We start from the raw sequence: 72089 nt of genomic DNA on the forward strand, positions 1-72089 counted from the left end.
CAAGTCAAAGTCCAGACCTGAATCCAGTCGAGAATCTGTGGAAAGAACTGAAAACTGCTGTTCACAAACGCTCTCCATCCAACCTCACTGAGCTCCAGCTGTTCTGCAGGAGGAATGGGCAAACATTTCAGTCTCTCGATGAGCAAAACTGATGGAGACAAACCCGAGAGACGTACAGCTGTAATCGCAGCAAAAGGTGGCGCAACAAAGGGTTAACTTAACACGGACAATTTTCCAGTTTTTGATTTGTTAAAAAAGTTTGAAATATCCAATATATTTCGTTCCACTTCATGATTGTGTCCCAATTGTTGTTGATTCTTCACAAAAAATTAGTTTCATATCATGCTTGAAGCCTGAAATGTGGCAAAAGGTCGCAAAGTTCAAGGGGGCCGGATACTTTCGCAAGGCACTGTAGTTAAGTCTTATATAGTTAGCATCAAACAAACAAACAATTTGTATTCTCAGTGATTAAAGATTAAACATCTAACAAAAATATTGCACCGCCACCAAATAGGTAGCATACAAATCGGCATTAACGGGACCCTAACTCTGGGCTGCCTGAACTTACTCTTGGACTCGTTCTGGAACCAGCACACCTGGAGTAAGCAAGTGTGTGTGTGTGTGTGTGTGTGTGTGGTAACCTTGTTTCTGGAATACCCCCCCAGATAACTTAAGTACTGTGGTAATCTAACGAGCTAGAGACCAGGATCATATTAAAGAAACATCCAGGTCATCATTTATATAGTTGGATCAGGAGTTCAGTTAGCTTGGCACAAAACAAAAAGCTTAAACAGAGCACACGTTTAGATTAAATTCACCTTCAATGTTGTTATACTTGAGCCGAAGTCTGTTCAAAGATTTCAGCCTTCGATTTGGATGGGAACCCTGACAGCTGAAGAGAAGCACCACGGAGACACATTTGAATATTTATTTGAATAGGTACAGAGCCTGTAGTCTATGTCCAACAGGATACGTACACCATCTATTTTTGTCTTCTTTTGAAACTACATATTTGCAAACAAGGAATGCCGCTGGGGAGGGGAGGGCTGTAAATAAAATATGATATAGCCATCAAGAGCTTACGCAAATCAAAGACAGCTCTACAGTCAACTAAAACTCAGAAACAGAAAGGATGATAAACCGACAGGGGAAACTGCACGTGCTCTGCACAGTCCTGCTGAAATATTGCTCAACACTGAACATGAATATCTACAAATAAAGAGGGACTCCGTATGCGAGTGATAGTTTACACACCTCCAATGTGGCAATGTGCAAAAAGCGGTAGAATTGCTCGGTCAGGAACGCTGAGGGGCTTAAAACGGCAGAAAAAGAAAAAAAATATGATCACAGAAACATTACAGTAGGTACTTTTTAAAAGAAAAAAAAGAAAAAAAGAACAAAAAGCTTACACTTACGAAACTAAAACCCACTAAAATGAACTATGCTGCAGTTTAGCACATGCAAAGGATATGTCTGAAACCTCTCACACACGCAACGCCTCCCCACATGATCACGTGGCGGCCCTAAAGCAGGCAGTGCCCTCAGAGAACAGCGCTAAGGGTCAGAAATGTACAAGAGCCCGAGTTTGTGCAGAGGTACAACAGTGCACAATGTGTATTACATGTATTTACACCAGCACTGAAAATTAAAAGCAGACACTGTGGCGGGAGACAAAGAAAATGGGCAGAAAAGAACAAAAACACACATCCTCGACCGATCTCCTCGACGCGACGGCCAAAGCTCAGTCCAGTGTCATCAGCACGAAATCATATTTAAAAGGAGAAGGGGAAATTAAAGTCATGACATTGTCTTCTTTAGATCACTGATGCCAAATCAATCCATTACAAGGTGATTTTTTTTCTTTTTAACTCATTTAGTCTCCTCTTCCAGGCTATTCCACAATTTGCCGCTGAATTGCCAGAACGGTCACCTTTCCACGCGGCGGTTGATTTTTCCAAGTCGACTCGCTTCCATTCAGTCCTGCATTTCACCAGTCAGTCAAGCACACACACCACCATCACGTCCATTCACTTGGGCACATGCAGCACAGAGACGCGCCGTTGGGCTGGCGTGCAGGGAGGGCTCTGGTCTGCTGGGTCCGCTCTCCAGCATGTCAGACACACTCTTCTCTCTCTCTCTCACACACACACACACACGCACGCACTCGCTCACACACACGCACGCCTCGGGAGACCTCAGAAGTGTGTTTTGTGTTGTCAGTGAGGTCCTCCTTTATCATCCTTACCTCAGATTACTAAATTGAGACGTCTTCGTTATTCCCATTGGTTGGGTTTGTTTTTGTGGAAAAGACACGCCAGGCAGTTTTGGTGAAGTTTGCTCCGAGCGCGTTCGGTTTAGATGGTGGTGTTTTTGAAACGCAGCAGTCACCCACTCACTCTCTCTCACTCGCTCGCATCCACTCAAAGCCATCCTCATCTCAAATGCCGACTGGACGCTTCCTTCAGAAGGAACGCCACTCAATTTCTCTCAGGTTAGATGCAGCTGGATCCCATCAGCCAAGCACAACGGATCTAATATTTATCACACTCTCTCGCGCTCTCTCTCGCTCGCTCTCTCTAATTATTTTTAATGTTGAACAGAGTGCTGCATCACAAACAAAACTCCAGATTTCCTGTCGCGTCTAGAACTGGAACCCTTCTGCTGGCACGTTGGTGGAAGAATTGAAGCTGTACGTTCCTCCTTGGATCGCTTCTGGAACCAGGTTGGAGTCCTCGTCAATCTGAAAGAGAGGTTGAAGAGTGATGCCTTCAGGAACTGATCCGACTACCTGTGAGTTTATCACACAAGCCTTCACTGAAATACAAGGCTTAATAAAATAATGTGTATGTGCGTGAGCGAGCGAGCGTATGTGTGAGTGTGTGTGTGTGTGTGTGTGACTGAGCGTGTGTATGTGCGTGAGTGAACAAGCATGCGTGTGAAATGCACTCATTACGTTTCTCTCATGCATTATGTTTACGGTTGATTTATTGATTAATGATTGACTAGTGATTTTCTTTTCATTGCTCATGTGACAGCCAGTGCTTTGTACAACAGTCATGCCAATAAAGCTGGTTTGAGAGGGAGTTCGTGTGTGTGTGTGTGTGTGTGTGTCCAACGCAGGAACTTCCTTTGGGGTGCTTACGTCATCAGATGAGAAGAACTGATCGATTATTTCATAAGCCAGTTTGTAGATGTCCTCATTCTCATGGTTCTGCAGCTGCTCGATTTTCTCCAAACCTGAGCAACAAACAACGATTAAAATCCTCAAAAACACTCGCCACACAAGACCATGAACCACTTCCTTTCCACCAGTCATGAGCGAGAGAAGGGGCTGAACTAACCAGGGGTCAAATTAAACAAGCACACGTCCACTTAACATTTAATTTCAGGATGAAACGTCAAAACACCGTTTTAAAATAAAAGTTGAATAAGTGACGTGTTGTAGGACTTCATTGGGCAGATGTTGCTGAGGGGATGGCCTCGGAGGAATATTACTACATGTGGGATTTTCATATAACATTTTATTCATGTAGTTCTTGTTAGATTGTGAATTTAAAAAAGACAGCCCATCACCCAAATCACTTGATTCAACTCTGCTTGCTAGAGACGCAAACACCTTGCCCCTCACTGCACTAAATGCTCCTCTTACTCAGTCATGTTGTCTCGTTTCCAGTCTAAATATCTAACAATTCTTAACTCAAGATGCATTTACTAGATCAGTAAAACCACATTAGATATTTGTTCTTGTTTTGTTGAAGATCAAATCTAACTGAAGTGAGTTTTTGCTTAAAACAGGCAAAATGATCTGCCAATGGGGTGAGGAAAATACTCTGATTTCTGATTGGGACGGAAACAAGAGACAAGATTATTTTTCTGCTTTTTATTTTTTGTAATTTTCCGCTTACCTCCGCACTCCTTGATGAGGAATATTATTAAATGTGGGTTTTTCATGTTAAACAATATTATTCACGTCCTCCACACACACACACACTCCGCTTACCTCCGCACTCCTCGATGAGGTTGGCGATGGTCTCCGCTTCTTCATCAGCCATCTTGAGGATGTTACTGAGGCCGTCCAGCACCACCTGCACCACCTGAGCATCTTTGACCGTCAGCAGGTTACAGAAAGGAGGAATCACCTGCTGCTGGATCAGGTACGCCACCTACAGGACGAGATGAGAACACGTCAACCCCCGTTCCTCACACACACACACACACACGAGCACGTGTACGGCCGAGCAGCTCACCTGATCCTTTCTGCCGCTGATGGTCAGGTTACTGATGGCCCACGCCGCCTCCTTCTGAGTGCCGAAATCTCCCTGCGAGACGCAACACGGGACACGTTGAGCACCCAAACAGTGATAATACGAGTACAAGTCACCATTCAAAACCGCAATGTGCAGAAGCGGCTGACGCATCGGGTATAGCTCACCCAAAATGATAGTTCAGACTGATGTAATCTGGTGTCACACTACAGCTGTTTCTCAAACCAAGATTACTTAAACAATATGGCACAGGGACCGTTTTTTTTTTCCAAGTGCAAAAAAAAAGAAAAGAAAGTGTTTTAATTTCCTGTGCAATTCTACAGGCCGTTTATTTTTAGCTCCTTCATTTCTTCCTAATGAAGGCAACAGTTGAATTAAAAATATAAGGATTGTGATAGTTTGTGTGATCGTGCTTTCTATCGTTATTTTTCTAGCTGACTAACAAGTTTGAGCTTTTAAATGTGTGTGACAATTGTTCTTAAGCTGCTTTAGACCAGCTTTAGACACAACAATGGAATATACAGGGGTCATACACAAATATTCATGACCTAAGCATCCATGAAACATCTGTGTATACATAGCCTGGATGCCAGCCAAACTTAGCCCCGCCCACAAACATTTTAGGTCGGGCAATTCGGTCTGGCCTTGCTCCATAGAGAAGTGATTATCCCCGAACAGAAACTGTTCTGACCAATGAGATCATCAGGGCGGGCTTTAGCCGATGACAGACAGATGATCAACAGAGACTGACCAATGAGATCATCAGGGCGGGCTTTAGCCGATGACAGACAGATGATCAACAGAAACTGACCAATGAGATCATCAGGGCGGGCTTTAGCCGATGACGGACAGATGATCAACAGAGACTGACCAATGAGATCATCAGGGCGGGCTTTAGCCGATGACGGACAGATGATCAACAGAGACTGACCAATGAGATCATCAGGGCGGGCTTTAGCCGATGACGGACAGATGATCGACAGAAACTGACCAATGAGATCATCAGGGCGGGCTTTAGCCGATGACGGACAGATGGTCAACAGAAACTGACCAATGAGATCATCAGGGCGGGCTTTAGCCGATGAGGGACAGATGATCAACAGAAACTGACCAATGAGATCATCAGGACGGGCTTTAGCCGATGACGGACAGATGATCAACAGAAACTGACCAATGAGATCATCAGGGCGGGCTTTAGCTGATGACGGACAGATGATCAACAGTAACTGACCAATGAGATCATCAGGGCGGGCTTTAGCTGATGACGGACAGATGATCAACAGTAACGTAATGATCACGTCATCAAAGGCGCTTGGATTATATTTGTTCGGATCCTAAACGGAGAGCTTGTTTGTATCTGCATCACCTTCACTATTTCTCTCAGAAATGATGATCATGTTGGGTAAGTACTCTGTGTATCATTAACTTATTTTACAACACCGTCAAAGATCGTGTTTTCCAGCCTGATTTCAGCGCGCGTGCAGACAGGGTTGCCAAGTTTTTACAACAAAACGCGGCAACTACTAGGGGGGTTCTCCGGTGAAAAAATGGTGTTTGGGGGTAAAATGTGTGTTATTTTGGCAAGGTTGCTGCTAAAATTCACACTCCAGTGTCTATATATCACATAATAGTCGCTTCAACCCACAGACATAGAAAAGAACCGGCGGAAAAAACGCGGACTTGGCAACACAGAGCAGTTGAGCTCTGTTGACATTTGACAACTAATGTTATGCGTCGCTTCGCTGCTCTGATTGGTTGTAGGTCTGTCCAATCGAGGTCTTTCCTGGTTGGGTTGAGATACACGCCCCATAATCACAGCCCAATGGAGCATCAGACTCATATTCTGACTAGAGCTGAGGATGACCACGCCAGGCTAGTGTATACATGTAAAATAAACATGTTTTAATATTATAAATATCAAATCACAGCATCTCTTTAAGCAAGCAAACTATTAATTAACGACAAGCTATTATAAGTTATTATAACAAAATACAAAAGATGGTTCGAAGAATCTGGACTTTGTTGTTTATGACGACGGGAGAATTCGCGAGATCAGACAGTGCGCGCGCACTGAACACCGCGTTTGGTTTCAGCGATGACTAATCTGAACGCTTCTGATTGGCCATCATGCTCGACAAACGCGGGTGATTGGTTGTGATGCTCAAAGCTGCAAAAGGAAATCTGACAGAATGCAGCAGTCGGGTGGATCGAAGGAACGGATCCGTACTCGTCTCGAGTAGGTTTACAAAGTTTCTTTGACCAATATTATCACTTAAACATATCTTCCATTACATACATACTTTGAAATTAATTTCCATGACTTTTCCAAAACTTTCAGGTCTATTCGTTTTTCCAAAACTTTTCCAGGCCTGGAACTTGCCATTTTAAATTTCCATGACTTTTCCAGGTTTTTCATGACCGTACAAACCCTGAATATAAAATAATCAAATTACAATCAAAACGAATGGATTGTGTTCCTGAACTGACATGTCTATGAATTTCAGTCTTGACCCGTCTTTTATGCCCGTGTAGAACTGAAACACCAACTTAAATCTAAGCAGCGCCTAACAGTTTAACACACACACACACACTGTGACTTTCACAGTGTTTTCTCCACTGTATATGGCAATAAATTAATCAAGCCTAGCCTGCAGAGCGCTTTAGCCAATACACGTCACAAATTCTGCAAATAAATACCTGGAAAAAAACATTTCTTACTTTATTCTTAAGTGGTGTATATTTTCAGGTACACCGGTTAAATGAGGCATCATCTCATGTGGGTTTTCCCTTTGCATTTCATATGCTGTCCACTAGGAGGCGCTCTAGGCATGATATCTTTGATTTGGCGTCTCTGAAGAGACGCTGGTTTTGAAAACGAAAGTGAAAGTGATTCACGCTCGTTGCATTTTACAGTGAAATGAGAGCTATGTCTCTAATAAAATCAACACCGTTACTTAGCTCTCATCCATCCTCTCATCATTACAATCTTATATATTAGGCTTTTTCCTCACATTGTAGAGGGCTGCTCGGCACTTTTACAGCAGCTGGATGTTCATTCGGTGACACGGCTCGGTCGTTTCTATATCTGCTGGCAGTGGTCAGCGGTGTTGCTCGATAGAGATGAGGGCTTTGATAAAGCCTGATATATTCTGGCCCTCAGACTCCATGAGGTGCTCCTCTGTAACGTCGCTGCACACCGGCTCTTTTTATTACATCAACACCACAAAAGATGAGATGGGCTACTCGTCACAGAACATGTACGTTTATATGGCCGCTAGGGCTGCACGATTCATCAAAATCGAGCCGCAACCGTGATTTGGGTAATGTGCGATTATGAAAGCTCAAACGCTGTGATTTGAGTGTCAGTGAAGAGCAAACGCTGCTCCGTCTGAAAGACGAAGAGTTTGAGTCGCTGATAATGATAGCAATACACAAACATCTTCACAAACTGGTAATGTGAAGCGTTCATAACCTGTTCAACAAGAGACGGTTTGAGAACAGGCTTTAACTCGCATCATATGGTGAGCTGAAGTGGCTGATCACAGAATGAGGCAGACGATGTGTTCGTTTATATTCATTACTTCTGAGGCAGATGAGGAGCTTCGGCTCAAGGGCGCCCTCTGGCTTTCAGGATTAATAAATTGTAGGTTAAAAAAAGAAAATACTCCTCTAAATAAATGTATTTGACAATCCAAACACTGATGTTTTTCTCCAGTGTACATGACTCTCCCCCCACAGATGGAGGATTAAGAGGCTCAGATTTCATAAAGAAATTGATTTCAGATAAAGTTATAAAAATCTGTGCTTTATTTTTTCTTACAATAAATCTTAATAATGAGTTTTAGTCATCGACTGTTAACAGCAGTTTTTTTGGTAAAATAAAGTTCTGTAAAATAAATATTAAATACACTTACTATTACAATTTTAATCATTAAAAATGTATTTCTAATTTGTTAAATATTCATATTTAGCAATAAACATAATTAATATCATTCATTAATATATAAACAATGATATACAAACACTATTGGTTAACCAAAAAAAAAAAGGCAAGTTCAATTAAGGAATTGTAGATATTGTTCCCCAATCGGTGCAGCCCTATTGGCGAGTTTAGTTGTAGTCTCAGTCTGAATGTCATTTCGAAGCCCCTAGCTCTTGCGCTGGAAACACACAGCTTATGTAACACCGAATGTGTCGAGACTTGTACTGCTTTCCCTGTGACTTCTCCAGAAGAGAAACATCTGATGGGTTTATATACATCTTTAACAACCAGTTGAGTTCAGACAGCCAACTTCAGCTGCGGTGTGCACGTGGCCTTTGATAAAGGGTTAGTTCAGCCCATAATGAGATGTCTGTCATTAACTCCTCTGGCTAATGTCGCTCCACACCCGTAAGACCTCCGTTCATCTTCACACACAGTTTAAGATATTTTATATTTAGTCCGAGAGCGTATGCAAGTGTATGCACACTATACTGTCCATGTCCAGAAAGGGAATAAAAACATCATCACAGTAGTCCATATGAGACATCAGTGGGTTAATTAGAGTCTCTTGAAGCATCCAAAATACATTTGGGTCCAAAAATAACACAAACTACGACTTTATTCAGCGTTGTCTTCTCTTCCGCGTTTGTGTTCAGTGACGCTACTGATGTGTTATCTGGTGTGTGCGTGTATTCGGCTTCAAATAAATATGGCTGAGCAAAAAAAGTGCAAGTGTTCCTCTGTGTGGAAATCCTTAGACATGTTTGCGAAGGTTGTTTTGTTTACAGCGTGCGTCTCCTCGCTCAGGTGCACCAGATAACACGTCAGCAGCGGACAACAGACCCCAAAGAGAAAGACAATGCGGAATAAAGTCTGTGTGTGTTATTTTGTAGCGACGTCTTTAGTGCCTTTATGGGTCTTGAGAGAGGAAATGACATTGGTGTCAATGAAGGCCTTTCTGAGCCATCGGATTTCAACACTAATATCTTCATCTGTGTGTGAAGATGAGCGGAGGACTGACGGCTGGCCAACCACAGGAGGAATTAATCACACAGTTTACATTACAGGCTGAACTAACGCTTTAAAGGTTTACCATACATTTAGAAGTAATATAATAACTCAAGTTGCACTCATTTGCATGTGTCATGAAGAGTTTAAGCTCAAGTTTCAATGAGGAGAGTTGGGGTCACCCACCTTATCCAGCAGCAGAATAATCATGGGCACCAGATTGGCATCGATGACGGCCTGAACCTGCTGCTGGTTTCCTGCGGTGATGTTGGACAGGAACCACACGGCCTCCTGCGAGAGCACACACACACACACACACACACACACACACACTCTCTGAGATCATCAGGGGCAGAGCGGCTGGGCTGGAGGAGTGGAGGGCGTTTGGATCAGATCTCAGGGCGAGCGCGAGGGTCTCGGCCTGCTGAGAGTGAGGCTGAGCTGAGGGTGAGTGTGATACTGAGGCTCTAATCATCGGCCGGACCGCAGGACAGCCTCAGAGGAAGCGGCCCGCCTCAGATGCACTCCTGTATCAGCACTGATCAATAGGACACCCTCACCCATCAGCCACACACACACACACACACAGCTCATATAAACATTAAACATATGCTAATCTAAACAACACTACATCACTCATGCCAGCGGCACACCTCAGACCTCATCATGTCCAACACCTCACACACCTTTGACATTAGGTCCAGTGTTTCTCCTTACCTTGTTGATCTTCTCTTTGGGGTGTGTGAGAAGTGCAGGGAAGTGACCCAAAGCGTCGCAGTTGAGCACCACCTGAGTCTGCTCATCAGTCCCCGTCACGATATTCCCCACCGCGCGCAGCGCTGCCGTCTGAAGGCAAAGACGGCCATTACACAGGCATCACGCTAATCGCCCAAATCAGAGAACATCAGTACACAAGGCTCGTCCATACCTGAACTTTGACCTCCTGGTGGCTCAGTAAGGGGACCAGGTAGGGTACGATGCCCGAATCGATGACCATCTGGATCTGCTCGTTGCCCGCGTCAGTGAGGTAAGACAGCGCCCAGACCGTGTCCACCAGGATCTGCACACAGCACAGGTAAAGCCAGCCGCCCATGACCAGTGCAGAACACGGGAATTTTTCAAAGCTGGAAACTTTCCATGGAAATAAAATTTAAAAACCACTGATATTTACTTCAGCGATTAGCTTATGGCTTTGTATCAGTAGAAACCCTGGAGTATATTCAAATGATCATGCTAGAAATATTTTCTAATTATACACTACCGTTCAAAAGTTTAGAGTCGCAAATGAGTGTTAAATGTGCAAAATTAACACTTATTCAGCAAGGATGTATTAAATTGATAAAACTATGGTAAAGATGTATTTGGAATGAACGCTGTGTGTTTGTTTTTTTACATTTTATTCAACTGTTCACCCCTAACAGTTTTGGCAAAAGGGTTAGGGGTTAACAACGAATCCTGCAAGAGTCACAGGTTCCAAAAAAATCTCAAACGTTTCCAACATCGATAATCAAATGTTTCTTGAGCAGCAAACCATCATATTACAATGATTTCTGAAGGATATGTTACAAACAAATAATTGCTGGAATAAATATATTTTAACTAATTTAGAAGTTATTAATTAGGAAATGTATCAACATGCAAAAAAATAAAAAACCTAACGTCTGCTCATGACCAAACTAAATTAGTCATGCTTGTATATGATCGGGTTACATTCATTTCCTAAAACTTCCAATTAACAGGAATTTATAGGATTTCGTGTGAAGTTTCCAGAGTTCCCCAGATTATGTTCCCATGGAGAGTTCCCAGTGGAAATGTCCCACCCCTCCACCAGTGCGGCACTTACGTTGACGTCGGTGTGGTGAATGAGCACACACAGCGCAGGAAGAATCTGTGTGAAGACAGACATGCGTTAGCAGAGCGAAAGCCCAGGTTATCACTGAAGAACAGCTCACAGGAGGACATTTAAACTGGCCAACTGGGAACAGCTGACACTAGTCTTCACAACACAAACGTGACGGCAGAGTCAGTGACCATCATATCAATGAGCCCTCGCTCTCACTCTCGTACCTCCTGGATGGTCTCCATGGGTGGGGGTGGGTCCTTGTGGCGGCACAGGTTGACCATGACCCAGGTGACGTTGCGGAGGAAGGTGATGGGTATGGAGGGGCTGATGAAGGACAGCAGCGGTTTAACCACACCCAGGCTGATCACGTAATCTCTGCACTGAGGACCATCACCTGAAACAGGACAGCCATCATTCATCCCACACGGCCTCAGCTCATGACACTCAACACAACTAGCCAAACACGAGCAGCCATGAGCCGCTCTACACTGCGTTTGACACGACACACACAGCTCCAGTCACGCCACGCCGGAGGAGATGCACAACTGTGGAGATGACCATCAGAAACTCATAACGCTAGACACTGGGGGTGCTTCTCAATACCCCTCGTCGTTTCCTCGCTCCTCCGTCCTCCATCCTAAGACCCGGAAACCGATGGAGCTCAGCCATTTTGCAGGACATCTCAATTCTCTCATTGCACTGCAAGGAGGCGAGGATGGAGGACTGAAGATGGAGGAGTGAGGAGCATCCTGAGGATTTGTGAGCGGGGATACACAGGTGTATCCTTTGCGGAAGTGTTGTGATGTTCACGTGTACAAGACAAATGTTTGTCAAATAACACCTGATAAAAAAAATAAAATAAAGAGAAACAATTCTATACAACAAACTAAAAGCAGTTGATAACAAGTGTGTTGGTAATAATAACTGGTAATATTGATTAAAATATGGACAAACGTAGTATATTGTGGAGGTTGAAGCTTACAATAAAAATAGTTATTAAACGGCTCTGTGAAATACTTGATTCTGATTGGTCAATCGCGCATTCCAGTGGTATGTTATTTCCAGATAACACCCGCTCATCCGGGTACTGCGAGTTATCTTAACCGGTTCTACTTCTGTGCTTAACGCTGGTGCCATCTTGTGGCTTAAACAGCCGTGGGTTACAATGGACGACTTCAAGGCTGGTTTCCTTTATAAAGTTTTAAATATATTTTTCTTCCACAAACGCATCGATTGGAATCAGAAGGCTCTATTAACCCATCGGAGTCGTGTGGAGCACGTTATTTGACGGACAGCTGCATTTAATGGACTTCAGAAACAGCTCCAACTACTGCTGGGATTAACGTTAGCCTGGACTTTTTAAATATAACTCTGATTGTATTTGTCTGACAGAAGAATGTCATAAACACCTATAATGACCTGAGGGTGAGTAAATCATAGGCTTGGGTTCATTTTTGGGTGAACTAACCCTTTCAGCATTCATTCTCAACATTTAGCAGCAATAGATAAAGGCTTAAAGCAGTTTGGAGCTGTTTTTCTTCGCGGAAGCTTTGTGTTAGAGCAAATAAAATATTTAATCTCAAGACAATATTTTGTGTGTAATTTATTTGAGACTAGTAGCCGTGTAATAAGCGGGATAATGTCCACCCAGCCGGTTGTTATCGCAGAATAAACCCCTTCAGAGTGACGCTCCGCTTTGCGTCGGGGTCCTGATCACTCTGGAGGGGTTTATTCTGCGATAACAACCGGCTGGGTGGACATTAGCCCTTACTTATCTCTAATGTTCAAGAACTAAATCCAGCGGTGCAGTCATCATTAACTGACGACACTTTAAAGTGACGTTAAAGGGAGCGGGGATATATCGTTTCACTTGCTTAAATTCCTCCGTCCTCACGTCCTGAAGTGGCAGAGCTAAGGGGCGAGGAAAGGAAGCGAGGATGCACAAATAAGAATTGGGAAGCACCCTGGGTCTTCAACAACGGCCGGTTGACCCGTGTCAATCCCCCTCATCTCATGATAACGCTCACTTACCGATGATGTTCCCCAGAGCCCAAACCGCCTGCTCACACACGTTCTGATGAGGAGAATGCAGCAGCCGCAGGAACAGAGGAACCGCATCTACACACACACACAGATAAAAACAAGACACATGATCTCTGTACACATCAGGGTTCTGGATCTAAAAAAAGGTTTTCTAAATAGCACTAAAACTTGTGAATGACAATGAAATTAAATATATCTAACCTGTGATCATAATACGATTTGTATAGAAGCTGAATTATGACTATTTGTATAATTGCAAGACAAGTTGAGATTCTTTTAAAATGTTTTGTTCTGTGATGGAAAGACGCTTCCATAGATTTGTGTGATTTAACGAACATTTATTCTCAAAAAATAAGCATTTTTATTTTACTCTACAATAAAGTACTCTTCATTTTTAAACACTAAACCCTCAAGATCTTATTTTGGGGGGAAGCGACAGAGACCCTTAAGTCTTCGTGTCACGTTGACGACACTCCTCGTTACTAATCTGGGGAAACGCAGTGACTCTGACCACAGTGCTGGAAATAAACACAAAGCTGGTGCATGTGGCCTTCCCAAAATGCACAAATGAAATCCCTGTTCACACTTAAGGCCTGTCGTTTAGCTGGCTAGCCAGATAGTCAAGCTTAATTTGTGCCAATCCTGGGTTTTAGGTACCATTAAAAGTGGTTTGGCGTTCAGAAGTGTGTGCTTCAGGGCAGGATGTGTTCTGGGTAAGAGAAATTGGACCAATCAGCTGTGAGTAAAGTGACACGCCACTGATGCAGTAAAGCCACTCCCCGTTTCTACTCCACATTAAAGGTCATGACACAGCAAACGGCTTTTAAAGACTAAAGCGTCTGGCTTTTAACAATGCTTATTTATAATAATAATAATTTTGAATGATTTAGACATTATGTAATCATTATACCCTTAATTAACTAAACGTGTATCCTTTTAGTTAATCAATCATCAATTAATTTTTAAATAGCCTATATAAAAAAGTCATACAGATACGTTTTCAAATCAATAAAGCTATAAAAACGACAAGAGCTTAAATGTTCAGTTTAACTAAACTCCATAACGGCATCATGGGACCAACAAAGCCTGAATAGATTGGTTTGGTCAACTCAAAACCAATCCTGTAACCCTGAGTTTGTTAAACTGCCATCACGGTACAGGCCCCTGGTATTAAGATTGCAGATTCATTTCAAGTGTCCGTTCTTTAAATAAGTTTAGTTAGTTATTTGACGTTATAAAAACAGGGATCTTGATTGACAGCTGAGGCTGACGGCTTCTCTGAGTGAAGTTGTCACTGAGACACTAACAGACTTTTCTTTGGATTTTTGGGAGCAGATTGGAGCTTTAGGTTTAATTTCTACATTTCCAGACGTTTATTTCACACCGACATAATGAATTGTTCTGCATCTGTGAGTGTGGGCGGGCGGGCTTTTGACATCGCACCCTTGACTTCCTGCTCGGCGTCGATTACTCGAGTCATCCATATTTTTTTTACGGTCTATAGGCTGAACATATTCTTCTCTTATAAAAGCAGGCATCTGGAGAAGCGGCGCGCCTCACGCAGGCAGGGCTTATACGCTCCGCAGACACTGCACTAGGAGGGATACAAAACACAGCTCCGTTATAGCCCAGTTTTGATATATTATAGTAGTAAAAATCATTTTGTTCTGTTACAGAACAGTAGCCTAGAAATCTAGACGCACCCTAGCGGCAGCAAATTTAATCTGCCCGTGAGTGTCGTCTAGGAACTCTCAAAACCCTTCTGAGCTGTATTCCTCACAATCTGAACGGGCCAATCACATCGTGTATAGAGTCGGTGGGCGTGGCCATAATGACGACGGCCGAGTTGCGTTTGCGTGCTTCTAGTAAACCCAGAAACTGGCGAACGGCGGTCTTTCGAATCAGCTTTGACCGCGACTCTGGAAGACTTGAGTTGAGCTTTTCTCTGAGAAAAGAACGGCACTGAAGTCATTCTTAAGAAGGGAAAATGTGTTCAGCGTTTAGCCGACCGGATACGGCGAATGTTTAATCTGTCAGCGAGCTCTGCTTCACCTTCGTTGCTCTGGTTGGTGTAGCGCTATCCTATCGCGTGCAGAGGGAGTTTGACAGACAGCCGTTTATCCGCCCCTCAGATTGAGCCGTCAATGGGGAGTTTCCAGACCAAACATCTGGATGTGGCTCTGGCTTGTCAGGCTAACAGAACAGATTACTACAGCTAAAAACTGCAGCAGGAGTCAGATCTCATTCATCAGAGAGTGAGGAGCTGAATAACAAGATCACGGAAGATTTGTTTTTAAAGCAAAAGGTATAAGGCCTATTTAAGAGAGTTTGTCATTGTACAGTTTTCTTGTGTTTTTCATTAAGAATAATAGGCTAATGAACCCACAATTCAAGCAACCCGCCCTCCAATCGGCAAACTGTCGGCTGGAGACCCAAGTTTGGTCTGAAGATGAGAAACGCCCCAAAGCACAATGCTCTCTCTCCACTCCCGATTTCTAACACACACTCGCAGCGTTCGGCCGGCCTTGTGTTTGTCAGGCGAAACTAAAGCTGATGCGCTCTGTGTGTTAGATGGAAAGATAAAAAGCAAAAAGCCCATAGATTGACCCGCCCACAGACAGAAGAAATCAGGACAGAAGAGTCTGAAAGTGGACAAAAGAGACGGATTAAAACACCAGGTGTAAACGGGAATGGCCCTCCCTTGTACTTGTGACTACAGGCTCCAGACTTAAGCTGAATATATATTAGTGTCTGTGAATATTAAAGTGCAAAATACTATTTAAATATTACTCCTGCATCTCTGTGTGAATGACGGGCACAGACGCGCAATTTCATTTGCAGCTATAAAATAAAACATTTTGCCGTGGTACCAAAGTTAGTAGAGAACAGTCAATTATTAGCCTGGATGGCAGCCGAACTCAAAGCTGAAGTTTTTCCGTTCTCCAGGGGAAAAATGGCGTTTGTGGGGTAAAATGTGTGTTATTTTGGCACGGTTGCCTGCTAAAAATTGCATTCCTGGGTCTATATATCCCATAATTGACGTCGCTTCAACCTTCAACCGCTGGAAAACGCAGACTTGGCAACACAGTGCAGTTGAGCTGTTGACATTTGACAACTAACGTTATGCGTCGCTCCGCTACTCTGGTTGGGTTGAAACACGCCCCATAATCACAGCCCAATGGAGCATCAGACTCATATTCTGACTAGAGCTGAGTAGGACCACGCCAGGCTAGTAAATTGTGGTATTGGTAACGACTACTGTAATTTTGGTATGGTGATATCCCGAATGAAGTAGTGAAAACTGTCCAGCACAGAGACACTCGAGTCCAACACTTGAGCAGACATCAGCTGAACATACTCGACTTCACCACGGCCTGCGTCTGCTCGGACGTGCCCGATGCGATGTTGGTCAGAGCCCAGGCCGCCTCGAACTGCAGAGATGGGCTGATTAAAGGAGAGAGAGGAAACAAAATGAGCATGAGATCGATAAAACATGCACAAAACTGCAAAGTTTTACTTTTGCCTGTCTAGTAAGTACTTATGGTTTTAAGAATTGTTAGATGTTTGGATTAGAAACAAGACAAATACTAAGTAAGAAAAGCCTTTTTTTGCAGTGCACTGGCGTGACAGGTCTTACTTGTCATCTCGGTCCAGACAGTGCACCAGGATGGGCAGAATGCCAGATTTGATCAGGTCGTCAATGGGAGGGTTGCGGTCACTCGACAGCAGCTTCCTGCAGGACGAGGTCAACAGGATTATTGCACAGAAGTTATCGGTGTTTCTACAAGATGGCCCATCTCAAAACAAGTCACAATGCAGCAAACACACGAGAAAACAACTCGAATACGAGCCGTCACTCACCTGGCGGCCTGAACGGCGCTGAGCTGAATGCCCTGGTTATCACTGGTCGCGTTCTGCAAACAACGATCATACGCCTCATTATATGAAGAGCCATTTCACCAAAGCAAACGAAGCTCACGAAACGTCTTGAGCAATGAATCAGTTTGATTTTGGATAATTAACCCCCCTGAAAAGAAGTTACAGACTGCAGCTCTAAAACGAATGAGAAACATGTAGGGCCGTAATCTCCCAGTTGACTGAGTGGATACGGTCTAGCTCGACTGGTGGATTTTTGCTGCATTAGTTTCATCAGGTGGAAAGCACTGATTGCTAACGGGGTGTTTTCAGAGCAGGTACCAGTCTTGTTTTCAGGACACCCGACCCACTGGAGAAGAGACAGACTGAAGTATAGGCTACTTTGCTGTATATTAATCCTTTAATTGTGAGCGTTTTCCTAGTCAGTCCTCTTCTAGCATGTCAACAAAGACATCGGCAGTGTAGAAGCAATTTTTTTAGATAGAAAATGGGGAAAAGTTGAATGCAAATTTTGCAAGCAACAGTTTGCATACCACAGCTCGACGACAAACATGTCATATCAGCTGAAAACGGTGAGCTAACTCGTCTACGTCTGTCTTGAGGAGGCTACGTCAACTTTTCAGATTTGCCATATTTCAATGTCTTAGTGTAATAATCGCTTTATAACTGCAGGCGCATTATTTCATGTTTTATTTGGAGCCTAATGCTCTGTGCCCTCTGTTTGCATCAGCTTTAGCCTATGCTTTATTTTTCAGTTATGCACTATTCGTTTCTGCTCTTGATCTGGCGTGTTTAATAAATACTCCTGTTTTTATTAAAGTGGACGTGGCTTTTGTGTTTAAGAGTAAAAGCTTTATGTTAATAGTCTATTCGTGTGTCAATACGGAAAACGGTCCTAGAACTGGCTTCATGTTCATTACACAAGAATCAATTATTTTATTACAGAAGAAATAAAAGTCAGCCATGTTTCATGAGATTTGCTCATTTAAAGCGGTGGTTCTGTGGTTTATTTCTAGGCTTGGTTGTGTTTATGTTATGTTTTTTTAATGCCGTATTTTTCTTCTATTGTCCCTTTATTCCACACCGCTGTCTGTGCTCTGAACGGCTCGTTTGCTTCCTGCTTCTCTGAAGCCCCTCCCTCTGAAAAACGCAGTGGTCTTAGATTGGTCAGATGGAGTTTCCTGTATTTTTATTGGCTGAAGCACAGGTTAAGGCCACGCCCCTTCCCATTACGGGCAGAAGTCACATCTGCGGAGACTAGCGAGGGTTTATGATGTCACCGACCCAGGAAGAAGCTCGTTGTAGTCCAAACCGGCCGTTTTTGTAGGCAATAAACCGGCGTAACTTTAAAAGACAATATCTCCGTTTGCAGTGAACTTTCAGCGCTGTAACTTTGCAGAGACTGTTAATGCTCAAGCAGCGACATTACACACTAACTAAAGTTACAAAAGTCACATCGCATGACACCGCCGCTTTAAAAAAAAAAAAAACACTCAAAATCAAATTAAAACAACATGCAAAACCCTGTAAAACCCATGGCTTACCTGCACTATTGCTTCTAGCGAAGTGTTTTGCTATTGAAAAGGAAAACACAACAGCAATATTTAGTGCAAATTCAATTCAGCGTTAAATCAAGAAATACTTCCGGCCAGAGTAAGGGCAAGTCCTTACAGTTCTGAAGTCCCCGTCGGCGTCAGAGTCGTCACAGATGTCCTCGTGAGGAACGTTCCTCCGCTTCAGCAGGTGCTCGTCCCTCTTATTCTGCAGGAAAAACCCAGCGGTTCAGACGCTTCAGAGCTCACACACACACACTGTATTTATAGTGTAAACACTCACGTGCCGAGAGGAAGAACCGCCAACTGACCTATCAATCAAGCACTAAACCAAACCTTACCTTTCTGAGCTCCACCACCACTTCTGTGCGCTGTCTCCTCATCGTCTGTACAGGAGAGAGCAGAGCATCATTACTGAACCACACACACACACACACACACACACCTTCTGTACCGCTACACGTCAGTCTACGCATGATCTGGCTATGAGGAATCACGTCAAATCATTTTACATCATGGCAGTGTTTCCAGCGTATCGCCCTTAAAATTAAACATTTTAATTTTACTTTCTGAAGAAAGTTGCAAGACCTGTGTGATTAAAGTCTATTAGCGTCACCTGCAACCAGCAGAGCGCCAAACAATTACTTTAGAGGCATAGTAATGTAAATTATCATTAATTCCTCAAGCCCATAAGACCTTCGTTCATCTTCAGACACAGATGAAGATATTTCTGATGAAATCTGAGCTCTCAGTCATTTAATGAAGACTTTCAGGGTCCAGAAAGGACGTGAAGACACTGTTAAAATAGTCCATGTGACGCCACTGGGTCACCTTACTGTTACGAAGACACGAGAACACTTGTGTTACGCAAAAACAAACGAAAAGAACGACTTTACTCAACAGTTTCTCAGGGTGAAGAATTAATGACAGAAATCTCCTTTTTAGGTGAACTAACCCATTAATGCTCTTATTGTCATCAATCATCAAGCTTACACAAACAAGCTGATAGCTCATTAACCCCTCCCACCCCACAGTCATGTTTTCATGAAGCAACGAGAATACTTGTGTTGCGCAAAACCAAAAACAACAACTTTACTCAACATTTTAATCACCAGTCTCCAACGTAATTCACACAAGCACCACAAAGTATGCGATCATGTGATGGTGCTCGGCCAATAGTGAGCCAGCGTTCTGGTGCAGAACCCTGAAGGGCTGTACTGCGGATAGCGCGAGAGTGACAGGAAGACAAGTGTTGAATAAAGTCGTTGTTTTAAAGTGTTCTCGTGTCTTCGTAACAGTAAGGTGAACCAGTGGAGTCACATGGACTATTTTAACAGTGTCTTTACTTCCTTTCTGGACCCTGAAAGTGTTCATTAAATGACAGAGCTCTCGGAGGTCATCAGAAATATCTTCATCTGTGTCTGAAGAACCTGAACGGAGGTCTGACGGGTTTGACGTGAGGGAGAGGAACTAATGACACAATTTAACCAACTTCTTCTGGTTTCATCTTCATTACAGGCACCAGTGTGATTTTCTTCATGGGTCTGACTATTTAATTGTTAGTTCCTCGAGGCTCCATCCTGGGACCACATCTTTTCTCTATTATTATAAACGACCTACCTCAAGTTTGCTTAACCTGTGTGAGACTGATTTACACCACAGATTGTGATGTGAACTTTTCACGGCGCGATTAGACGAGAGGCGCGGCGTTTTGCCGAGTATGAGAATATGATGCAGTTAGAAAGCAGAAACTGCTGGTAACACACACACACACACACGATCATTCGGACCACACCAGACGCACTGTCTGCTAATAACACGCCCGTTTGAGTCGCATCAGCTCGGGCACGCAGCAGAAAGGCGTCAGGAGGATGTTATTGTGCAGCAGGCCGAGCTAATGCTAACACACACACACACACACACACGATGTGAGTACAGGACTGACACGATCACGACACAAACCGACCCCAGATTTGCACATCACGACTAATCCGAGCCCATATCGGCGCTCGCTTTAAACTCCAATGACAAATACACACTTTAATGGAGAACTGCGACGCGCGTTAGCTCGGGGCTAACGGCGAGCTAGCCGCGCGGCTAACACCTTCACATAACACGTCTGACCGATTTAACCTCTCTATTGTCGTATAAACGCGCAGATATGAACATAGTTCGGCGGGCGGCGTGTTATGAGCGCTCGAGAGCGGATGATTGCGCGATTATTCGTGAATCTGCTCGACGTCACGCGCGCCTTTACCTCCAGATCGCGCCCTTTATTCTTGAAGTTCTTCAACCGCTGCTTGTCCAGTTTCTCGCTGTCGCTCATGTTTGCCGCTGTGTGTTGATATACTCTTTAATTTAGACGTATCTGCAGTTATCTGGAGCTCAATGTGTTCGCTCGGCTCTTGTAGACACCGGAATGTTTTATGCTAATGAGGCGCGGTGTATGCTGGGATTGCCGGTGGAGCGGCACCGCCTCACGCGGCGTGGGGAGAATGACGGAGGAGTGCGGGACACGTTATATATATTATAGCATTATTGTCTGATCGCAAATTAATCGATGGTCACTCTCTGTGTGTTTTATGCTTCTGGAATCGCCTACAAAATAATATATTTTGTAACGAATCACAGCGACGGGAGAAAAGAAGCTTTTAAAGCTTCGAATCAATTGATTCAGTGTCCGAATCGCCCCTTGCTGGCGGCCTCTGCTGGTCAGAACATGCAACAAAACTCAGGCCAAACACGTAAAACACCGTTTACAAACACATTGCAAATGTTTTATTGAAAATAAAATAATTAAAATGCCATAAACTAATCATGTAATAAGATTAATTATCAAGGGTCTGTATGATATGCATTCTTTTGTCAGTATTCAGGGCTTTTTTTGTTTGGTCCATGGATGGCTCAGCTAAACAGGCCAATAAGAGACTGTTATAGTTTTACATATCTAATGTTAGTGTTGTAAATCAAGACCACCTAATCTGGGACCAATCAAATCAAATATTAACAACAGCCTGCATCTTTGCACTGCAGATTAAGGTACAAGATCTAAATTGGTAAATAACAAATGCATAAATATAATGTAAAACTTTTTGGTATAAAAGCAATATCATGTTTGCGGTTACTGGTATGTAACTTAAGGTATTAATATTTAGGGGTTAGTAAGGTACAAAGATTTACCTTTTCACTTTTGTACCTTAAGGTACAACACCAGTGACAGAAACGTACTATTTTTTTGTGGCAATTTAGTGCTATCCCAGCAGTTGTGGTGTTGAAACAAAATCCTGAGTCCTCAAAGTCTGAGACAGAGACAAGACCAAGACCTTCAGAAAAGGGTTTCAAGACCGGTCTCCAGTACTACAACACTACAAAACTGATCTTTGAAAAACCTGTGAGATTTGACAAAGGTGTCATATTTGTTTTGGATTTGTCAAAAGAGGATGGCTGCTTTTATTCATATAGCCTACTGAATGTACTGTAAAGTGGATTCCTCACCTAAGGTTTATGAATGGGTAATTAACTCTATTTTCACCTAAACTGTTGCATGTGGTTAGGTCGTATACAGAGTATCAGTCTGTGAAATGCCCCAATTATCCATTGGAGGACTGGATCTTTCCAATGTCAAATGTAACAATTTTTGGATTAGAAGAATCCTTATTTAGCCTGGATGCCAGCCGAACTCAGCCCCGTCCACAACATTTGAGCTCTGGCAGTTCGACTTGATCCATAGAGGAGTAATTACGCTGAACAAAAACTAACCAATGAGATCATCAGGGCGGGCTTTAGCCGATGACGGACAGATGATCAACAGTAACTGACCAATGAAATCATCAGGGCAGGCTTTAGCCGATGATGGACAGATGATCAACAGAAACTGACCAATGAAATCATCAGGGCGGGCTTTAGACGATGACAGACAGATGATCAACAGAAACTGACCAATGAGATCATCAGGGCGGGCTTTAGCCGATGACGGACAGATGATCAACAGAAACTGACCAATGAGATCATCAGGGCGGGCTTTAGCCGATGACGGACAGATAATCAACAGAAACTGACCAATGAGATCATCAGGGCGGGCTTTAGCCGATGACGGACAGATGATCAACAGAAACTGACCAATGAGATCATCAGGGCAGGCTTTAGCCGATGACGGACAGATGATCAACAGAAACTGACCAATGAGATCATCAGGGCGGGCTTTAGCCGATGACGGACAGATGATCAACAGAAACTGACCAATGAGATCATCAGGGCAGGCTTTAGCCGATGACGGACAGATGATCAACAGAAACTGACCAATGAAATCATCAGGGCGGGCTTTAGCCGATGACGGACAGATGATCAACAGAAACTGACCAATGAAATCATCAGGGCAGGCTTTAGCCGATGACAGACAGATGATCAACAGAAACTGACCAATGAGATCATCAGGGCGGGCTTTAGCCGATGACGGACAGATGATCAACAGAAACTGACCAATGAGATCATCAGGGCGGGCTTTAGCCGATGACGGACAGATGATCAACAGAAACTGACCAATGAGATCATCAGGGCGGGCTTTAGCCGATGACAGACAGATGATCAACAGAAACTGACCAATGAGATCATCAGGGCGGGCTTTAGCCGATGACAGACAGATGATCAACAGAAACTGACCAATGAGATCATCAGGGCGGGCTTTAGCCGATGACGGTCAGATGGTCAACAGAAACTGACCAATGAGATCATCAGGGCGGGCTTTAGCCGATGACGGACAGATGATCAACAGAAAATGACCAATGAGATCATCAGGGCGGGCTTTAGCCGATGACGGTCAGATGGTCAACAGAAACTGACCAATGAGATCATCAGGGCGGGCTTTAGCCGATGACGGAGAGATGATCAACAGAAACTGACCAATAAAATCATCAGGGCGGGCTTTAGCCGATGACAGACAGATGATCAACAGAAACTGACCAATGAGATCATCAGGGCGGGCTTTAGCCGATGACAGACAGATGGTCAACAGAAACGGACCAATGAGATCATCAGGGCGGGCTTTAGCCGATGACGGTCAGACAGATGGTCAACAGAAACTGACCAATGAGATCATCAGGGCGGGCTTTAGCCGATGACAGACAGACAGATGGTCAACAGAAACTGACCAATGAGATCATCAGGGCGGGCTTTAGCCGATGACAGACAGATGGTCAACAGAAACTGACCAATGAGATCATCAGGGCGGGCTTTAGCCGATGACGGTCAGATGGTCAACAGAAACTGACCAATGAGATCATCAGGGCGGGCTTTAGCCGATGACGGACAGATGATCAACAGAAACTGACCAATAAAATCATCAGGGCGGGCTTTAGCCGATGACAGACAGATGGTCAACAGAAACTGACCAATGAGATCATCAGGGCGGGCTTTAGCCGATGATGGACAGACGATCAACAGAAACTGACCAATGAGATTAGACGATGATGGACAGATAATCAACAGAAACTGACCAATGAGATCATCAGGGTGGGCTTTAGCCGATGACAGACAGATGGTCAACAGAAACTGACCAATGAGATCATCAGGGCGGGCTTTAGCCGATGACGGACAGATGATCAACAGAAACTGACCAATGAGATCATCAGGGCGGGCTTTAGCCGATGACGGACAGATGATCAACAGTAACTGACCAATGAGATCATCAGGGCGGGCTTTAGCCGATGACGGACAGATGATCAACAGTAACTGACCAATGAGATCATCAGGGCGGGCTTTAGCCGATGACAGTCAGATGGTCAACAGAAACTGACCAATGAGATCATCAGGGCGGGCTTTAGACGATGACGGTCAGATGGTCAACAGAAACTGACCAATGAGATCATCAGGGCGGGCTTTAGCCGATGACGGTCAGATGGTCAACAGAAACTGACCAATGAGATCATCAGGGCGGGCTTTAGCCGATGACGGTCAGATGGTCAACAGAAACTGACCAATGAGATCATCAGGGCGGGCTTTAGACGATGACGGTCAGATGGTCAACAGAAACTGACCAATGAGATCATCAGGGCGGGCTTTAGCCGATGACGGACAGATGGTCAACAGAAACTGACCAATGAGATCATCAGGGCGGGCTTTAGCCGATGACGGACAGATGATCAACAGTAACTGACCAATGAGATCATCAGGGCAGGCTTTAGCCGATGATGGACAGATGATCAACAGAAACTGACCAATAAAATCATCAGGGCGGGCTTTAGACGATGATGGACAGATAATTAACAGAAACTGACCAATGAGATCATCAGGGCGGGCTTTAGCCGATGACGGACAGATGATCAACAGAAACTGACCAATGAGATCATCAGGGCGGGCTTTAGCCGATGACGGACAGATGATCAACAGAAACTGACCAATGAGATCATCAGGGCGGGCTTTAGCCGATGACAGACAGATGATCAACAGAAACTGACCAATGAAATCATCAGGGCGGGCTTTAGCCGATGACGGACAGATGATCAACAGTAACTGACCAATGAAATCATCAGGGCGGGCTTTAGCCGATGACAGACAGATAATTAACAGAAACTGACCAATGAGATCATCAGGGCGGGCTTTAGCCGATGACGGACAGATGATCAACAGAAACTGACCAATGAGATCATCAGGGCGGGCTTTAGACGATGACGGACAGATGATCAACAGAAACTGACCAATGAGATCATCAGGGCGGGCTTTAGCCGATGACGGACAGATGATCAACAGAAACTGACCAATGAGATCATCAGGGCGGGCTTTAGCCGATGACAGACAGATGATCAACAGAAACTGACCAATGAGATCATCAGGGCGGGCTTTAGACGATGACGGACAGATGATCAACAGAAACTGACCAATGAGATCATCAGGACGGGCTTTAGCCGATGACGGACAGATGATCAACAGAAACTGACCAATGAGATCATCAGGGCGGGCTTTAGCCGATGACGGACAGATGATCAACAGAAACTGACCAATGAGATCATCAGGGCGGGCTTTAGCCGATGACGGACAGATGATCAACAGAAACTGACCAATGAGATCATCAGGGCGGGCTTTAGCCGATGACGGTCAGATGATCAACAGAAACTGACCAATGAGATCATCAGGGCGGGCTTTAGCCGATGACGGACAGATGATCAACAGAAACTGACCAATGAGATCATCAGGGCGGGCTTTAGCCGATGACAGACAGATGATCAACAGAAACTGACCAATGAGATCATCAGGGCGGGCTTTAGACGATGACGGACAGATGATCAACAGAAACTGACCAATGAGCAGAGCTGCCAACTCTCACGCATTGGCCGTGAGACACACGCATTTGAATGGTTTCACACGCTCACACGCCACACTCTTGATTTCTCACGCTGAAGTGTCAACCCTGTCGGTCAAATGCCTGAAAGATAAGTTTATCTATAGATCTACCTGATGAGCCACTCGTAATCGATTAGTTATGCTTTCGGTGAGGGGGTTCAAGATAAATGTGCAACTAAATAAGTGTAGCGCGACCAAAAGCTACATTCCGTTTTGAGTTCTGACGAGAAGCTAACTTCTTTAGTCTCTAGCTCTAGCTAACTATGGTCGCAAGTTCCATCATTAACGTTAAACGAGTCGGTGTTTCCCGAAACATTGTTCCAACAAACGTTTGCAAACTGCATCACAAAGTTGGTTGGAATGACAGCTCTCGACCTGTGATTAGAAGCAGAGTTTCTTGGTTTCATGACATGTGGACTTAAATGTCCATTTTTTTAACGAAACAATTCGTAACGAAAATAAATTAGTCAAGCAATGCGCACGCGAGCAGCTCATGACTGGAGTCTCAGAGCGGTTCTGTTTGCGCTTCATCACTGCATGTGTTGTGAGTAACCTGAGCATCTTTAGCCTAATCCTGACTCCTGAGTATCTCATTTAAGTTGCATACATTTTGTTCTTGCACTGATGTTAAATTTGTAGCCATTTTGCACTTTGACAGCCAGTTTGAGATATAGGCTATATTTCAGAATTTCCCATTGAAATGACTGGGAAAAAGTGTTCCAATAAACCCGAATTCACCCCATGCATACTCTGTGAAATCATAATTACATTGCATTATGTTGCTTGGAACCCCAAATATTACAACATTCTTCATTAACAGTTATTCAGTTATTTGTAACAATCTCATTGTAAAAAAAGAAGAAGAATAAAGTAGTTTCAATATAGCTAGCTACTTTTTGAAAGTAGTGTAGCTACTTTTTCATAAGGGTAGCTTGAATGCAACTTAACTACTTAAAGTAGTTTTACTACAAACATTTTTTTTAGATCACCCACAGCAAAAAAAAGAGCCGCACAACAGACAGGACAGACAGATTTTTTCCCTTTTCTTCCCTGTATAAAGTATGCTGTAGGTTGATGATGTATAATCAATTTGTTCCATTTAGAGAAAATCATGCTCTAGTCAGGGGGCGTAACTTCAGTGCAACCCTACCCACATCGGGGTACTGGCGACAGTGACTCCACATGATATTGTGACACTCACATTTCAAATGAAATGCACTGGTTTCAGATTGGAAAATCACACGGCATTCGCACTCAACCGCCACGCTTAGGATACTGACCACCTTTTCATCAGAGCATGTGAGCGAAGCAGACTGGTGTGATGCTGCGCTAGATATTCCATTGTATGCCAGTGCTCTCCACTCACACTTCCCTCTAAAATGTGAATTGTTTGATTTAAAAGTAGCAATTTCAAGCTTTCTTTAGACGTATGTTTCATGTTTATGTCATGTGATAAGTATTCAGAGTTCCAGATTCTCTCGCAGACAGAAAGTGCACCGTTTTTATTTTACAAAAGCACAAAGTTTTGTTGTTATTGTAAGTTTATTATAAATTATGTCTCACATTTATCTGTATGACCAAAAATGATATCCGCTATCATGATTAGTGAGGGGAAAAAAAACATCAGAACTCGCCGGCGCGATTGACGAGCGTAACGAAACCTCTTGCCTGTTTCCGGGGCCTTCCAGTTAAGCTGAAATGATAGGCTAAGTCTGTCCGTTTTTAATACATTTCTTGAATACATGTTTTAATTAGGCCTATAGATAGTTATTATATGTGTGCCTTTAAAGCAATAGGCTATGCTATATTTTATAAAGTGTAATAAATGTAACTTGTCTGGAGTGCTAAATTGCAGAGCTGGTGCAAACGTATCCATATTGATATGATCAGATCAGACGCGTTCTCTTTAAAATGTCGTATTTTTTGTTGTTTTTTTATTGTTTTTTTTTTTTAAATAATAATTGCACAGCACATATTCACATATAGGCGATTCATCTAAACGGCGTCGGGATGTTCATTAACCGTATAACGCTGTGAAGTTAGCCAGTTTTTTTTAACCCCAAAGCAAAGTATGATCAAGAATACGAGCGTGTGTGTTGGAGAGAGATGCACGAAAAAATAACTACCAAACTAAGCTACTGATTTTAGTTGGTCTAAATCATGGGCGGCCAACTAAAATGGTCTAAATCAATTCCATTTGTAGCCTTAAATTAAATAGCTCAGTATTTTTTTCTGCCTGTATTGGGCATAAGATTAGTAGCCTAATGAATGTGTGCATATTGTGAATTAATTTAATAAACATAATTACCTTTCCCAGTAGCCTTCAATAAATTAACGTGTCTGCAAAAATGATTCATAAAACATAAATATCAGTTAACCAGATTTACTTTCTTCACTGACGAAAATTGTCCCTGACATGGTTTTTAAGCTATTTTTATCTATTTTTTTTTGGTCTTCAGAACATATTAAAATGCACATATGTAGATCATAGAAATCAAAATTTTCTCGGGGGTGCATGCCCCCGAACCCCCCTAACTAACTCACATTTGGAATCTGAGTGATTATAAAACCGTGCCTTTATTATGATTGAGGGATGTAGGTCCTATACAGAATAAGGCCTTAATATTTGATTTATAAGTAGCAATAAACAGCCAAGATCGCAATATAGAATTGGACGCTAAACTAAAGTGTTACCATTTTTGTAATACCCTCACTGGCCTCACTGGGCCCGTCATTACTAAGTTACGCCACTGTCTCTAGTGCTTTAAAATGTGTGTGTCTATAGGATGTATATACAAACCGTCATATAGATGCAAAAAACAAACAAACAATAGTACCCCATTCAAATGCTGATGCATATATAGAGAGCGCTATTATTAATATTATTTATTTTTGCAATTTATTTTTGCAATTTCTGCTTTGTACGGCAACATTTTGGTTGGCACCACTAAATCTCACTCTAAGTTTTTTTGAAAAGTTGGCAGCTCTGCCAATGAGATCATCAGGGCGGGCTTTAGATGATGACAACATTCGTTTGTATATCATGATAGAAATATATGTGCAAATGCTTTATAGTTTTGTCAATTGATGTAAAACATGTTTGAAATTATGCCAACTAGGAAAAGGGATATATTTAAGTTGATTTAAACTGTTTTTAAACCAGTTGTCCTAACAAAAGTCAAGGCTGGACGGTCGCCCCATATGATGTTTTGGCACTTCGCATAGCAAAAAAATTATGAAAAACTTAAAAATTTGTTAGAGTTAAAGTTAGAGTGGTTTAGTAGGTGAAGAAGGTATAACAAGTAGATGAGACATTTTTATGTATTTTTTAGTTTTTTCTGCAAATTTATAAAATTACCCCGTACAGAAAAAGGGGGCGTCACGTCATAGACCCAAACTCAAATGGTCATTTTTCTTATTCTGAATTCTTAAAGGGGCGGTGAAACACTCAGTTTCAGTCAATCTCATGTCAATCTTGAGTACCTATAGAGTAGTATTGCATCCTTCATATCTCCGAAAAGTCTTTAGTTTTATTATATTTATAAAAGAAATATGGGCTGTACCGAGTCTTTCCGGAAAAAAACGAGCGCCTGGAGGCGTATCGTGTGGGCGGAGCTAAAGAATGACGAGCGCAAAGCGGTGACGTCCTCAAGCGTGGAGAAACCCATCGCTATCGATCTCAGCTAATAGATATATGATCCAGAATCATTCGGAGGCTGAAATAAACTGAACAGGAGAAACAGCAACAGCAGGACGTCCGTCTCTGTGGTATGGACTGTATTTAGTGGCCTGTCAACATTTGTGTGTGTTTACTCGCAGTTTATGAGGACATGATTCGGTTTATGGACTATTGTATGCGACTAAACCTTAGCAGTAGCAAGCAAAACGGTTTTGCACGTCAGACTAGTGTAACGTTATACAGAGAACAGCAATGGAGTAACCGTTAGCGCATTTGAATGACGAAGCACGCGATCGTGTCGTTTACTGATGTTTACTCACGCGACGATAGCCGACAGCACAGACATTTGAAGCAGTTTTACTCACCGGCTGCTTCCAAAGCAGGACCGAACCTTTATCACTGGGACCGCTCCGTCAAAAACACACTTCTTTGGTATGATTTGGTGAAGTCCTGTGACAGCAGTGAACGTAGGAGATCCACTTTTGCGACGCGACTGAAGCGAAGCTTTGAAGCTTCCCGTCATTTCTGCGTTTAAATCGGTTCAAATGCAGCGCTGCCTTCCCAGAATGCTGTGCTGAAGCGTTGAAGTCGCTCGACGTCACCCATAGGAATAAAGTGGAGCGCGGCGCGGACTATAACGACATATTTGATCAAGAATGTGCACACATGTACCAAGTGGCATACAGTGGGCTATAGTTCTGCTGATGTGTTTGTTTCGTGATGTAGCGGTGACTGTTCTTTATAAGGAAAGTGGATTGAGCAACACATGTAAGCATGAAGTATACGTTCTATTTTAAACATATGACGCATGTTCTCTACCTTCTGAGGAAATCTCTTCCTAGTGAGTTCCTCTACATAACATCCAAATTCAGTGAACTGCCCAGAAGACAACGAGACAACAACAGCGAAGGAGAAGACGACAACGATGAAGAGAAAGAGGGACAGAGGAGGGATGGAGAAGGGAGAAGGGTAGAGGAACGGAGGAGTGGACAAACACAAACAGCTAGCATGAAATAATCACTTTTCAATGTCTCTACTATGTCTGACATACAAAGATAATCAATAAGAGATCTCTTGGCAAAATGACCGGTATCCGGTCCTGTGATTCAATCCTAACGGGGACAAAGCTGTAATTTGAGATCAACAGCAGGATTGTGCTCCAGGAAACGGGACAGCATCTCATATGGTCCACCGGACTGCACCATCTGTGATCAGCTTGAGCTGTGGAAGGTCCAGCATCGTCTGGTTCCTCTTCAGTTCTCCCGCTGCTGTGGTGCTCCTATGGAAGAGCACCAGAAGTAAAAAGCTAAAGCTAGGCTATAAAGGAACGACACCACGGTCACATGACTTCAGCGTCACCATCCCTGAGCTTCCCACAACTCTTTCAGTTTTTATCTCAGATATTTCCCCAGAGCGTTTGAGTGAGAATAGTTTATAAGAGCTCAATTATGAGCAGAATGAGGCTGTGATAGCCACTGAGTTTAGCTTTTGGGCTGAAGACGGTTCATCTCCTCGCCTGCCTCTGGCGTCCATTAGACACTTGTTAGCAAACGCCTTTCTCAAGACACGTAGCAGCTCCAGAAGATCATGAGTGGGGTAATACTGATGTGTTTATGCTGTAGAATAAAGCCTGAAAGTGTCTTGAGCTTGTGTTCGCCACAGACCTTATTTCAGCCGCTTCACCAAAAGCCCTTCAGAAAACCCTTTGACTTCAGGACGATGGAGGTCTAGTGAGAAGCATCAGATTCGGCACAGAGTTCTCTGAGCTAAAGCACAGATCAAACAGCACTGACGGGGAAACCAGGACAAACATTGGGAATGGACTAGTTATAAAAGGCTTTAAGTCCTCAAATCAGCAACATTCCCCATGGATTTAATGCAGGAACACTGACTGTAACCATGGGATTGGGGCAGAAATAGCACTACACATCTTTTCCCAGCTTCAAAACTCTAATATTATCATATTTAATGTCATTTTTAATGTGACGACCAAAACATTATCTGCTCCTCCTTCAAAGATTGTCCCCATTTATAAAAGTAAAAGTGTGCAGATGTAGGAAAAGCCCTTCATGAGTTTGGTTTGGCCTGAATTCAGCTGGTCCAGAATCTCCGGCTCTCGCCTCTCAGAGCTCCATTGGATGTCGTGTTTCAGTCCCAGGACATTTCTCCAGATTCTCCAACATATAGCAATGCTGCTCAACTTCAGGAATTAAAGGATCTCCACGAGCTCGTCTCAGACAAAAGCCACATTATGACAGTAAAAGAAGACTTTCATTCAGAACCAACGCCAGAGTTTGGATGCGTTCACACCCGCTCTCAAAAGCAGAGGAACACATTTCTGCTAAGCTGGCTCCAGAATGGCAGGATCTCTATGGAGCTGAGCGTAGGACGGGCCCTTTAAACTATCAGGAGGAACAGGAAGAAACAGGAGAAGATTTACCAGTTACACACATCTCAACTTAAAGTGTGTTATCCTACCGCTCAACAACTGGAGGAGCTTCAGCATCGGCAGTCGCTGGAAATACTCAAGGAAGAGATGATGATGAAGAACTCTGGGTGAGACGAACTAGAAGTAGTCCCCTAAAGATGATATGATGTCCACAGGAGGGCGATGTTGTCCTCGAGAGCTGGCGAGTGTAAAAGCCAGACCATTGTAGAAGCAGCAACAGAGTAATTGGGGATTAAAGATATTAAAGCTGGAATTATTCATCAGATGCTGAACAAGTATGGATAAAAGGACAGGCTATATAGAGAGATGGTGTTTTCATAAAGCTGAATGGGGAAAATGTGGAGAATCCAGTAAAGAGTGACTGAAACAACACTGTGCCTGGGACTTTATAATAATCCTGAAGGAGTGATTCACACAAACTGTTCAACTGAACAACTGATTCACTAAATGATTCACTGAAGCGCTTGAGACTCTCTGAGAACCCCTGCTGGTCAAACAGTGGAAATGCAGTGAAAACTGAGCCCAAACATGCAGAAAAAACACCTTTTACAAACCAATTACAAATTTCAACCTCGAATCTATTAAAGGCCATTAACAAATCATCTGACACCATTAAATATGAAGTGTCTGTATAATATGATATTTTATTAAATTGTAGGGCTTTATACGCAGAGCTTCAGGTCAACGAGAGACTATTAACTTCCATTTAATTACACAAATATGGCATTAAAGCTATTATTAAATTGATATCTACACATTTATAAAGCTTTAAAAACATGTAGACACTGGTTCATGGGTTCACAGAGGAAAAGTGAAAGTGAATCGCTTCCCATCCCTGCCTAAAACACACAAAAACAAGCTCTACAAATGAATAAAAGAACAGAAATTATACACACACCTCACATTTAATGGAGGATTATATTTAATGTAATAAAGTTGTGTTATAAAGAGTCTCATCACATGTTTGGTCTGAGTTCTCATTGCAGTGTCACAGTGTTGACCAGCAGGGGTCACCAGCGAGTCTCGAGCGCTTCAGAAGAGTGAATCATTTAGTGAGTGAATCGGTTCAGTTGATTCGGAGTCTGATATCTCCATCACTAGTTCTCGGCTCGTATTTAGTTCAGTTTGTTGTTGTCCTGCGATAAAGAAATGATATTGTGTTAGTGTTATTGATTTCTTTCTGTGAACAAACACAAGAATCCTAACATGGAGGAAAAGAACAGAAAGCTTTAATACATTCATTCATTTAGCAGATGAGACTTAAAATCACTAAACATTCAGATGTTAATACCAAAGACCAGAACATGAACGACAGAATAGAGATTCCTCTTGGAGAAATTAAATTAAATATACATAAACATTCATAAATAGAAACAAAAGACATCATAGATTGTAATACACATGTTTTCTTAAATAAAATTGTGAGGGAAATGTAAAGAAATCTGGAGTGTTTGTTAATTACAAAAACATTAATTTATAAAGTGAAGCAAATGATAACTAAACTGAAGTGCAATGAATAAATAATGAATGCCATCTCCAGTACAGGAACACATTTAAACGAGCGACTGAACACTAAGAGCAGAAGAAGAGAGATGGGCGGGGTTTATGTGTTGTTGACACCTGAGGCCTGCTGCGCATGCGCGTTCTGAAGACACACCTGAAAGTAATGCCGCCTTCACGTGCTATTGGAAATTTGAGTATTTGATAATTCCCACTTCTGAAGTCGTGATTACGAGCTCATCCCATTCAAGTTTGGAAATGGGAGAGCGTTCATGTCCAATTTTTACCTTTAGGATATTAAGATAATTCCGAGAGCACGTGAATGCAGCATCCAGACTCGATTCTGCCGAGATATAAAGTCTCATTTCCAGGAGTTAAAAACGGGCATAAATATCACATTACGGTAAGTTCATTCATCAGCTTCTGATATCATGTCATATTATTGTCCAGTGTTTTCTGTGTGTGATCATATTAAACTCAATCTTTACAGTTTAATGGTCATTTTAGGGAGTTGTGCCGTAAAGTGAGTTTCATGAAGTTAAAGTGGCTCTGCGTGTGCATGCGAGGGTTGATTTCACGCTTGACGTAACTTGAAGGGTCAAGCGTGACGTGCGCGCGCCGAAAAACTCTGGTCATGTGGATGTCTGATGCTGTCGTTTTTTTATGCTCACAACAGTATACAAACAATAACATATAACATAATAATATATATAATATAATAATAGCAATTAGAAACAAACAAGAATAAAATACAAGATATGTTCGTTCTCGCGTGTGTTTCAGATGAAACGTGCACGAGAACGTCATGAAAGCTTGAAGCGTCTCATGCACGCGCTGGTAACAGGCAAGCTTTCATGACGTTCTCATGCACGTTTCATCTGAAACACACGTGAGAACGGACATTTCTTGTATTTTATTCTTGTTTGTTTCTAATTGCTATCATCATATATTATGTTATTGTTTGTATACTGTTGAACTTGTGAGCATTAAAAAAAAAAAACCGACATCATCAGACATCCACATGACCAGTTTTATAGCGCGCACGTCACGCTTGACCCTTCAAGTTACGTCAAGCGTAAAATCAACCCTCGCATGCACACGCAGATAACTGCTGGTCGGATGCGATTTATTGTTATTTTTCTTACAAACACTTAACTTCAGAAGACATTGATTCATCCATTGGCATCGTATGGATTACTCTAGTTATTGCTGTATTTGCTGTTTGATGCCTAACTCTTAGAAACCCAAATGAGTTTTAATTAGCAGAGATTATTTATTTATCTGTGTTCATCTGAGGAAATAAAGTCGTATACATCTCGGATTACATGAGGGTAAAAGACGAGTAAACGGTGAGGATATTTCTGCGCGCACTGTATTTTCAGTGTAACAGTTACAGAATACTAGCTAGACATGTGGGATCCTTCTTAAGATTCATCTGTGGCAAGGAAGAAAAAGAAGAGGAACAAGAGGAGGATGAAGCCAAGCAAGATAAATGAATGTGCTCTAAATCAGTTTTTTTTTTTTTTTTTTTTTTTTCATTTTTTAAATAAAGGTTTCTGAGGGATTTCAGATTTAGTATGTGTTTTTATTGTACTTACCCTGTAATTACATGAAACAAGAGGAGAACAAGAGCCACTTTAATTTACAGCCCGCACATCCATACTTACCCCATAACTACACGAAACAAGAGGAGAACAAGAGCCACTTTAATTTACAGCCCGCACATCCATACTTACCCCATAACTACACGAAACAAGAGGAGAACAAGAGCCACTTTAATTTACAGCCCGCACATCCATACTTACCCCATAACTACACGAAACAAGAGGAGAACAAGAGCCACTTTAATTTACAGCCAGCACATCCATACTTACCCCATAACTACACGAAACAAGAGGAGAACAAGAGCCACTTTAATTTACAGCCCGCACATCCATACTTACCCCGTAACTACACGAAACAAGAGGAGAACAAACACCACTTTAATTTACAGCCCGCACATCCATACTTACCCCGTAACTACACGAAACAAGAGGAGAACAAACACCACTTTAATTTACAGCCAGCACATCCATACTTACCCCATAACTACACGAAACAAGAGGAGAACAAGAGCCACTTTAATTTACAGCCAGCACATCCATACTTACCCCATAACTACACGAAACAAGAGGAGAACAAGAGCCACTTTAATTTACAGCCAGCACATCCATACTTACCCCATAACTACACGAAACAAGAGGAGAACAAGAGCCACTTTAATTTACAGCCCGCACATCCATACTTACCCCGTAATTACACGGATAATTACCCCTTAATTAAAAAATACTTACAGTATAATTACCCCTTAATTAAAAAATACTTACAGTATAATTACCCCTTAATTAAAAAATACTTACAGTATAATTACCCCTTAATTAAAAAATACTTACAGTATAATTACCCCTTAATTAAAAAATACTTACAGTATAATTACCCCTTAATTAAAAAATACTTACAGTATAATTACCCCTTAATTAAAAAATACTTACAGTATAATTACCCCTTAATTAAAAAATACTTACAGTATAATTACCCATTAATTAAAAAATACTTACAGTATAATTACCCCTTAATTAAAGAATACAGTGTAATTACCCCTTAATTAAAAAATACTTACAGTATAATTACCCCTTAATTAAAAAATACTTACAGTATAATTACCCCTTAATTAAAAAATACTTACAGTATAATTACCCATTAATTAAAAAATACTTACAGTATAATTACCCCTTAATTAAAGAATACAGTGTAATTACCCCTTAATTAAAAAAATACTTACAGTATAATTACCCCTTAATTAAAAAATACTTACAGTATAAATAATTTATAAATTTTCCTGATAGTTACCCCATAATTCCCCCAATATTACATATTGTTCCCATATACTTACTTTATAGTTACACTATAATTACAGAAAGTTATGCTGTAAATTCACTTTAATTATACAGTACTTTCCGGGCCGTAATCTAAAGCGTTACCAAAATATGCATTTAATTTGTGTGTGTGTGTGTGTGTATGAAAGAGAGAATGGTTAGTGTTGTTTATTGGTGTTGGTAGCAGGTTTTTGAGGCCTTCAGCCCAGAGGGTGGTGGCACCTTATCATGAGCGTGGTCGCGCTGAAGTGAACTTTGCTTTACAACAGAGATTATTTTACTCTCTCAAATAATCTTACACAAGCTGCCTATGATTATTGTTTGCTATATCAGTATGGTTGTATTTTTTTCCTCTCTTTATGACAGCGGCGGGGCCGTCTCTAGCTCTTTGGTTGCTCTAGGCGAGATTTGCATTTTCAATTCCACATTGAATTTTGCTACATTCATTGCGGGATATATAATCAAAATGCAGTCGCAAGAATCTTAAATGGGAGTTTAAAAGCAATTTACAAAAATAACATTTAAATGATCATTTTGCTACAATTATTGCTGAACATGTTAAACACATCTAATTATTTCTGTAATACATTTTAATTTTGCAATATACAATTTATGTTTAAATTATATGTTAAAACTAATGTAGGAAATCGCAAATGTAAATTATATTATTCAATTTGAATAATCCTTTTGCTCCAAATGTTGCACACATGGTATGGAAAATTTACATTTAAATACTGAAATTGTATTGCAAATTTTATATCACTACACTTCAGCTTCCATAAATAGGGGTGAGCACGGATATATTCGATCTGTAATTAATATTCGAAAAATAAAAATAATGAAATTTTACTATATTGTTTCGCTGGCCGTAAATGCAGTGAATCCATTATAAATCCCTTTAAATCTCGCTGTTATAAACTAAATCCACTGGGTGGTGCTGTGGAGCGGGTTAATAACTCGACTGTATTTGATCACCAGAGCTGAACAGCCCTAGCCTGACAAGCCAGAGCCACATCCAGATGTTTGGTCTGGAAACTCCCCATTGACGGCTCAATCTGAGGGGCGGATAAACGGCTGTCTGTCAAACTCCCTCTGCACGCGATAGGATAGCGCTACTCCAACCAGAGCAACGAAGGTGAAGCAGAGCTCGCTGACAGATTAAACATTCGCCGTATCCGGTCGGCTAAACTCCGAACACATCTTCCCTTTTTAAGAATGACTTCAGTGCCGCTCTTTGTTCTTTTCTCAGAGAAAAGCTTAACTCCAAGTCTTCCAGAGTCGCGGTCAAAGCTGATTCGACAGACCGCCGTTCTCCAGTTTCTGTGTTTACTAGAAGCACGCAAACGCAACTCGGCCGTCGTCATTATGGCCCCGCCCACCGACTCTATACACGATGTGATTGGTCCGTTCAGATTGTGAGGAATACAGCTCAGAAGGGTTTTGAGAGTTGCTAGACGACACTTGCGGGCAGATTAAATTTGCTGCCTCTAGGGTGCGTCTAGATTTCTAGGCTAGAACAGCTCTATACGCTCACTACGCAAGCTGCGTAGGGCCCCGCAATTTACTCAAGGCCCCGCCTCCCCCTCGGGTCAAATCGCGTCAATCAATGTTGTAAACACTGATGATATAATTAGGCCCTGTCCACACGAAGCCAGCGCTTTCCCAATCCGATCTTTTTTTCCCCTCGTTTCAAGAAATATCTGCGTCCACACGAGATTACAAAAACGGACTAAAAACGACGTAGTTTGCATGCCAGGCCAGTGTGTGGCGCTGTAATTCTGCCACAGAAATACACTAAAGACGGAGAAGAAGAGTTATGGCTAGCAGTGGTATAGCAGTGGTCGGAGGTGAGGCGAAATCTCACAATAAATACATTTGCTACTTAACAGATGTGTTTTATTAACGCCTACACCTACCACGACCCTAAACACACCCTTACAGTACTGCAGATACGGTCATTAAATGAGGCGATATTGATGTGCGCATGCCCAGTGCCCGTAGTTGTATCCCTTACCTCTTCACCGTGCTGGACGTAGTGTGATGACATCACCGTTTCAGAAAATATACGGATTGGCTGTACACACGAAAACGGAAGATGATCGTTTTCAGATTTATCCGCTTTGGGACCCGGTTTCGAAAAATATCGGATGCATGCTTCTAGAACCCCGGATCCGTGTGGACGAAACACTGATACGGTACAACATTTATACGTATACAGCTAAACGCGTCTCCATGTGGACGGGGCCTTAAGCGGTATTATCCTTCTGGCCATGAAAAGAGGGAAAAAACACCACGAGAGTGAATTGCAGGAACAGCAATCAGGTAAACTTGTTCTCTCCTCTCCAAGTTTGATGTCAGCAAATAACAGTAAAGTTAAGTTGATGTGCATCTCTTCTGTTGTCTTGCTAAGCTGGACAGGCAGGCTAAGCATCTGTTGGTCTGTCTAGCTAGCTAATACCAGCCGCTTTCAGGACTGTGTTCTGTGTCTTTGTGTCTCAGAAATAAAATGAAGCGCTTTTTTTTGTTTTTTTTGATAAACGGCAACGGTGTTTGTTTAATGCAGCTCGGAAAAGATCCGCGTCACGCATGAACATGCGTTCATATGCGCGTGCACGAAATGAAAATGTATTTTCCAGCAGAAATATCTGTGTGGAAACCAGACCAACAGAACAATATATGGGCGTGATGGTCCTCCTCATCATCATAAGTGCACATAGGCTACATAACAAGACAATGATTAAAGCCGGGTGCACACTGTGCGATTTTGGCCGTCTGGGACAAATTTAGCAAATCCTAAAAGATTCATCTGATCCTAGGCTAAAATCTGACGTCTTTGGTCGTTAGTTTGACATGTTCACCGGCAGCCGATTAATGAGCGCTGCGATCAAATTTTACCTCAGACGAAATTCTGGCAGTGTCAGAAGATTTGGCACACAATCCTGCAGTGTGACTTCTCCTACGACGACAGTCAAATATCTCCGTTTTTCAAGACAAACTATGACCAAAACGAGAGCTAGAGATTTCTTTTTAGCCAGCATTTCAGTCCCGCGTGTAATGCAGCTCACTGTCACCGAACGCGTCATTCATTGATGATATAAAACTCCGGGTGAGTTTTCTTGCGCGCGTCCGTTTTTAGCGCGCCTTCACTATCGTGCAGTCTGACATTAATGCCAACTGAGATTTTACAGTGTGACATGGCTTACATGGGGGATCATGTTCGTACAGTCTGACAAGGGACATTCGCAAAGGATTTTGAAAAATCGCACAGCGTGCAGGACCCATAAGTCAATGTTTAGTTACAACTCTAAACTACTGCACAAATTATGCAAGATGGAAAGCAATGTATTGACAATTTGACAGCGATTGACTATTGATTTATAGGCTATATTGAATATAAAATGTTGATATTAATTAGCTGGACATACTGGTCAATATGGATGCACATCCTTCAGTAAATAATAACAACCATAAATTAAATATTGCTTTAACATGCATAATATAACAGTAGCATGTTATGGAAAGCCATTTAGCTTTTATTTATTCACAATTTATGCATTTTTAATGTCAAATGTTCACTATTTACAATATGAGTTCGTTATTAGGTATGGACTTTTTACTAGTAACAATGGCCCTCATTTATCAAAAGTGCGTACACCAAATTTCCAGCGTACACCCAAACCCACGGTGACTTTGAGATTTATCAATATGGACGTTGGCGTACGGTGCGCTCAAATCCTACGCCAGCTCAGGAGGTGGTGTATGCACGCGCACACACACACACACACACACACACACACACACACACACGCTCCAATCCTACGCCAGCTCAGGAGGTGGTGTACGCACACACACAAACACACACACACACGCTCAAATCCTACGCCAGCTCAGGAGGTGGTGTACGCACGTTTGAGTTAGAGCAAAAATGCGCAGAAAAACAATTCCTAACACCACAAAACGCACTGACAAGATATGCTATATGACCCACTGTTAAAAACCACAACAACAACATTCAGTGTTTATTTTTGTGTAACATGAACGTCAATGTTTAATTTGTGTGACTTTACCAAAGCGTTTGATTTGTAGGCATATGTATTCCTCCAGTCGCGAGCCTGTGCGCTTTATCTGACGTTTCAGGCCCGCCTGGCCCGGCAGCTGCGCACGGACTGGGACTAAAATAATTCAGACTGACAAAATAATAAAAATGACCTTCTTCTTTTAAATAATAATAAAATCAATAAAAACGACAATCTTCTTCTTAATAACAAGTGTCATTAAGAATAATAATAATAATAAGAAGAAGAAGAATCTTACAAATTGTCATGTAGTTATTAATGTGAATGAATGGTACATCACATCATCATCACTGTCGTACACCCCAATACATGTGTCGTGATACGAAATTAAATGCTAATTGTTTCAAAACGTGCTGTAAAATAATGCAGTGTGATGGTAATTATCATCCAAACAGCTATTTAAACTGCTGGAGTGCGCTTCTCAACCTCCACACTATTAACAGTACTCGTAATTTGGGTCCATATTTTGTTTTTGTGGGTGCCTTTATTCCCACTCTTTATACTCTTAAATAAAACAATTTCGGGTTTTTTTTCCCACTTCCCTGGTGATGGTCTCAATGGGCTCGTCTCAATCATCTCACTAGTTCAGTAGTCAGGGCACTGATCAGGGAGTCAGCCCATTGACTTATGTCCTAATCAGTGCCCTGACTAGTGGACTAGTGAGATGATTGATCTCCACGTCGGAGAAGTTTCGCTTCTTTGCCGTCTTCCGTGTGTCCATGGCGTAAAATGAGGGCGTGGGAGAGGCGGAGACTTGAATATATAGGGGCGTGTTATTGTAATGACAATCGTTTTCAGCCGCCGCATTTATCAAGGGCAAGTATTGCGTACACCTGGATTGCAGAGGTGTGCACAGTTTCATAAATCAGGCGGTGAGAGGAGTGTAAGCATAATCTTACCTCAACATATACACCCGTTTCTACCCAAGATTGATAAATGAGGGCCAATGTCTTTTTGATATCAGGGATTACATGTTCCCTTGTACAAAAGTTAATTATTGATATCAACAATGATGTCATCACTCACAGATTATTAATATCTGAATCACTAGTTTGTTAAACATTACAAGAGCCAAGCCATAGTATAAATAGTATTTTATTAGAAAATGTATAAAAGGAAATCTGCGGGAGCCAGTTTGAATGGGTCTGATGCTGCCTATAAAATGTATCTATAATTTGCAAGTGTAATGCTTAAGTTTGCACGTAGAGGAGTTGCTGGATCATCTGCCAGTACTAGCACAGACCCAGATGATCCACATCCAGCCTCAGCCAGTACTAGCACAGACCCAGATGATCCACATCCAGCCTCAGCCAGTTCTAGCACAGACCCAGATGATCCACATCCAGCCTCAGCCAGTTCTAGCACAGACCCAGATGATCCACAACCAGTCTCAGCCAGTACTAGCACAGACCCAGATGATCCACATCCAGCCTCAGCCAGCACTAGCACAGACCCAGATGATCCACATCCAGCCTCAGCCAGTACTAGCACAGACCCAGATGATCCACAACCAGTCTCAGCCAGTACTAGCACAGACCCAGATGATCCACATCCAGCCTCAGCCAGCACTAGCACAGACCCAGATGATCCACATCCAGCCTCAGCCAGCGCTAGCACAGAGCCAGATGATCCACATCCAGCCTCAGCCAGTACTAGCACAGACCCAGATGATCCACATCCAGCCTCAGCCAGTACTAGCACAGACCCAGATGATCCACATCCAGCCTCAGCCAGCACTAGCACAGACCCAGATGATCCACATCCAGCCTCAGCCAGTACTAGCACAGACCCAGATGATCCACATCCAGCCTCAGCCAGTACTAGCACAGACCCAGATGATCCACATCCAGCCTCAGCCAGTACTAGCACAGACCCAGATGATCCACATCCAGCCTCAGCCAGCACTAGCACAGACCCAGATGATCCACATCCAGCATTAGCCAGTACTAGTACAGACCCAGATGATCCACATCCAGCCTCAGCCAGTACTAGCACAGACCCAGATGATCCACATCCAGCCTCAGCCAGCACTAGCACAGACCCAGATGATCCACATCCAGCCTCAGCCAGTACTAGCACAGACCCAGATGATCCACATCCAGTCTCAGCCAGTACTAGCACAGACCCAGATGATCCACATCCAGCCTCAGCCAGTACTAGCACAGACCCAGATGATCCACATCCAGCCTCAGCCAGTACTAGCACAGACCCAGATGATCCACATCCAGCATTAGCCAGTACTAGCACAGACCCAGATGATCCACATCCAGCCTCAGCCAGCGCTAGCACAGACCCAGATGATCCACATCCAGCCTCAGCCAGCACTAGCACAGACCCAGATGATCCACATCCAGCTTCAGCCAGTTCTAGCACAGACCCAGATGATCCACATCCAGCCTCAGCCAGTATTAGCACAGACCCAGATGATCCACATCCAGCCTCAGCCAGTTCTAGCACAGACCCAGATGATCCACATCCAGCATTAGCCAGTACTAGCACAGACCCAGATGATCCACATCCAGCCTCAGCCAGCGCTAGCACAGACCCAGATGATCCACATCCAGCCTCAGCCAGCACTAGCACAGACCCAGATGATCCACATCCAGCTTCAGCCAGTTCTAGCACAGACCCAGATGATCCACATCCAGCCTCAGCCAGTATTAGCACAGACCCAGATGATCCACATCCAGCCTCAGCCAGTACTAGCACAGACCCAGATGATCCACATCCAGCTTCAGCCAGTACTAGCACAGACCCAGATGATCCACATCCAGCCTCAGCCAGTACTAGCACAGACCCAGATGATCAACATCCAGCCTCAGCCAGTACTAGCACAGACCCAGATGATCCACATCCAGCATTAGCCAGTACTAGCACAGACCCAGATGATCCACATCCAGCCTCGGCCAGTACTAGCACAGACCCAGATGATCAACATCCAGCCTCAGCCAGTTCTAGCACAGACCCAGATGATCCACACCCAGCCTCAGCCAGTACTAGCACAGACCCAGATGATCCATATCCAGCCTCAGCCAGTACTAGCACAGACCCAGATGATCCACATCCAGCCTCAGCCAGTACTAGCACAGACCCAGATGATCCACATCCAGCCTCAGCCAGTTCTAGCATAGACCCAGATGATCCACATCCAGCCTCAGCCAGTACAAGCACAGACCCAGATGATCCACATCCAGCCTCAGCCAGTTCTAGCACAGACCCAGATGATCCACAACCAGTCTCAGCCAGTACTAGCACAGACCCAGATGATCCACATCCAGCCTCAGCCAGCACTAGCACAGACCCAGATGATCCACATCCAGCCTCAGCCAGTACTAGCACAGACCCAGATTATCCACATCCAGCCTCAGCCAGCACTAGCACAGACCCAGATGATCCACATCCAGCCTCAGCCAGTACTAGCACAGACCCAGATGATCCACATCCAGCCTCAGCCAGTACTAGCACAGACCCAGATGATCCACATCCAGCCTCAGCCAGTACTAGCACAGACCCAGATTATCCACATCCAGCCTCAGCCAGCACTAGCACAGACCCAGATGATCCACATCCAGCCTAAGCCAGTACTAGCACAGACCCAGATGATCCACATCCAGCCTCAGCCAGTACTAGCACAGACCCAGATGATCCACATCCAGCTTCAGCCAGTACTAGCACAGACCCAGATGATCCACATCCAGCCTCAGCCAGTACTAGCACAGACCCAGATGATCCACATCCAGCCTCAGCCAGTACTAGTACAGACCCAGATGATCCACATCCAGCCTCAGCCAGTACTAGCACAGACCCAGATGATCCACATCCAGCCTCAGCCAGCACTAGCACAGACCCAGATGATCCACATCCAGCCTCAGCCAGTACTAGCACAGACCCAGATGATCCACATCCAGCCTCAGCCAGTACTAGCACAGACCCAGATGATCCACATCCAGCCTCAGCCAGTACTAGCACAGACCCAGATGATCCACATCCAGCCTCAGCCAGTACTAGCACAGACCCAGATGATCCACATCCAGCTTCAGCCAGTTCTAGCACAGACCCAGATGATCCACATCCAGCCTCAGCCAGTATTAGCACAGACCCAGATGATCCACATCCAGCCTCAGCCAGTACTAGCACAGACCCAGATGATCCACATCCAGCTTCAGCCAGTACTAGCACAGACCCAGATGATCCACATCCAGCCTCAGCCAGTACTAGCACAGACCCAGATGATCAACATCCAGCCTCAGCCAGTACTAGCACAGACCCAGATGATCCACATCCAGCATTAGCCAGTACTAGCACAGACCCAGATGATCCACATCCAGCCTCGGCCAGTACTAGCACAGACCCAGATGATCAACATCCAGCCTCGGCCAGTTCTAGCACAGACCCAGATGATCCACACCCAGCCTCAGCCAGTACTAGCACAGACCCAGATGATCCACATCCAGCCTCAGCCAGTACTAGCACAGACCCAGATGATCCACATCCAGCCTCAGCCAGTACTAGCACAGACCCAGATGATCCACATCCAGCCTCAGCCAGTTCTAGCATAGACCCAGATGATCCACATCCAGCCTCAGCCAGTACTAGCACAGACCCAGATGATCCACATCCAGCCTCAGCCAGTTCTAGCACAGACCCAGATGATCCACAACCAGTCTCAGCCAGTACTAGCACAGACCCAGATGATCCACATCCAGCCTCAGCCAGCACTAGCACAGACCCAGATGATCCACATCCAGCCTCAGCCAGTACTAGCACAGACCCAGATTATCCACATCCAGCCTCAGCCAGCACTAGCACAGACCCAGATGATCCACATCCAGCCTCAGCCAGTACTAGCACAGACCCAGATGATCCACATCCAGCCTCAGCCAGTACTAGCACAGACCCAGATGATCCACATCCAGCCTCAGCCAGTACTAGCACAGACCCAGATGATCCACATCCAGCCTCAGCCAGTACTAGCACAGACCCAGATGATCCACATCCAGCCTCAGCCAGTACTAGCACAGACCCAGATGATCCACATCCAGCCTCAGCCAGTACTAGCACAGACCCAGATGATCCACATCCAGCCTCAGCCAGTACTAGCACAGACCCAGATGATCCACATCCAGCCTCAGCCAGTACTAGCACAGACCCAGATGATCCACATCCAGCATTAGCCAGTACTAGCACAGACCCAGATGATCCACATCCAGCCTCAGCCAGCGCTAGCACAGACCCAGATGATCCACATCCAGCCTCAGCCAGCACTAGCACAGACCCAGATGATCCACATCCAGCTTCAGCCAGTTCTAGCACAGACCCAGATGATCCACATCCAGCCTCAGCCAGTATTAGCACAGACCCAGATGATCCACATCCAGCCTCAGCCAGTACTAGCACAGACCCAGATGATCCACATCCATCTTCAGCCAGTACTAGCACAGACCCAGATGATCCACATCCAGCCTCAGCCAGTACTAGCACAGACCCAGATGATCAACATCCAGCCTCAGCCAGTACTAGCACAGACCCAGATGATCCACATCCAGCATTAGCCAGTACTAGCACAGACCCAGATGATCCACATCCAGCCTCGGCCAGTACTAGCACAGACCCAGATGATCAACATCCAGCCTCAGCCAGTTCTAGCACAGACCCAGATGATCCACACCCAGCCTCAGCCAGTACTAGCACAGACCCAGATGATCCACATCCAGCCTCAGCCAGTACTAGCACAGACCCAGATGATCCACATCCAGCCTCAGCCAGTACTAGCACAGACCCAGATGATCCACATCCAGCCTCAGCCAGTTCTAGCATAGACCCAGATGATCCACATCCAGCCTCAGCCAGTACTAGCACAGACCCAGATGATCCACATCCAGCCTCAGCCAGTTCTAGCACAGACCCAGATGATCCACATCCAGCCTCAGCCAGTACTAGCACAGACCCAGATGATCCACATCCAGCCTCAGCCAGCACTAGCACAGACCCAGATGATCCACATCCAGCCTCAGCCAGCACTAGCACAGACCCAGATGATCCACATCCATCTTCAGCCAGTACTAGCACAGACCCAGATGATCCACATCCAGCCTCAGCCAGTACTAGCACAGACCCAGATGATCCACATCCAGCCTCAGCCAGCACTAGCACAGACCCAGATGATCCACATCCAGCCTCAGCCAGTACTAGCACAGACCCAGATGATCCACATCCAGCCTCAGCCAGCACTAGCACAGACCCAGATGATCCACATCCAGCCTCAGCCAGTACTAGCACAGACCCAGATGATCCACATCCAGCCTCAGCCAGTACTAGCACAGACCCAGATGATCCACATCCAGCCTCAGCCAGTACTAGCACAGACCCAGATGATCCACATCCAGCCTCAGCCAGTACTAGTACAGACCCAGATGATCCACATCCAGCCTCAGCCAGTACTAGCACAGACCCAGATGATCCACATCCAGCCTCAGCCAGCACTAGCACAGACCCAGATGATCCACATCCAGCCTCAGCCAGTACTAGCACAGACCCAGATGATCCACATCCAGTCTCAGCCAGTACTAGCACAGACCCAGATGATCCACATCCAGCATTAGCCAGTACTAGCACAGACCCAGATGATCCACATCCAGCCTCAGCCAGCGCTAGCACAGACCCAGATGATCCACATCCAGCCTCAGCCAGCACTAGCACAGACCCAGATGATCCACATCCAGCTTCAGCCAGTTCTAGCACAGACCCAGATGATCCACATCCAGCCTCAGCCAGTATTAGCACAGACCCAGATGATCCACATCCAGCCTCAGCCAGTACTAGCACAGACCCAGATGATCCACATCCAGCTTCAGCCAGTACTAGCACAGACCCAGATGATCCACATCCAGCCTCAGCCAGTACTAGCACAGACCCAGATGATCCACATCCAGCCTCAGCCAGTACTAGCACAGACCCAGATGATCCACATCCAGCATTAGCCAGTACTAGCACAGACCCAGATGATCCACATCCAGCCTCGGCCAGTACTAGCACAGACCCAGATGATCAACATCCAGCCTCAGCCAGTTCTAGCACAGACCCAGATGATCCACACCCAGCCTCAGCCAGTACTAGCACAGACCCAGATGATCCACATCCAGCCTCAGCCAGTACTAGCACAGACCCAGATGATCCACATCCAGCCTCAGCCAGTACTAGCACAGACCCAGATGATCCACATCCAGCCTCAGCCAGTACTAGCACAGACCCAGATGATCCACATCCAGCCTCAGCCAGTACTAGCACAGACCCAGATGATCCACATCCAGCCTCAGCCAGTTCTAGCACAGACCCAGATGATCCACACCCAGCCTCAGCCAGTACTAGCACAGACCCAGATGATCCACATCCAGCCTCAGCCAGTACTAGCACAGACCCAGATGATCCACATTAAGAACGGAAAACACAAAGTGCTGTCAGAAACTTAACTTAACACCGTTATCCTTGTGTCTCTGCGTGAAAAACAGTGAAGTTTGGTGGCGGAAAAATCATGGTCTGGGGTTACATCCAGTATGGGGTTGTGCGAGAGATATGCAGGGTGGAAGGCAACATCAATAGTCTAAAATACCAAGAAATCTTAGCTACCTCTTATATTCCCAACCATAAAAGAGGCCAAATGCAGGACGGTGCTCCATCGCATACTTCCATCTCCACATCAAAGTTCCTCAAGGCGAAGAAGATCAAGATGCTCCAGGATTGGCCAGCCCAGTCACCAGACATGAACATCATTGAGCATATGTGGGGTAGGATGAAAGAAGATGCATGGAAGACGAAACCAAAGAATATTGATGAACTCTGGGGGACATGCAAGACTGCTTCCTTAGCTATTCCTGATGACTTCATCAATAAATTGTATGAATCCTTGCCAAACCGCATGGATGCAGTCCTTCAAGCTCATGGAAGTCATACAAGATATTAAATTTGGATCTCACAGCACCACAACTAAATTTGCTGACATATTTTTGTATTTGCTGTAAATTTGTTCAATTTCTGTATAGGCGACAACTTTTGTCTTGCCAAAATTTGACCTTTCTGTCTTTATTAAATGATAAATATTTTTTCTGTGAACATTTATTTCAGTGCATTAAACATCATTTGGGAGGGTTTTAGCTTTTCATATGAGCTATTTCTAACACCAATGAATTCATTAAAAGTCAGCTTAATATCAGGTATTTCTAGAAAATAGATAAGCGACAAGACTTTTGTCAGGGACTGTATGTGTGTGTATATATATATATATATATATATATATATATATATATATATATATATATATATATATATATATATATATATATATATATATATAATTAATTCTCTGCATAATGAATAATTTAATATATATTGTCCTGTGATTTGTTCTGTGTGCAGGTCTGAGGTCAGTTTGTCATTATGGAGAACAGAGAGAGCTCTTCATCTGCAGAAACCAATGATGAAGCCGTGACCTCTGACCCCAGCTGTGTGTCTGTGAGGAGTGACTGATCCATGCATCCTCCTCTTAAGTTCAGTGATGAAGCTGTGACCTCTGACCCCAGCTGTGTGTCTGTGAGGAGTGACCAATCCATGGATCCTCCTCTTAAGTTCAGTGATGAAGCTGTGACCTCTGACCCCAGCTGTGTGTCTGTGAGGAGTGACAGATCCATGCATCCTTCTCTTAAATTCAGTGATGAAGTCGTGACCTCTGACCCCAGCTGTGTTTCTGTGAAGAGGTGAGATATATATTTTTAGAGACAATGGCTGCGTCCGAAATTGCATACTTCCATACTATATAGTAGGCGAAAAACAGTACGTGAGCAGAGTAGTATGTCCGAATTCGAAAAACAGTATGCGAAAAGTACCCGGATGGCCTACTACTTCCGGCGAGATTATGAAGTGCACATATGATGGACACTTTACTATCCCATGATGCCACGGGAGAGAGGAGCTGTCGTTATATTTGAAAATGGCGGAAAACGGAGATGCAGCTGTTTTCAAGTGTAAGTACTTTAGAAACAACTTTTTGTATATTTGTGGTTAAATTGTATTTGTTTAACATCATATAAGTAAACGACTGTCTTGTTAGAAGTTTATATGATGTAAATTAAGGGCGTCCTTTTCCAGCCAATTCAGAAAAATTATAGTTTTATCATTATTAGACTAATGTAAATCATCTACCGATAGCACTGTTTTCATTAAACAAAGACGCTCGTTGTTTAGCAGTTTATTGAGATAGTTACACAACTTCAGTAAATTAAAACGATGTATTTCTCCTTTACCAGTGTTGATATTATCAAAGTGTTGTTGGTTACATAGCAGACTACTGTTAACAAGTGTTGATTTTGCAGGGGCTGATGAACACACCCGTGTTTTAACCGAGAAGTGAGAGAAAGAAAAGATTCCTTCGGCTACTAGACATAATTGCTAAACAATGATGTTAATAAAGAAATCAAATGATACAGTGTCTCTTTTCATTTGTTTGTAAATTCACTGTCATGCTTTTTAGCAACAGAGCTCTCAAGTCTCACGCTTTGGGCATGAGACACGCATTTCAACCTGCTCACACGCCACACCATGTATTTCTCACGCAGGGAAATCGCCAGGGTAACACACACTAAGTTGCGCGCTATTAGAGGAATCAAGCGAGTCCTGACGGCCCTTCCACGCACCAGTTAATCTAATAAAAATAGAGACCGAACAGCCAATCATTAAATAGATTTGCTGTATCTGGGTAAGATATAGATATTCCCTCCACCCAAGAACATTTACGTTCTGATTCCAACGTCGCATTCTGTGATTCACGCCACAGCCTCGCTCATTGAATCAAATGCTCGCTGAAGTACCGTTAGTTGGCAACTAGAAGCAACGATGACAGACGCAGAGACACAAAGATAACGGTGTTAAGTTTCTGACAGCACTTTGTGTTTACTGTTCTTAATCCCTCAACAAAACTTAAAGGAAGCTCAATCACGATTTGCATGAATTGCATTTTGCTATCATACGTTATTGCGCTCTCACTCAGTGAACATCTGTGCTCACCTGCACTCGTGAATGCGGTGATGGACAGCTGTCCTCATTCCACTAGTGTTTGGATGTTTTTTTTTTTTTTTAACTCACTTTCATTAATTAATTTATTAAAAGTAACTCCATTTTTTAAGATAATTTTCATCTAAATAATTCCAAACATCACGAGGCAGATGACATTATGATCAAATACAGTCAAGTTATTAACACGCTCCACAGCACCACCCAGTGGATTTAGTTATAACTGCGAGATTTAAAGGGATTTATAATGGATTCACTGCATTTACGGCCAGCGAAACAATATAGTAAAATTTTATTTTTATTTTTCGAATATTAATTACAGATCGACTATATTCGTGCTCACCCCTATTTTTGGAAGGTGAAGTGTAGCGATATAAAATTTGCAATACAATATGCAAAATGGCAATGCATTTCAGTTTTTAAATTTATATTTTCCATACCATGTGTGCAACATTTGGAACAAAATGATAATTTAAATTGAATAATATAATTTACTTTTGCTATTTCCTACACTAGTTTTAACATATAATTTAAACATAAATTGTATATTGTAATACTTTATATATAAGTTATTAAATTAAAATTAAAATGTATTACAGTAATTAGTACAATAATTAGATGTGTTTAACATGTTCAAGCAATAATTGTAGCAAAATGATCATTTAAATGTTTTATTTTTATAAATTGCTTTTAAACTCCCATTTAAGATTCTTGCGACTGCATTTTGATTATATATCCCGCAATGAATGTAGCAAAATTCAATGTGGAATTGAAAATGCAAAACTCCATCTCGCCTAGAGCAACCAAAGAGCTAGAGCCGGACCTGCCGCTCTCATAAAGAGAGGAAAAAATACAACCATACTGATATAGCAAACAATAATCATAGGCAGCTTGTCTAAGATTATTTAAGAGAGTAAAATAATCTCTGTTGTAAAGCAAAGTTCACTTCAGCGCGACCGCGCTCATGATAAGGTGCCACCACCCTCTGGGCTGAAGGCCTCAAAAACCTGCTACCAACACCAATAAACAACACTAACCATTCTCTCTTTCATACACACACACACACACACAAATTAAATGCATATTTTTTTATTTGTACGAATTTGTGTCATTTTTCATATCAGACCCCCGTACCCAGCCAATCCCCCGTTGCTGCCGCCACGGCCGAAATCTCACTCTGAACTCAGTTCAAAACTTGAGAGCCCTGTAACAAGTTATATTACAAAACACTTAATTCCTAGGGCTTTACAGTAGCTAGATTGCAAGATTAGAAAGTGCTTAATATATGGCCTTGAGTATTTTTTTTTAAAGCCTTCTGTGTGTTTTGATGGTTAACAATGATGGTAAACAAGCTAATTGCAGGTGTATCTGAAAAATATGCTGCCTAACTCTGATACGAGTGCTGCACTGTAACGTTAGAGGAAAAAAAACACACTCCACACACCATTAAAATGTATTTGATTTATTTTTGTGTATTTAACTTTCAAATGGATACGTAGGATACAAAGCTTAAAACAATTATTAAATGTATTAAAATGTTTTTTATTATAGTGTCATCACGAGGAAAGAAATTTAACTTCAGCAGCTTCGGTAAGGTCACTTTCACAGGTTTCAAAAAGATCTAAAGGGACTCTGATACTAGCAATCTCATTTATAGGGCATCACTTTAAAGTAAAGTAAGTAAGTTTCTTTTAAAGCATGTACAGGATGAAGACTCTACGATCTCAGTAATTTTTAGATTTCCACTTGAAGTAAATAATTTGTAAAATATTAAGCTCAAATATATTATGTAGCTAGAATTTCAAATGTTTGGCACACATTCACACTCAGCCTAAGCCATTGTGCCAGTGGTTGGTGGCTGTCGCCTCTATGGACCACTGTAGCTCCAATAATAGAGACACACACACACATTTTTTTTCTGAGGTAATATTTAAAAGCAAAATAAATTATAATACTTGCATTATTTGAGAAATTCCGCACAAGCTCTCAGCGTAGGTGTGACCTGCGAGGAGCTGACCGACGCCTCCTCTGGATTGAGCTCGAACGATGTAAAACGCAGATAAAAGCGAAGCAGATCTAAAAATATCGCTTGCGAATGTGTGCAGTCGGTGGAATGGGCTCTTTAAAAATCTCCCATCATGATGGCGTCTATCACGTGACAATTCCATCATAGCGCATGTAGTACGTCCGACCCCATTCATACTACCCGTGTTCATACTATATAGAACGTACATTTTTAACGGTCGCAAAGTACGTTCTAATTCAGATGTAGTACCTACTCACATAGTACCCGATTTCGGGCGCAGCCAATATAATAAATTAAAGATGCAAAAGTATTACAGAATGCTGATCTCTGAGGTGAATATCTCTGTCGAGTGTTTTAGAGTTTGTGTCTTAATTCATCCTGATTTCTCTAAATGGTGAAATGCCGCTTGTGTGCTTTTCCTGGCTCACAGCAGACCAACAAAACTGATTATACAGCTCGAGTCTGATGGGATCATTCTGTGAATCTTTCTCTTCTAAAGCTTGAAGCTGCTCAGTATTTGCTGCCATTACAGACGAACACGAGCAGGACATTTCTCAACATTTCTCCTTCTGTGGCCTGAAAAAGAAAGAAGATCATAAGCCATTAGAACAACATCAGGAGTAAATAATGACTGAATGTTCATTTCTGGGTGAATTTAACGGGTCCCTTTATCCCTTTAACTGGTCTAGTGTAACTTATGGGTCCTGCACGCTGTGCGATTTTTCAAAATCCTTTGCGAATGTCCCTTGTCAGACTGTACGAACATGATCCCTGATGTAAGCCATGTCACACTGTAAGATCTCAGTTGGCATTAATGTCAGACTGCATGGTAGTGAAGGCGCACTAAAAACAGACAAGAAAAACTTGTCCGGAGTTTTATATCATCAATGAATGATGCATTCGGTGACAGTGAGCTACATTACACGCGGGACTGAAATGCTGGCTACAAAGAAATCTCTAGCTCTCGTTTTGGTCATAGTTTGTCTTGAAAAACGGAGATATTTGACTGTCGTCGTAAGAGAAGTCACACTGCAGGATTGTGTGCCAAATCTTCTGACACTGCCAGAATTTCGTCTGAGGTAAAATTTGATCGCAGCGCTCATTAATCGGCTGTCGGTGAACATCTCAAACTAATGACCAAAGACGTCAGATTTTAGCCTAGGATCAGATGAATCTTTTAGGATTTGCTAAATTTGTCTCGGACGGACAAATCGTGGCCAAAATCACACAGTGTGCACCCGGCTTTAGAGACAACATTTAACGTGAGACTCAAAAACACACTGAATACACAGAGAGATGAGTTCGGTTTTTATTTCTGATTTCACCTCAAATCTGTCGACAAACATTCAGAGATGAACTTTGATCCCAATGTCCAGAGATAAGACACTTAAGCCCCTTTCACACTGCACGTCGGACCCGCAATATTCCCGGAACATTGCCGGGTCGCCTTCCGTGTGAAAGCAACCACGTCCCGGAATTAATTACCGAATTGAACCCGGGTCGGGGACCTAGTTACATTGTAGGGTTCGACCCGGGACGAGCGCTGTGTGAACAAAAGCCAAAACTAATGCCGCAACGTGTACGTAGCTAGTCGTTGTTTTAAACACAAAGAGTATACAAAAGAAACTAAAATTAAACAAGCAGAAATGTGCGCAAACTGGACACATGTCGAGACCAGCTGAGCTGAAGCTGAGATAGCTCGCCATTATACGTCACATCCGGATGTCACGTGTCAACTCGATCCGGGACCGTTACAGGTTGTGTGCGAAAGCGCACATATTGCGGTATTTCGGTATACGGTATTGAATGGACCAAAACTAGCGGCCCGGGAACAAATGCCGGGTAGCATTATCCGTGTATTTGCCGGAAACGCAGTGTGAAAGGGGCTTTATTGTCTGACAGAATCTCCGGTTTCTGATTGAGGATGAGGTTTTGGTTTCTTCATCATTTCTTAAAGCTCTTAGTGAGTTTGTTCCTGGTCTCTGTCATCTTGAGCTGCTTGCTGGAGGATTGAAAGACACGGTTTTCCTTTTCTCTGTGTTTTTCTACTTCTCTGTTTTCTGTGAAGCTGCTTTGGATCAATGTGCATTGTGAAAAGTGAAACTGACATGAATGCATTAATTATACAGAAAATCCAAGATTGACATCTGTATTGATTTACTATATTTAAGTTTTCATTTTATTTATGTATTTACATAATTTTAACCTGTTCTTTGTGTTGTTGTTTGATCAGAGAGGATAGAGAGGATCTGACTGGAGATTCTCCTCAACCAATGAATGATGAGCTCCAGAGAGTCAAAGACAGACACAAAACCAGCATGAAGAACAAGTATGAGAGATTATTTGAGGGACTGAAACTCCAGGAGAATGAAGCCCTCCTGAACCGGATCTACACACAGCTCTACATCATAGAGGGAGAGAGAGAAGGAGTGAATGAACAACATGATGTTTTACAGATGGAGAAAACAGCCAGAACACAACACTCACAAGACACTCCAATCTACTGCAATGCCATCTTTACAGCCTCACCTGAAACAGGATGTGAGGAGAAACAGCAGATCAAGACTGTTCTTACTAAAGGCATCGCTGGAATCGGAAAAAACGTCTCTGTGCAGAAGTTCATTCTGGACTGGGCCGAGGGAAGAGCCAATCAGGCTGTAAATTTCATGTTTGTGCTTCCATTTCGAGAGCTGAACTTGATCCGAGATCATCAGTACAGTCTTCACAGACTTCTGCTGGACTTTCATCCTGAACTTCACGATCTGGACTCAAGGATTTATGAGGAGTGTAAAGTTGTGTTCATCTTTGATGGTCTGGATGAAAGCAGAATCACACTGAGGTTTTCAGATGCTCAGGAAGTTTCTGATGTGACTGAGACTTCATCAGTGGATGTGTTGATGTCAAGTCTCATGAAAGGAGAGATGCTTCCCTCAGCTCTCATCTGGATCACCTCCAGACCAGAAGCAGCCACTCAGATCCCCACCAAATACATCAACCGTCTGACAGAGATTCAGGGATTCAATGAGCCCCAGAAGGAGGAATATTTCAGGAAGAGAATAAGGGATGAGCATCAAGTTAGCAGAATCATCTCCCACATCAGAAGAGCAAGAAGCCTCCACATCATGTGCCACATACCCGTCTTCTGCTGGATCTCATCCACTGTGCTTCAAAAGCTCCTGGAAGAAGATCTGAGCGCAGAAATCCCTCAATCTCTGACTGAAATGTACATCCACTTCCTGCTAATTCAGATCAACATGAGGAATCAGAAATATGAAGAGAGAGATCCAGAGAAATTCCTGCCGTCCAACAGAGAAGTGATTGTAAAACTTGCTGAAGTGGCTTTCAATCAGCTGATGAAGGGCAATGTGATGTTCTATGAGGAGGACCTGAGAGAGAGCGGTATAGACGTCACTGACGCCGCAGTGTATTCTGGGATCTGCACTGAGATCTTTAAGGAGGAATCTGTGATTCATCAGAGGAAAGTCTACAGCTTCATTCATCTGAGCCTCCAGGAGTTTCTCGCTGCTTTCTATCTGTTTTACTCTCATGTGATTAAGAACAAGAAACCGATGCATGAATTCAGATCTTACTGGTCTGGTAAAGTCTCTCTGTATAAACTACTAAGATCAGCAGTAGATAAAGCCCTCAGGAGTGAGAATGGGCGGCTGGATCTGTTCCTGCGGTTCCTGCTGGGCGTCTCTCTGGAGTCCAATCAGAGACTCTTACAGGATCTACTGACACACACAGAGAAAAGCTCAGAGGACATCAGGAGAACCACAGAGTACATTCAACAGAGGATCACAGATGAGAAGGATGATGGACGTGGACTCTCAGCTGATCAGTCCATCAATCTGTTCCTCTGTCTGCTGGAAGTGAAAGATCAGACTCTGTCCAGAGAGATTCAGGAGTTTGTGATATCAGACCAACACTCAGAGGAGAAACTTTCTCCGTCTCACTGCTCAACAATCGCCTACATGCTTCAGATCTCAGAGGAGCCACTGGATGAGCTGAACCTCAGGAAATACAACACATCAGATGAGGGCAGAAGAAGACTGATACCAGCTGTGATCAACTGCAGAAAAGCTCTGTGAGTGTTAATTCTTCACTAATGAAGAATCAGGTTTAATAATGAATCAGCACCATTTGATAAATGAGAGGTTTTCTCCTAAATAACAAGCTCAGAGTCTTAAAGGGCTCATGATGTGCCTTTTCCTAATTATACTGTGGAAATGAAGCAGTCAAGTTAACATTATTTAGAAAATGGATTTACACTATGATTAAAAAACATCATGGACCTGGTTAAATGGATTAAAAAATTTATTATTAAAAGATTAAGATAAAAGATTATTATTAGTCATCTATGGTTTATATTCCCTTGAAAACTGTACATTATTATTAGCTAATATATTTTATTATGTAACACTTTAGAATAACGTTCAGTTATAGTTATTAGTTAATGATGAATTTATCATTTACAAACCATGACTATACCCATATGACTTATTAAAAAGTGGGTTAGGGTTAAGTTATACGATATAAAAATGTGCTGTAAATTATCTTTAAAAAAGTGTAAATCATGAAATAAATCAAGCAGATCACTAGCAAATGGTTGGAGTTATTAGTTGATCAGTGTTTACCCTATAATGTATTCAGCAGAAGTGCAGCAAAATATTTACATGATCAGTAATATTGCAATATTCACTTACACACTGTAAAAGCATAACAGCCAACGTCATCTTGAAATCGTGTGGAAAAGTGCATGAAATCCTCCCTAATAATGAATCCAGACCAGCACCCTTTGCTAAATCGAGTAACCCTCAAATCAGCTTTCCTGTAAGTCTAATCAAGGTAAATGGAAGGCCCGTCTCTCCATTCATTCGGTTGGACAATAGAAAAAAAAAACATGAGTTTTTTTTTTTCCAACTTCATGCATTCAGAGTGCTCCTTCTCAACCGTGATAAGTGCATAAGCAGCGTGCATAACGCTCTCTGCCAACTGAAATCTATTCAAAAAATGTGCCTCTCTGCAAAAACGTGTTCTGTGTGATGGGGCACTTAGATAATAATGCTGTGCTTTGCAAGAACCAAACTAAGAGACTGCTGTGTTGAACTATGATGTCGCCACTGCATCAAAAAAATTCTCAAACTGAAGTACTCCCCTACCATTGGTGGAGTCAATCATGCACTGGTCTCGCTCGCTCCTCCCACGTCCAAAATTACTTTTCCTGATTTCCTGCAACAAGCTTTATACATGCTCTTTAGTGCTTAGAGTTGCGTGTATAGAGCATAAACAACACAACATTGGCAGACATTTTCAGGCCTTCCCGCTAAGGTCTCTTGTGCTGGAAATCAAATCTAATATTAACGTGCATCATAAAGCTCTTTCCTGATCATAACCCTTCATTTTTTGGTGATAATCCTGACCTTTTGTAATGTCTCTCAGCCATCTCTCTTTCTACAGTCTTTCTTAAATTAGACCTCTTGCTCGCTCTCTCCTCTATTAATGGACACGCCCCCTACTGTTGATTGGCTCATTGTCTCTCCTCCCCCCATCATGATTGTACACGCCCCCTGCTGCTGATTGGCTTAGTGTCTTATGGTGCTTGGTCCGATTCACTTTCAACAGTATTTCTCAAAAATCACTTACTGCAACTTTAATGAACAAGAATGTAAAATTATTGAATTTTCTTGCTCAGGAGTTCATCATTCATTCAGGCTAGAATGTTAAAAATATTTAGCTTGAGGTTCCTGAGGACAGACAACTGGAAACTTCCTTTTCATTCTTTTATTGTTATTTCATTATTGTTTTAATGTTATATTATTTAATCTTTTCTAGTCTTGCTGGCTGTAATCTCACTGATCAGTGTTGTGAGAATTTATCATCAGCTCTTCAATCCTCAAACTGTGCCCTGAGAGAGCTGGACCTGAGTAACAATGACCTGAAGGATTCAGGAGTGAAGCTGCTCTCGGATGGACTGAAGAGTCCAAACTGTCAGCTGCAGATACTGAGGTATTTAGAGAGATTTTAAATGGTCTGTCTGTTGAAAATAAAAACATACAAATACACATCAAAACTTTCAAGACAAAGCTTGACTAAAATCACATTCACATTTTTATTTGTAATGTGTAACCGATTTTGATACTTAAACACCAATAAAGAGCTACCAAATGTAATTATGTTAAAGCTACACTGTGTAACTTTTTTAGTTTATTCTTAGCTAAAATCACTTAGCTCATGAGGAGCAACGATTTTAAAAAGAACGCAGACGTTGCCTGCTTTCTTCTCGACAGGTAATATTAATTCAGCCTCTTTGTGTATATTGGAAGTTTTATTGTTGCTTGGCTAATAATATCATGGTGTGCGGTGCATAACACTAGAACGACGTCTAGGATAGTTTTCCTCGCGTCAATGATGAAAAAGTATTGTTTACCTTATAACATAAATCCGTGTTCTATGACGGATAACATGAGATTAATATTTTAATTGCATTACAATTACTTAGTTTAGCTTGCATTCGTCTGGGAACCTGATAGCTGATGTTAGCAATGAAATGGTAATAAATAACGAAAACGTAAAACTATTATTCATTTTACATAGATTCATTTGATCATAGATCATTTGGCAAATTAAATAACTGCAAATTATAATAGTTTTCAAAAGTAACCTCATCACTTGAAGCAACACTCACCGAAGAGGTCGAACTGGAGGCCATGACTAAATCGGGCACCGTAGGAGTTGAAACGAAATCGAAATTAAGAGGAACAGAAACTATTATTGACTGGATGGTCATATACCGTTTCACCACTAGATGGGGGAAAATATCACACAGTGTAGCTTTAAGGTATGGAATTAATAGTTTTTTTTTCCATTCATAATAAAGACTTAGCAAGTAGTAGAGCGTCAGTGAGTATGTGCGTGCAAATGTTTTTTTTTTTGCTTGTGAGCGTGTGTGTATTTGTGAGTGTTATTGTAACTTAAGTTCACTACTTGACAGTTTCATGCACTTTTAGTAGCCTATTTAATAGTTTTAATTAATTCTAAATGCTCTTGTCGTCTGCTGTGTTCAGATTGACGTTAACAAAAAAGTAATTCATATATCTGACTGCTTGTATCCATGGACGAAAACGTAGCCATGTGCAGTAATATTGAAAATTGAGGATAAAAAGAATTGTGATGCATCGTGATATCGAATCATTGACATGATAATCATAATCGAATTGAAATATGATACCAGTGCCGATTCGCACCCCTTATTAAGCACAATACACTATTTTAAAAAAAATACTCCATTTTTTCTGGGACTTTGTTGATAAACTATAATTGTATGATATTTTACTGAGTGTGTGTTTTGTTTTTTTTTGGTCTGGTGAGAGGTGGGAGTAAGTCACATATGTGCAGGTCTCAAGTCTTAACCTTTAAGCCTCGAAAAAGTCCAAGTAATTTGTTGTGTCAATCAAGTCAACTCAAGTCACTGCTTTGTGTCAAGCAAGTCAAGTCATAGCTTGGGTCAAGCAAGTCACTGGCAAGTCATACAAATGTTCGATGATTTAACTGAATTTATATATTAAAATAGTTAATATATAGTAGTTATGGACTATGGGAGATTTATTTGCAACAAAAAATGCAATATGCATTTCTACCCCAAAAAAGGTGTCCACATACAGCTTTGTTAACACAATAAAAATCTAAAAAATAAAAATAAATACATTTAAACTACATGACCTAAAATAGAAATGTAACTGAAATTAAGCCAATATATTGGGGGAAGATAGATTTTCTTTGTTTTGTTTGAATTTTCTCTCGCCTCCTTGCCCAGTACAGCATGACCAGGTGATGACTAAAATTATGATTAATAAACTTAATGAACTCAGATTGTGTTTGTGGCACACACCCTGACGAAGGCTCATTAGTTACAACACTAGGGCTGTCAACAAATATTCTAAATTCAAATATGTATTCGAAAAGTTTTTAAAAAACGAATTTCGAAGGTGAAAATTAATATTCAAAAAAAAAAAAAAAAAAAGCGGAAAAAAATCCCCCGCCGCGGTAGTAGAGGCGTGGCTGTCTGTTTTGCGAGTGAGCGCGCGCATGGGGGTTCCGGGACAGGTCACAGCAGGAGTCGCACTGTCACTGCCGAAAGTGGACGCGTCTTGCAGGGAAGATGGCAGAAAGTGCAGAGCCCAACTCTGGTTGACAGCTGAGATCGACTTCACTGAGGTCACTAAGGCACTAACAGACTTTTTTCGGGATTTTTGGGTTCCGGGACAGGTCACAGCAGGAGTCGCACTGTCACTGCCGAAAGTGGACGCGTCTTGCAGGGAAGATGGCAGAAAGTGCAGAGCCCAACTCTGGTTGACAGCTGAGATCGACTTCACTGAGGTCACTAAGGCACTTACAGACTTTTTTCGGGATTTTTGGGAGCAGATTATTTAATTAAATGTAATTTCCATAACTATTTATTTCACACCAACATAATTAATTGTTCTGCATCTGTGAGAGTATGGGCAGGCTTTTGATATCGCCGTTGTACTTCCTGCTCTGCGCAACTCCGGTCCCAGACTTTTTTATATTTACTGTAGCACTAAAATCCAAAAGTGAAGAATTGATGTTATTTATTACTTGATTGTTCAAGTTACCTCGCAAGAAGTGCTCTGTTTGTTAGAGTTGTTGAGTGTTAAAAAAGCTGAATAAAATAAAAAATAAGGAACATCCTGGTTCGTTTTTTCGCTCTTCTTTATTCTTTTTTTATGTATTATAGAAGTATCGGATCGGGGCTTGGTATCGGCAGATACTCAAAATCAAATGACTCTGACTCGAGGGCAAAAAAACCTCATCGGGACATCCCTAATAATAATTATATAATTTATAATAACAATCTACTTGTTTTTGTGTAAGTAATATGTTGTCAAATATTTACATTTACATTTAATCATTTATCAGAAGCTTTTATCCAAAGCGACTTACAAAAAAGGGGAGAGTAATAGAAGCAACGAAACAGACAAGGCCAACAACCTGTAAGAGCTGTAAGAAATCTCAATTAATTAGCACAATAAACAAACATTTTTTTTTTTTTTTTTTAAGACATCTACAACAAAAACTCACGTACGCAAAATGCCGAACACTGGATTTTGATAGCTATAAATATGTATAAACTTAAATAGAATACCTATACAAGTAGTTAATGTCTCTTTGTATTAATTTGTCCCATTGACAAAATGTGCGCCCAGATGTTCGAATAGTTTGAATATTCGTGTTTGTTTTAGAGGGAATTTTCAAACGCCATTTGAGCAATTTTGACAGCACTACAAAACACCTATAGGTGTCCAGTAATGTCACCTGTTTTTAAAATATTAAAGCCATGTTGAAATAAAGGCTTTTTATATTTCTTCAATAATATTTGAGTGTTTCAGATTATTGGATTTTATCAACTCCTAACTATAACCCTGGGTCTTAAAGGGGCAGTAGCCTTTACTGGTGTCTGTTTAATGTCAAAGAAGATGAGGAATCACTCACTGCTTTCAATTTAATAGCTTTTGTAAGTTTAATAAGGATTATTTAATTTAAACAGTTAAATATGCAGTAATTTTCATTTGATTACATCATTCAATTTATTTACCTAAAAACTAATGTTAGACCTAGGCCTACCTGAAAAGCCTGAAAAGCATTATTTTATTAGTAGCCTATCTTTGCTCACTAGTAATAATTTGTGCTGCTGCTTGTATTTAAGTTATTTGTTCTTATTTTCTTTATTTTTATTTGACAGTAGTACTTTTTTCCATGAACATAGCAAATACGGAACCAAACAGAAACTGTGAACCCGAAACTGAACCTAAAACCTTGATACAAACCGAATTCTGAGCAATCTGTACCGTTACACCCCTAGCGTAACGTATGCGAGGGGGGTGCCACAAAATTTAGAACATTTTTAAAGGGCGCCATGACTGAAGGTTGGGAAGCACTGGATTAATGAATTAAGTTATCTAGGCTTTTTGACATGGCAGCACTTAAACACGAGCAGGAACAGAAAATAACTGATTGCTTAAACAGCTTTTCCAATATTAATTGCTGTGGAATTACCACCAATAATAATATAACCAGGTTTATTGAAGAAAGTGCAGGTTTGGAACAACATGAGGGTTAATAAATGACAGAATGTTCATTTTTGGCTGAACTATCCATCTTTTTTTTTTTCTTCTTTTTTTTTACTCCAGTACTGTACTTAATGTTACATAGTAGCCCAGTAAAATAAATTAAGTTAGAGATTTTCTACTGAAATTTAATGTATTAATTAATTTATATATTAATGACTTTTTCCATTGATATTTAATTTTATTAATAAAGTTATACAAATAATTTCAATTAATTGACTTGGTAATTGTTGCTACAATCAAGCTCTTGTACCCCCAATTGGTTTGAATGTTTTTGTGCTTTTTGTACATGCGCATCATAATAAATAGGCCTGTTTTACAAAACTTTTAGAATTTTCCCATAAATGTGTCATATATCACTGAAAATGGGAGAATCTTAGCTTTAATGTGGTATATGGCTCATCTTCAGGATAATTATGCATCAAATGTGTTGCAGTTTAAAAAAAAAAAAGCTTGTATTTACATTGGAATTTCTCAAAAACATGATTTTCTGAGCCTGAAATTCAGCAAATCTTTAACATAGCCATACTCAGTTAATATTAGAGATATCAAGGTTATATTTTAACAGAATGTTCTTTACATTATGTAGGATGATTTTATGTAGAAAACAGTGAATCACAAAAAAATGACTTTAGCTGGGTTTTCACGGACAGTCACATATAAAAACAAGCAATATGTGAACTGAGAAACTAGTAACACTTCCACAGATATTCCTTTATCTCTCTCTCTCACACACACACACACACACACACACACACACACACACACACACACACACACACACACACACACACACAACGCTATTCTGTCAAAAGTTGAAATGCTCACAGTAGCTCTTCAGCAAAACTGGTTAGATTAGATTCAAAGTAAGATTCAAAGATCGTATACGGCCTCAGATTACTATTGTTCAACATTCACTGCTCGTTAAACATCACACGATTACTTTATCTGGACAAACACAGTATCATCAGAAAGAATAAAGACTCCAGCTTCGATATTTGAACACTGTTTATGATAAAACTGGGTTGCAGTGACATTAATATTTTGTCATACAGAATACCATTTCTATTCATATCTCACTGAATTATTAGATATAAAGGAGTTAAAACATGCGCAGACCTCTCTCTGTGTCTCTTCTTAATGATATGCATCAGATATGACTCATCAGGCGGTCATTCGCCCTCTTATCTGTCATTCATCTGACTGCTGAACACAGCCCGACGCAAGACACGCTCCTCCTGTGTGGACACTTCCTTAATCTGGCTCTGTGAAGAACGAGTCTATTCTACATTTCCACTAATGAACTAAGAAGCTAATAAACACACAATAACTATGGAATAATGTTTTTGTGTGATTGTTCATGTGATTTCGGCTATTTTATATTAATAATGGATATTTACATTGACTGTTAACAGGTGTAGCAATTAGGTCCATATACTGTGAAATGATAAATATAACATGTTTTAACTTCACCATTCGAATAAAATCCCCATTCTATCGTGACAGAAAACTAATAAAAACGATGGTGGTCTAAAGTGAGATAAAGAATGAAGGTTTAATTTTAATGTTTTAAATTGTGTTATGTAGCTTGATGCTAACTGAAGCTCTAATGCACCTACTGGAACAGGAGCATTTGTCTATTTTGTTACAATAATTCACAGAATGTGCTTTTAGTTTAGTTTTTAGTTGTTGTTTTTTTAGATTTCTGTGGTTTACTTAAGGAAATACTGTGCTGTTAATTGGCCATGTAGCCAGGCATACGTTATAATCGATTTGAATAATGGCTGTTACAAAACAAAAGATTCATAACAAAACAATAATGAGGATTACGTCTCAGACATTCAAAAGTGTGAAACGATCATCGAGTGAGCACATTGTAGCATTAATTGAGCTGTTTTCCTCGCCAGACATTAGACAAAAGACTGCAAATGTGTCTTCAGGCCAACAAACTTATTTGATAAAAAACATGTTACCGTCAGTTCATTACATTAGCCTTTATCCATATCCACTATCTGTCACTTACACTAAATTAATCCTTTGCATCCTGCAAAGTTAGTTGCTGGGCTGTATTGTCCACTCCTTTAGTTTTGCTGAGCTGCAGCAATTCAGCGTGCTCCTTAACATGGTGTTTCTGGATTAAATTGGTAGTGTTGGCGTGGCAAGCTTAAAATCTCTACACATCCGACTCTCTGGCTCGCTCCGCTGACGAATGACGTTGGTTCTGTTGCGACAAAAACAAACAAAAAAACACCTGGATCAGCCTGTGGATCTGTTAATTTTTCTGATCCCTGATCCAGCTTTGTCGTCAGTATCGCAGCCGATATCGGATCCTAATATCGGATCCTAATATCGGATCAGTGCACCCCTAAATTTTACCAGAGTATTTTTTGCGTTGCTATGCCAGTAGGGTTTATACGAAACACGTTAAAAGGAGAAAAGGGACCGATCATACTACTTCCTTTGCCAATAAAGTATCTATTATATTGGGCTCTTTGATAGCAGATTGGAGATTACTACATGTGTACGAGAAGGGAGGAAGATACGATAAACCGGCAAAAAATCCATTCAGCAAAGCGATAAACCGATAGCTCACAAAATAACGATTATGGTGATTTTTTATTTGTTTATTTTATTATTATTATTAATTTTTTTTAAAGCTTTCTTGAGTTCACTTGTGTTGATAGGAGTAGATGGAACAGCTTTTATTGTTTCTTGAAACGACTGTTTCTTCGAGGACAAACTGTCTTTGGGTGACTGTCGCCACAATAGCTGCTAACATGACTAAATTTATAGTTAGAGCGAAAACAAAGAAGTGTAAAAGCTGCCAGTTTCACCACCTGAGAACATTCCCAAACATCCGGCTTGGAAGTAGTCACAAGGAAGACGTGTGAGAAAATAAACCACATAGCAAACATGAGAGGGTACGGTGACCAGTGAAGTGTCTGCTGATTAAAGCCAAGTCAACAACAGACCAGTCAACAACTGACCAGTTCTGATTGAAACGCTGAATATACATGGCTGCTTTGGTAGAGAAAGACTTGTGATATTCATAAAACAGCGTGCCGCCATAAGACATAGCTAGATCTGAAATAATTGCAAGGTAGGTGTCAAGTTCTTGCCTTCCAGGTTGGATTTCACAAATAACGTCTCTAAACACTCCAAATGCAATGTTGAATTCAGCCATTGTAAGGCTCTTAGAGAGTCTTCTTGGGTCACTTTCTTTAAGTATCACAGATTTGTCTCCACAGTCAACAATTAGTTTATCGCTAGATTCAGAACATAATATCTTTACTAAATTAATATCAATACCTGCCAGAATTTGTATCTTCAACTGAGGAGTGATTGCTGCGGCTGGTGGGAAGAATGGCACTCCAGGTGAAGCTGTGGGAATGGCAGAGCTGAGTGTTCTTCTTGGCAGGAAATTAAGGATTTCGCGAGACATAACATTACCAGCGAGCATCGCCTGTGGGTGAATTCCTGAAGCGTTCTGAATCAGAGAAAAGTTTGTGTTAGGCTGATTCTCAAGCACTTGTAGTTTTACGTCCATGTTTGATAAGACATTTTGAATTGAAGATAAAACATTTAGTATGGTTTCGTTAGGCTGAGGCTCAGGACGAGATGCGGAGGACTTTTTGTTTGCGTTCAAAAAACAATATTTATTTTCAAAAACAAGTTATTTCGAGTTATTTAACTCAAGTCCGAGTCAAGTCTCAAGTCATTAAGGGGGGGGTTCAGTCAATCTCATGTCAATCTTGAGTACCTATAGAGTAGTATTGCATCCTTCATATCTCCGAAAAGTCTTTAGTTTTATTATATTTATAAAATAAATATGGGCTGTACCGAGTCTTTCCGGAAAAAAACGAGCGCCTGGAGGTGTATCGTGTGGGCGGAGCTAAAGCATGACAAGCGCGCAAAGCGGTGACGTCCTCAAGCGTGGAGAAACTCATGGCTATCTCAGCTAATGATCCAGAATCATTCGGAGGCTGAAATAAATTGAAACGGCAACAGCAGGACGCCCGTCTCTGTGGTATGGACTGTATTTAGTGGCCTGTCAACATTTTTGTGTCTTTATTCGCAGTTTATGAGGACATGATTCGGTTTATGGACTATTGTATGTGGTTAAACCTTAGCAGTAGCAAGCAAAACGGTTTTGCATGTCAGACTAGTGTACATAGAACAACAATAGAGTCCGTTAGCGCATTTGAATGACGAAGCACGCGATCGTGTCGTTTACTGATGTTTACTCACGCGACGATAGCCAACAGCACAGACATTTGAAACAGTTTTACTCACCGGCTGCTTCCAAAGCAGGACCGAACCTTTATCGCTGGGACCGCTCCGTCAAAAACACACTTCTTTGGTATGATTTGTTGAAGTCCTGTGACAGCAGTGAACGGTGATCCACTTTTGCGTCGCGACTGAAGCAATGTTGTGAAGCTTCCCGTCATTTCTGCGTTCAAATCGGGTCAAATGCAGCGCTGCCTTCCCGGAATGCTGTGCTGAAGCGTTGAAGTCACCCATAGGAATAAAGTGGAGCGCGGCGCCTGGATCGACTGGATCGAGTGTTTACGGGCGTGCATTTCCTCTCTCGCTGTAGTCACGCATGCGCGCACCCTACCGGGAGAAGAGCCCGTACGGCCCATACAAGGACTTTCTGATCTATTAACGTCAAATCGACCCATACTCGAAAAAAACTCTCCGAAACTTGTGAGAAACCGGAAGGAGTATTTTTAACACAGAAATACTCCATCAAGCGTCCAACATTAGTTTTTGAAACTTTGTCTATGTTTAGGATATCTTTAACAGTGTAAAAAGCTCAGTATGCATGAAACAGCATTTCACCCCCCCCCCCCTTTAATATCAAGTCTCGAGTCCCCCACTTACACTAGTCCCCGCACTAGTGTAAATGGAGGCACAGATGAGACATTCACAGACAGTACGTTCTCTTTGTTTGTTGTGGCTTGAATGACAGAGAAAGCAGATGCTGCATTAATTGCATTTAATATTTTGAAAACACTGAAAAAAATGTATCACGTGTCAACACGTTAACATTAATAGCACTATTAGAAATATGAAATTATGGAAAACTTAAATGATACTTATAAGTGTCTATGAAAGTCACTCAGTAACTTGTTAATTGAAATGAGTGTATAAAGTCAATGTCACGTTTGCAATCAATCATGCAGATGTTCAGAAAAACAGCACTCTTGATTGTGTGATAGCTCATATCATAGGGATATATGATAATTGAAATTAACTGGATAACATCACCATTTTCTTGAGCCGAATCAAATTCTGTTGCTCTATTTTCCTGTTAACACTGTGAAGCTGCTTTGAAAAAAAATGACTTGTAAGAAGCACTATATAAATAAAGATGACTTGACTTGACTTATGTTATAAATATAAAAAAACAGGAACTCATTGAATGTATATTTTATATCATTTTGATGACATTTCTGCCCCACTATAGTGAGATGGGTGAGAGCGATCCAAACACTTCGGATCGCATAACTTGGTGGAAAGTTGATCATTCTTTGTAAACAAATGAGGCATGATCATATGAGAATTCAAAATCAACATTTTTCTAAATGTGAGCTCTTATGGGCTAAAAGCCTTAATGGAGATGTTTACTGTAGACATGTGATCACAAATAAATGTGATTCAATGTGTGTACTTCTTTGTAAAACAATGATAAAGATGATTATGTCCTCGCTTGCAGTTGGATCAATGGTGAGTCCAGCCATGCCTTAACACACACACACACATAGTCGCACACATTTGCACATGCACAGTAGATGAATCAAAGCACAGAAATGTAAATGTGAATCGCTGGGGGACTGCATGTATTGTTACATTTTTTAAGTGTGTTTATTGAATTACTGCTGATTTATTTGTTTGAGTAACATTATTGATAATGTTTGAAAATCCAGTGTGTTTTAATGTGAAAATGATAAAAATATGAAAATGTTTTTGTGAGACATATAAAGAGAACTAGATAGATGAAGAGGCTGTTTTGATCCATCTGTAGGTTGTCTGGCTGTATGCTGACAGAGGAAGGCTGTGGTTTTCTGTCTTCAGCTCTGAGTTCACACCCCTCACACCTGAGAGAGCTGGATCTGAGCTACAATCACCCAGGAGATTCAGGAGTGAAGCTGCTCTCTGACAAACTGGAGGATCCGAACTTCTCACTACAGATACTCAAGTGAGTCAAACACTGATACTGTCAAAGTGAATGTGTATGTATGATGCATATTTACATTAATGTGTGTTTGTGTGTTTATAGTGTTGATCATGGAGGGGAGATCAGGATCACATCAGGACCACAAAAGTGTATGTCTACACACACACACACAAATACAATTATATACACACACGCACACACACACACACACACACACACACACACACACACACACACACACACACACACACACACACACACACATACAAACACACACTGGATTTTGGTATCTTCGAGGGGACTTGCCATATACTTGCCATATAAGCCCACACCCCTAAACCATTTCACAGAAAACTTTCTCAATTTCTACAATTTTAAATAAGCATAATTTATTATTTATTATTTTTTTCTCATTTGGACCGCTGGCTGGTCCCCACAAACAAAATGAGCCTAGTTCCAAAAAAGGTTATGGGAACTTTGATTTGAAATGTTTCTATGTTAAAATGTCCGGTTTTCTTGTTATTAATATAATGTTGTTTAAAGGATACAGTAACGTCAGTACAATGTGTCAGTACAACAATATGTGCCCCGGGCACTTTGTGTTTGAACCGCTTGCTGCAGCTCGTGCTTTTGTAGGAGTGCTCAGAGCCTGAAGTATAGAGTAGAAAAGCACACAATGTCATTTGCTGTTCTTTTCCCATTGTCTTGGGGTGTGATGAGATCTTGTGTGATATTTCCAGACTGTGAGGGTGAAGTTAGGATAGGATATGCCACCGCTTCATTTACATTGCACCTCCACTGTTGTTTTGCTTTTTATAGAAATAAAAGCGTGGTTTAAGTCTTGGATAACGGCCGCTTCAGGTCTATCAGCTCACCCAGCACGAGCTGCAGGGATGTACCCAGTGTGCAGCAGGAATCAGAGTTACTGATTGCGTCATGAGGAGATTGACATGAGGCTTTTATATTGAGATTTGATTATGTTTGCACTTATTAAGACTAAGAAAAAACTCTGTTAGTTATTTTTATTTATACTGTTTTTATTTCTATGATCAATTTGTGCATAGGAGTTCGGTCAGGAGGTCAAAAGTTGTAGAAGCTCATAAATCATGTGCCGTTCAAATGTCTGAAGAGACGATCATTCAGGACAGAAGCCAGTCAGTTCAGTTTATGCAAAACCTTTTACAGTGCTTGAGTATTGTTGTCTTTTACTGCATATGATAATTCATACTCAGAAAGTAGAACTGAAATAACATTCATTACACCCCATCTGAGCCTGGTTTTTCCCAAGGTTTATTTTTCTCCATTATGATGGAGTTTTGGTTCCTTGCCATTGTCGCATTCGGCTTGGCTTGCTCAGTTGGAGACACTAAACTTTCAACTATATTTTCCTGTTAACACATTGGACTTGTAAAAAGCGCTATATAAATATATATATGCAAAAATAAAGTTGATTTACAGAAACACACACGCTCTGTCACACGCTCAGTCACACACACACACACACACACACACACACACACACACACACACACACACACACACACACACACACACACACACACACACACACACACACACACACACACACTCACTCACTTAAGCCCCTTTCACACTGCGATTCCGGCAAATACACGGATATTGCGACGCAGCATTTGTTCCCTGGTCGCTAGATTTGGTCCATTCACACTGCCAGCGAAATACCGTAATATGTGCACTTTTCACACACAACCCGTAACGGTCCCGGGTCGAGTTGACACGTGACATCCTGATGTGACGTATAATGGCGAGCGGTCCCAGCTTCAGCGCGGATAGTAAGGAGCTCCGTGGTCTCGACTTGTTTCCAATTTGCGCACATTTCTGCTTGTTTAATTTTAGTTTATTTTGTATACGAACACACTCTGCGTTTAAAACACCGACGAGCTCTTCTGGCACTGCAGGGTTGTATTATTGAAAAAACAAGCTTTAGGAGTCGCACGATAACTACGTACACGTTGCGGCATTAGTTTCGGCTTTTATTCACACAGCGCTCGTCCCGGGTCGAATACCGCAATATTACTAGGTCCCCGACCTGGGTCGAATTCGGTAATCAATCCCAGGACGTGGTTGCTTTCACACAGAAGGCGACCCGGCAATGTTACACACACACTCACACACACTCTCTCTCTCTCTCTCTCTCTCTCTCTCTCTCTCTCTCTCTCTCTCACACACTCACACACTCACACACAGTCACTAACACACACACTGTAACACGCTCAGTCAGTCGCACGCACACACGCACAAACACACACAGTCGCTCAGTCACTTGCTCAGTCACTCACACACACATACAGGTCCTTCTCAAAAAGTTAGCATATTGTGATAAAGTTCATTATTTTCCATAATGTAATGATAAAAAATTAACTTTCATATATTTTAAATTCATTGCACTCCAACTGAAATATTTCAGGTCTTTTATTGTTTTAATACTGATGATTTTGGCATACAGCTCATGAAAACCAAAAATTCTCAAATAATTAGCATATCATGAAAGGTTCTCTAAACGAGCTATTAATCTAATCATCTGAATCAACTAATTTACTCTAAACACCTGCAAAAGATTCCTGAGGCTTTTAAAAACTCCCAGCCTGGTTCATTACTCAAAACCGCAATCATGGGTAAGACTGCCGACCTGACTGCTGTCCAGAAGGCCATCATTGACACCCTCAAGCGAGAGGGTAAGACACAGAAAGAAATTTCTGAACGAATAGGCTGTTCCCAGAGTGCTGTATCAAGGCACCTCAGTGGGAAGTCTGTGGGAAGGAAAAAGTGTGGCAAAAAACACTGCACAACGAGAAGAGGTGAGCGGACCCTGAGGAAGATTGTGGAGAAGGACCGATTCCAGACCTTGGGGGACCTGCGGAAGCAGTGGACTGAGTCTGGAGGAGAAACATCCAGAGCCACAGTGCACAGGCGTGTGCAGGAAATGGGCTACAGGTGCCGCATTCCCCAGGTCAAGACACTTTTGGGCTACAGAGAAGCAGCACTGGACTGTTGCTCAGTGGTCCAAAGTACTTTTTTCGGATGAAAGCAAATTTTGCATGTCTTTCGGAAATCAAAGTGCCAGAGTCTGGAGAAAGACTGGGGAGAAGGAAATGCCAAAATGCCTGAA

The 72089-nt window shown here is 42.1% G+C and overlaps 2 protein-coding genes and 1 non-coding gene across 4 annotated transcripts in view; 1 reads left to right on the plus strand and 2 right to left on the minus strand.

The window, feature by feature from the left end:
* Positions 1-914: 914 nt before the first annotated feature.
* On the minus strand, positions 915-21036 carry kpna4 (karyopherin alpha 4 (importin alpha 3)). The gene is made up of 17 exons (XM_067449937.1): positions 20828-21036; positions 18912-18956; positions 18689-18778; positions 18562-18591; positions 17003-17055; positions 16779-16874; positions 16500-16585; positions 13130-13216; positions 11323-11492; positions 11099-11143; positions 10184-10315; positions 9973-10101; positions 9442-9546; positions 4248-4319; positions 4001-4163; positions 3143-3237; positions 915-2740 (listed from the first exon to the last, which is right to left on the minus strand). The coding sequence occupies exons 1-17, from the start codon at positions 20894-20896 to the stop codon at positions 2642-2644; spliced, it is 1566 nt and encodes a 521-aa protein (XP_067306038.1). The 5' UTR covers positions 20897-21036; the 3' UTR covers positions 915-2641.
* LOC137085513 (small Cajal body-specific RNA 7) lies at positions 9640-9958 on the minus strand. Its single transcript, XR_010907096.1, has one exon. It is a non-coding gene; the product is annotated as a small Cajal body-specific RNA 7 (non-coding RNA).
* A 28062-nt stretch (positions 21037-49098) lies between the features above and the next one.
* Positions 49099-72089, plus strand: part of LOC137084956 (NLR family CARD domain-containing protein 3-like) — a 30456-nt gene continuing 7465 nt past the window's right edge. The window contains exons 1-5 of one of the 2 annotated variants that reach the window (XM_067451522.1): positions 49099-49239; positions 54898-56699; positions 58448-58621; positions 68789-68962; positions 69044-69090. In XM_067451522.1, coding sequence (XP_067307623.1) covers positions 49129-49239; positions 54898-56699; positions 58448-58621; positions 68789-68962; positions 69044-69090 — 2308 coding nt within the window. In that variant the 5' untranslated portion in view covers positions 49099-49128. Of the gene's footprint in view, positions 49240-54849; positions 56704-58447; positions 58622-68788; positions 68963-69043; positions 69091-72089 lie in introns of those variants that run through there. The other variant, XM_067451523.1, reaches the window with a different exon arrangement.

The sequence above is a fragment of the Pseudorasbora parva genome, chromosome 8 (genome assembly GCF_024679245.1).
Source record: "Pseudorasbora parva isolate DD20220531a chromosome 8, ASM2467924v1, whole genome shotgun sequence".
Taxonomy (NCBI): domain Eukaryota; kingdom Metazoa; phylum Chordata; class Actinopteri; order Cypriniformes; family Gobionidae; genus Pseudorasbora; species Pseudorasbora parva.

Excerpts from the sequence above, each read along its gene's own strand:
- kpna4 (XM_067449937.1), bottom strand. The coding sequence starts at position 20,896 with ATGAGCGACAGCGAGAAACTGGACAAGCAGCGGTTGAAGAACTTCAAG. Across the intron at positions 18,592-18,688 it reads CCGACGGGGACTTCAGAACT|CAAAACACTTCGCTAGAAGC; the intron begins GTAAGGACTTGC and ends CCTTTTCAATAG. Across the intron at positions 13,217-16,499 it reads GCAGGCCGTGGTGAAGTCGA|ATGCGGTTCCTCTGTTCCTG; the intron begins GTATGTTCAGCT and ends GTGTGTGTGTAG.